The sequence below is a fragment of the Pinus tabuliformis genome, chromosome J, assembly GCF_031772625.1.
Source record: "Pinus tabuliformis cultivar Carrire ecotype Pingquan chromosome J, CPIR1, whole genome shotgun sequence".
Classification (NCBI taxonomy): Eukaryota; Viridiplantae; Streptophyta; class Pinopsida; order Pinales; family Pinaceae; genus Pinus; species Pinus tabuliformis.
Window position 1 is genome coordinate 115,360,252 of NC_142295.1, and position 72,089 is coordinate 115,432,340.

The 72,089-nt window shown below is 36.7% G+C and overlaps 1 protein-coding gene and 1 pseudogene across 3 annotated transcripts; one reads left to right on the top strand and one right to left on the bottom strand.

The window, feature by feature from the left end:
• Window positions 1–16,553: 16,553 nt before the first annotated feature.
• LOC149225811 (cold-responsive protein kinase 1-like) lies at window positions 16,554–59,619 on the bottom strand. 3 transcript variants are annotated; one of them, XM_089377317.1, is made up of 9 exons: window positions 59,210–59,619; window positions 51,799–51,938; window positions 51,459–51,574; window positions 46,551–46,761; window positions 46,086–46,323; window positions 45,559–45,709; window positions 17,843–18,160; window positions 16,930–16,983; window positions 16,554–16,723 (listed from the first exon to the last, which is right to left on the bottom strand). In XM_089377317.1, the coding sequence occupies exons 1-9, from the start codon at window positions 59,248–59,250 to the stop codon at window positions 16,631–16,633; spliced, it is 1,362 nt and encodes a 453-aa protein (XP_089233443.1). In that variant the 5' UTR covers window positions 59,251–59,619; the 3' UTR covers window positions 16,554–16,630. The 3 variants fall into 3 exon arrangements, with proteins under 3 accessions (XP_089233443.1, XP_089233445.1, XP_089233444.1); XM_089377319.1 differs by having other exon boundaries at window positions 16,557–16,723; window positions 51,799–51,941; window positions 59,181–59,618; XM_089377318.1 differs by having other exon boundaries at window positions 16,558–16,723; window positions 59,181–59,618.
• On the top strand, window positions 30,574–31,081 carry LOC149225812 (uncharacterized; annotated as a pseudogene).
• Window positions 59,620–72,089: the final 12,470 nt, after the last annotated feature.

Genomic DNA, 72,089 nt, shown 5'->3' on the forward strand with positions numbered 1-72,089 from the left:
TGGTTGCTCCAACTACCTTCACCTACCATATTTACCATTTGGAAGAGTTAGGGTATTTTTAAGATTGGCCCTTGTATACATGAGTGATTACCCTGTGGACTTTTTGTGCATAATGACTAGGTTTATCTCGGGTGGTTGGGAGGAATGATTGTTATCCTTCCCACCTAGGTTCGATTCTTGCAAGTGGCACGTTGAGCTTGCTCAGGGGTTTGATGGTGAAGTTCTTTCTTACATGTAATAAATAATAGAAACTTACGATATCTATTTTTTGTATCTTTTGACCACTTTCTTTCTGTTGTTTGCACTTAATTTAGTTGGTCGCTTAATCCTCCTCAAATCCGTCTTACAAGCATTTCCCATCTACAAAATCTTAGTTATGGCATCTCCAAAGGGAGTCCTCGATCCATGAATATCTACAAATATTTCTTATGGGGAGGGGCCACTAGAGAACAAAAATGGGCTCTAATTGCCTAGGATAAGGTATGTCTCCCTAAAAACAGAGGTGGCCTTGGACTTAGAGATCCTGAAACACTCAATAGCGTCATGGGTGTCAAACTATGGTGGCGTTGGATCTAAGAAGGCCAAGACCTATGGAAAATTATGTGGCACGAAAAATAAAATCCACACCAATCTCTAGACCAAAATATCAAGAAAGTGAATTATATATAGGGCTCAAACATTTGGAATCTAGTTGATGGCAACAAAATTCTCATCCAGAAGGGCAATTTTTGGGAAAGGAGAAGTGGGCGTTTCATTGATTTCTGAGAAAACGCTTGGCAAAAAATTCCAAAATTACGACAACAGTCGGACCTATGCGATCTGAACACTTTCCTAATTAATAATGGCTACACGTAGGTCAATTAATATTGGGGTCCTCAAACAACAAAATCACGATGACGACATTGGAAAACAATTGAAGATTGGCCCCTAGATCCCCCTGCCCAAGATTGGACAAAACTGTAACTTAAACTCCTACAAACTGTAACTTCAACTCCTGCAAAGGTTTATTTTTATTGTTGAAGGCAACGACAAACTACGATGGGGATTTCGATCAAATCATTGCTACAGATCTAAACCAAGTGCCCAAGGATCCAATCTGGTTCTACATTTGGAATTTTAAAACCTGGCCCAAGATTGAACTTTTTTGTGGTTCTTGGAAAGGAAAAGGGATTTAACATGGGCCAAAATCATGGAGAGATTATGAAGGCCCCTCCCTATGCTATCTCTACTAATCAGACCAAGAAACAATACAACATTTGCTTATCAACTGTGCCTTTGCTAAGCAAATTTGGAAAAATCTAGCCTCCACCTTCAAGCAATCTGATTACAAAAGCATCACACTCTTGAACATCATCTCATCTTGAAAACCCCACCCCTTTCATTGTGATATTCTCATTTGAGCATGGGCACTCTTTTTGGGATTCATTTTATGGGCCCTTTCGAAAGAGTGGAATAGCCACATTTTCAAACATACTTCTTTTGACCTTGAGTTTGTATGGACTTTAACTTTACAAGGAGTTTGAGAAACCACCATCCTCTCTCCCTGGTCTACCTCAGATTGGAAATCTTCTCCAGTCAAAGCTTCCATTCTTTCCTCCCTCTCCATAATTTGGCCATCCTCTTCCTCCTTTGCACCCTATTGTGTTTGCCACTCCCTCTCATATCCTTCCTCCAAGGTTCATCAAATACAACTTCAATGGAGCCTCAATGGGAAACCTAGGCTTTGTAAGTTATGGTGTCTTTTCTGAGATGATGAAGATAAGGTGCCTTGGGATGTTCTACAAACAATGTCACAAAGTCCTTCACATTGGAAACAAGCCTGCACATAGTCATACAACAAGGCTACACCAGGTTAATGGAGGAGGGGTAGGGGGGCAGGCGGATCTTGAATAGCCATTCATATTGTTAAGAAGCTCATGCACATATCTCTCATCACTAAACTTTCCAAAATATGGCGCCTGGAGCATTTCCTCCAAATAATATACTCCCTCATTTCATCCACCCTCACAATTCTCCCATTCCATATTCGATACACCAGAAACAAGCTCGCTAATAATCTAGCCAACCTAAGATGCTCACAACATATCCTTCTTCTCTCTGCCTCCTGGTCATCCTTTCCCCCCTCATTTCATCTTGTTCCACCCTCATCCTTCGGGATCATCCAGACTTTTTCCACTAGGAAATCCTCCCCGATGATTCCTTTTTCTTCTCGCAGTAACAGTCTACCCTATCTACAACACTCTCAAAGTTTGGCAGCAAGGCTACAATTTTGTAACATGTTATCTTCTATATTTACCACATGCTATGCATACATGGGTCATGAACTCAATTTTTATGTTATCCATGTATTACTTTGGACTAAAATCCTACTCTTCTGCCGCTGGTCTAATTTACCTAGTGGTTGCCCGTGGTAGGAAGAAGACCAATACGTGTTGATATACTCATTTTTTGTTGATCAATATAATTTCATTGCTTACAAAAAAAACAGATAAATTAAAATTATATCAACTTTAAAGAAATAAAGTAATTAAAAGTAAAAAAAAGCATGTTTATAGTTTCAATTTTGAATGTGAAGATGATATATAATTCTTGTACTTTTTAAAAATATTTTAATATAAAACTTAAATAAACTTTGAATATTTATATTAACAATTGTATTTCAATATCAACTTCATATATATGGATATATAGAGATAAAGTAATATATATATATATATATATATATATATATATATATATATAAGCGTAATCTCACTAATATCTGAAACAAGGTTTTTTCTAGATTTTTTTTAGGTCAATTTTAACCAAAATATGACATAGATTTTTAAAAACTTTCTAAGTTGTTTCCATAGTACTCAAATTATGCTTGACTTTGTGCTAATTTCCGACAATATCTTAGTTTTTTTGGTTAGATAGTCTGGTTTATTTATTGATATTACTCTGGAACTTTCTTATCCAGCACATTATTTGACTGGATGGATGAAGCTATGAACCACATATATGTACTGTTTTTATTTTATAATAGAAGCAACATTTTTTCTTATGAAAAAAAACTATTTATGCATTCAAAAACATATTTTAAACAATAAGAAATCACATTCTTGCTTAAAATTGTATCGAAATACAACGATACAATTTGTATTTCGGTTAAAAAAAACCATTTCCTCTGTTAGTTTTACCCCACTCCCCACATAAACACATATTTGTAGACCATGATAAAATATTTAATAAATGTTTTTGGAAAAACATTTAAAGTAGTCTCACTATTTTACATTTTGGCTATTTTCTAGGTATATGTCTGAGTAAAATTTGTGTGAAATCCAACAAAATAAATTGTTTTGTTTGAATTTCAAGTTTAAGTTGCAAAATTTACACAATCTAATTGTACAAAGATATTTTCAAGGCTTTGAATCTATTTATATATTTAAAAATGTAATTTAAATAATAAAAAATTGTATGTGGCATGTATGTATATCTATTTTAACCACGGATCAATCAAATACTTAAAAAATCAAATCTTTTAAAATGTAAACATTATTTTTTCAAATTTTATACTTTAAAAAAATTTATACCCCAATATATTTATTTTTTCTTAAAACTTACTAAATTTATGATTAAAATAAATCTATACTCATTCACATCTTTCTTTCTTTCTGAATGTATGTCAAATTCTTTCTAAAATTATTATCACAACATGTTTACCTTTTTCAAATCTTAAATTCTTATTCAATTGACTTTAAAATGTTAAGAAGAGAGCTTAAATTAATTCGAAACAATAACACATTATATGGAACTTTTCAATCATGATATTTTAAATAGAACAACGATTTTAAAAATTTATCAATATTTTTTTGGAAAATTTCAAGGTCCTTCATCACGTAGGTTTCTATATTATTCGTATTGCTTGTGTTATTTTTGGATATAAATTGTGTAGAGGTATGAAAACTCCGACATTTTGAGTGAGAACTCCATGCTTTGTCAATAACACGTTGAGAGATGGGTTTTAAATTGGAGTTTGAATTTAATGAAATTTTTAATTAAAAAAAAAAAAAAAACTTTAGAATTAGGAGGCATTTGAAAAATAATTGAAAATACAGAGGTAAAAAAAATATAAGATTTTATTGGTAGTAGGAAGTAAATTGAAATTAGAATTTCAAAGAGGTTTTTATAAAGTTTTAATTTAAAAATGATTTTAAAAATTAATAAAAATAATTTGGAAAATTGATAAAATAGTAATAATAATAAATATAATCAAAATGAGTAAAAACAATAATAAAAATATATAATAAAAGATGTTTTTTTAAGAATTAGGGGAAAGTTATAGAATAATTATAAAAGGAATGAGAATATAGTAAAAACGAAAAAATGAATATAAAGAATGATCAAGGATATAAAGAAGAATCGTGAGTCATCAATCGTTGCAAAGGAGAGAAAATATATATAATAATAAAAAAAAAAGAATAATTGAACATGGAGTAATTAAGAAAAGGGGGTTGTGTGGGTGGGGAGTGGGGCGGCGTGGTGTGGATCAGGTAATTAAGAGGAACAAAGAGAAGGAAATTGACGACAAATAAAATGATGAGACAACCTAGAGGAGAAACAACAATAAAAAATGGAGGACAATTATTGCCTAAGTCGATGGATAACAGGCTTCTAAGATTGGTCAAGTTTCTAGCCATCTTCTCGATTAAGATTATTAGGGATTTTTTCAATGTTGACTTCTTGATTGATATCACTTGAATAATAAGATTCAGAAACAAGAATTTTGGTTTGGTCAAAGTAGACAAGGTGTTTGGAGTTGTAAGAGTGTTCAATGATAGTAGATCTGGAGGTATGATTAGGGAAAGTGTTAGTTATATGTTCTTTGAGGTGAGCTTTGAAATCTTCAAGTTTTCTCAATGTAGGATTTGACACGAGCCTGGAATCTGGTATACACCAAGGCTGAGCATTGGGTTGAATTTGTCTTTAGCAGTTTTGGAAAGTTATTCAAGAGTTTTTGTGTTGTAAAAACGTGTTAATATTCTTTTGGCTAGAACCTTAGAGATCTGGTTAGTGGTTCCTTGAATGAAGGGAAGAGAGATGAGACTCAGGGGGAGGGACATGATGTGGGTGGATCAAAGGTAGAATTAGAGGAGTTAGAATTGCAACTAGATTGGAAAGCACTTTGGATTTAAGAGGAATAGTACCCATTTTACTTGAAGGCTTCTGATAGATAAGCTTTATCTTTTACAAAGAATTGAGGAGCAAAGATTCTAGAAGCATGAGTGACCAAGATGTTTAGAAATGCATACTTTTGGGAAGGATGATGGTGAGATTGGACATGAAGTTATCTGTTAGTGTGGACAATTTTTTGTGAATTTGAAAGATCTAAGTGTTGTTAGATTGACGTGATATAAGGACATCTAGAAAGGGAAGGAAATTATCTTTTTAGATTTCCATAGTAAATTAGGTGTGGGATGAAATACTGTTGAAATGGTCAATGAAAGAGGTAATGGCAAGATGTTCATGAGACCACATAACAAAGGTGTCATCTACAAAATGATACTAAAGTCTTGATTTTTGAGGAAAGATATTCAAGGTGGTGTCTTTGAAATGTTCCATGGAGATATTGGCAATCCCAAGGGATAAGGAGGATCCGACGGTCATGCCTTCAATCTGCTCATCACAAATCCCTTTAAAAGTGAAGAAGGTTGAAGTAAGAATATGGTAATAAGGTCAAGAGTTTCCTAGTCAACAATGTTAGAGATAATGATAAGGGCCTCAAGAACTAGAATTATGGTCAATAAGGAGACGACATCGAAATTGAACATGATGCAATCTTCATTGAGTTGAAGATGACGAGTCTTTCAAATGAAATCAGAGTAATCTTTGATAAAGGAGGGGGTTTTCGCAACAAAAGGCTGAAGTTTATTCACAAGGAAATGAGAAATGGTATAAGTGGGAACCCCTATGGCATTAACAATAGGCCTAAGAGACACATCTTTTTCTTGGATTTAGATTTCCCATAGATTCTTGGGGTTGTGGGGTTGTAGGGAATACGGAATTTTTGAATTTCAAGACCAAAGTTGGAAGATATGACATTGGTAATTAAGGAAATAATGAAATCGATAATGTTCTTAGGGAGAGGGTTGAAAGAAGGTCAAGCAATTTCGATTCATAGTCACGAGTGTTTATGATATGATAACTGTAACATTATCTTTATCATCTTTTAAAATAATAATATTAGGATTTTCATTGATGCAACAAATGGAATGAAATACATCTTTGGAAAGATTTGGTTTGGGGGATTTGTAATGACGAAGAATTTTCACACATTCTTGCCAAATTTCTTCAGTGTCATGTGTTGGGAGATGGTAAGTTATGGATTACATAAAACAAAAAATGTCTTCAATCAGAACGTGTTGGGGGTAGAGGGTGAGATTAAAGCCCTTCTCCAAGAGTTGAATATGGTAGGAGGGTTTAAATCGATGGACAATAAATTTATAACAATAGGAGGAATAAAATGAAACATGATTCTGAAGGGGGAATTAGAAAGGTTAGAGTTGGGATTGTCAACATATTAGTGCTTTGTTAATTAAAAGAGTTGTAATTTTATTATATTAATAGAGTTGTAAGCACCCACAAAATTATTAGAATTTGCTAAATTACTCATAATAGGTTTAAAGGAATCCATGATAAATATATTATTATAAGATATATCATTTTTTGAGTGAGAATGAAAAATCAAAGATGAATTAGGGTTAAAGATATGGTTTTTGAAATTAGAAATTGAATTAGGATAATCAGGAGAGAATTGGAATGTGAGTTTTTGAAGGATATTAAGTTTTTTTTTCCTTGGAAAAAATTCATAATTTTATTGCACAAGGAACGAAATTACATTTTGCAAATGCTTAAAGCATTCGAGAAATGCAAGACCATAGTCTTCTAAGAAAAATAAATTGTCTTTTGGCCCAAAAAATAAAATACAACTACTAACAAATTAAGTATTATAAAAATCACTCAACTTTTCATTCTTTCCTTTCTTTCTTTGCACTTTCTTCCAACCCCATGATGATGTATCTACAAGTATTACAACCAATTTTGTCACATTCACCACATGGGGTTGTTCTTTATCAGAATTAGAGCTTTCCAACACATTTGATATCTTTGTTCCCATTATCCCGTCATCTTTAAATGTCAGTGTATCAAGAGTTATCTCTGTATCTTGTGATTTATGCAGATGTTGTGATTTTGAATCTGTAGTTTAGGTGTTCATATCATCTTTAGAGTGGGAATCTTCCTTGATCTCCTCTTCCTCATTCTCCAGGAAAATGGGTTCATATGGTTGTCAATTATTGGATTTACGAACCTTCCCCTTCTTCCTTTTTGGAAGGCTTTTTGCTCATGGGCATGAATCTTGTAGAGGCCCTGCTTGAAAACATGAACAACATCTAAAGGTCATGTTTTGATAACCTAAAGTATGGATCCATCAGAAAGATCCATGATTCAACGAAATACGATTTGGTAGATTTTCACTCAAATCTATTTCCGCACATAGAAGAGCAAAGGTAAATGATCCTTATTGTAATCATTCACTATCCACCTTTATGAACTTTCCCAAAGAACTCCCAATGTCCTCAATGACCTTTCAATGCCAAAAACGAAGAGGGAGATGTGGAATTTTTGTTACAACCATGTTAGAGGGATACAATTCCAGAAACCATGGAGTGAGGAAGAGCCCTGCTCTACTCCAAAACCAGGGCCCATTTGCCATGCATTTGTCATAATCTTCCTAGGAACTAAAATGTACAAAAAAATCCTTTGGAACATAAAAAAAATATCACAATTTTTTGTTTAGGTTGTAAAGATCCACTTATGCAATGCTTTTGAATTTGGCTGGAATCCACTGAATGATCCGGATCTTGGGGGGAGGCCCCCAAGATCTAAAAGATTGAAATGGATTTTGGGGGAGAGGGCCCCAAGATCTGAAAAATTGAAATGCCAGAAGAAAAAGAGAAGAATGCCCAATAAACAAAACCACAAAGAATTTTTGTATTAAATGGAGAATAACTATAAAAGCTACATTGTGGCGGACAAACTGTCATTTTACAAAATGCGACTTGTTACTTATAGTCTTTTTCAGTTACAATACCACGGGTCAATTCCATGGGTGAATGAATACCATGGATGGATGTCACAATACCATGGGTCAATTCCATGGGTGAATGAATACCATGGGTGGATGTCACTTACAATACCATGGGTAAATTCAATGGGTGGATGAATCCCATGGGTTGATGCCATTTTCTATTCAGGTCATTCCTCCCTCTTTAAGAAGCAATGGTCCCCATTGCATGAAGTTCCCTCTTGCGAAGCCTTTATTGAATATGAAGAGCCACTGAAGAGAAGGGTTTTATGTGGTTAACTCATAACCATGATGAACAAAGATCTGAGGATAGAGATACCCTGTAATGCTTGTGACCAACTGTGATACTGACAGTGTGCGGCCTAGCGAATGGACTTAGATGAAGTGTGGGTTTGTGGATGACGCATAACCATGATGAACAAAGATCCGAGGATAGAGATACCCTGTAATGCTTGTTACCAACTGTGATACTGACAGTGTGCGACCTAGCAAATGGACTTCGATGAAGTGTGGGTTTGTGGATGACCCATAACCATGACAAACGAAGATCCGATGATAGAGATACCCTGTAATTCTTGTGATCAACTATGATGCTAACAATGTGCGGCCCAGCAAATGGACTTTGATGACAAGGCTTTTGTGCGGTTGACCCATAACTGTGATGTTGGTTGTTGATGAAGTAGCAGGTGCCTACATAGCATGGGGTGGGAAGGCACGTCTCGAAAGAACCCAATCCGAATGCAGATATGATGAAACTGATGAATGTGAAGCAGGTGCCTACTAAAGCAGGGTGGGAGAGCACGTCTCCAAAGGGAACCCACTCCGAATGTTGCTCCAGAATTAAAATGGACATAACTCGGTCAATATAACTCAGAATATTTATTATAACCTGTTTTTGGAAACAAAAGGACCATTTTTCATCTTCCCATGTGTTGGAAATCCTTATCTGGACACTCTAGAATCTCATATTCATGCTGCAACTTTTCCGTCGTCACAAAAGTTCTGAAAATTATTTGATTTTAAATCAGCAATATCTCCCACATCCGAACTCTGATTCCACCCCTTTTTTTTTTTAATGAGAAATTTTTCGAGGAGCTCAGATCTACAATCACTTTTCTGAAATTCTGCACCAAAATTGCAAAAAAAAGATAGGAGAGCTATCATCCACGAATTGCTGTCAGAAACATTTCTACAACATAGCTGATTTTAAATCAGCAATATCTCCCTCATCTGGACTCTGATTCGGCCGTTTTTTTTTTTTTTTTTTGTGGGTATTTTTTCGCAAGGAATCCAGATATGTTATTTGTTTTTGTAAATTTTGCACCAAAAATTTCAGATCTGATCTGCAAACTCGCCGCCCAAAAACATTCCTGCACAAAAAAAAAAAAAAAATCTTTCCGCTTGGCCCAAGAAAATGTTCTATGGAGGACGTAGCACATGCCTGAAGTTTGTTGAATATTACTACAAAAATTGAAACTGAAATATGCATCAAACTCTCATTCCCATGGAATCATAACCTGCTCTGATACCACTGATCCGGACCTTGGGGGGAGGGCCTCAAGATCTGAAAAATTGAAATGCCAGAAGAAAAATAGAAGAATGCCCAATAAACAAAACCACAAAGAATTTTTTTATTAAAATGAAGTATAACTATAAAAGCTACATTGTGGCGGACAAATTGTCCTTTTACAAAATGCGACTTGTTACTTATAGTCTTGTTTCAGTTACAATACCACGGGTCAATTCCATGGGTAAATGAATACCATGGGTGGATGTCACAATACCATGGGTGAATGAATACCATGGGTGGATGTCACTTACAATACCATGGGTGAATGAATACCATGGGTTGATGCCATTTTCTATTAGGATCACTGAATTTGCAGATGAAAACCCTAGCTTGTAGGAATGTGAAAAGATGCTTTACCTCTGCATTATTTATTTCCAACACAGAAATTTCCTCCATCTTCTCTATAATGTATGGTCCTAGAAGAGCTTGAGGTTGGACTGTTGAGATGGGCTCTTTAGCACACCGAACATCCTTGTATGAGGCTAAAGTAGATGGACCTCTACAGCCCATTGGCCCCCCCACAATCTCGAGACTAAAAACATAAATGAATTCCTAAAGATATTGTATGCACTCAACTGGCAAGAGACCAACATATTTGTTTTAAATCCTTCGCCTTGCCATATGCATGAACCTAGATCAGTTTATATTTTCCACTAAGGGTTTTAACAAAAAAATGAAACCCTTACATGGATTTTGAGATTTCTGCATTGTCCATCACCCCCATGGAGGGGGGATCTAGAGGAATCTTTTGCAGATCTTCTTCTTTCTGAGTGGATTTGGCCATTGGATGTGACACTATGTAATCAATGGCAAGACTGCATGAGTCAATTTTATCGGCTTCCTTATTTGGAATATCCATTGCAAACTCCTCCAGAGTCGTCTCTATCTCAACGATGTCAAAGTTGTCCAACCTTAAATCCTTCATGATGAGCCATCCCATGTTGAAAACCTTCTGACCATGGACAAGCCCCTCGGTTTCATCTTGGAAATGATCCTAATAGTGTACTCTCCCAAATGCTTGGCGACCTCAAGCACAAGAGGAATGGGATTGCCAAGAACCTCCAACGTTGTGAGGATCAACGATAACCTCGTCGAAAAGCGGACATCAGTGACGACAACGATGACCTCCAAGACATGGTCGATGGCTCTAGCGCCGATGAACTCATCAATCACCTTCCCAGACAACCCAGTGCATTTTGGTCCACCAACGAAAGCTAGAGGCTATGTAGGGGGGACCGCCTTGACATCTGTCGCGCAATCGACAAAACGGTTCAATACAAAAGGGCAGGCTAAGGTGATCATTTTCAAGTGCCCGCTACTCAACACACCACCAGAGAACAACCCAAAGGCTATAGGGGTTGATTTGAGGGCAACCTTGCATTAGAGAAATTTTGAGGTAAAAAATAGCCCTCAAAACAAAAATGTACAAAAATATCAACCTTATAAAAACTAATAGGATTCAATATGATGATGTCATCCATGGGGATGATTCACAATTTTTGAAAAAAAAAAAAACTATTTTTCCAATTCGTATTTTCAACTTATCTTCCTGCAATTTTACTCAAATTTCAAGTGGGACCACTCGTTGGATACAAAATTTAATTTTGCATCCAAAGAGTAATTGTGTTACATACTTTCGATGGACCCTACTACAAGAAAAATGTGTAATACATGAAAAAACGTGATTGCAATAATGTTTTAAGTATGCAACACAAGCACTCCCTGGATGCAAAATTAAATTATGCATTCAACAAGTCCTCCCACTCAAAATTTGAGTAAAAATCGTAGGGAGATAAGTTGAAAATACAAGTTGGAGAAGTAGTTTTTTCTTTTTTTCCCTCCAAAACTCGATGAGGTAATCTAATCTTATTTTATTATTTCCACTATTCTCTTTTATAATATTCTTTAGGAGGCCCATTTTACGCCTCAAAATTTCACTAATGTGAATGTCAATGCGTAACAAGGATGCTACAATTTTTCTAAGAGCCATCATGCCTCTCAAAAAATATTAACTTTATTATAGTTAAGAATAAAGAATAATAAAACAATTAAAAGAATTAATAATAGGCGAAAAAATAATTTCCCAAGAACTAAAAAAAATAAATTAATGATAATTGCAAAAAAATCTAATTTATTTATTTTCCTTCCAATTTAATTATTAATTTTTCTTTCATCGACAATTTATTAAAAATCTCTGCTTTCTAATTTATTTAATTTCCTTCATCAATAATTTATTAAAAATCTCTTTAAATTTAAACCCAAAATCTTCACTAGCTCTTTCTCTACAACCTTTACTTGTGAGGAAATGCCCACCAAAAACGTTAATGTTTCACATTCTCATTCACAATTTACAAATATGTTTCACATTCTCATTCCCAGTTTATTGACAAAATAACACTGATGTGATTAATCAATAATTTATTAAAATCCTCTTTAAATTAAACCCAACATCTTCACTCACTCTTTCTCTACAACCTTTACTTGTGAAGAAATGCCCACCAAAAACATCAATGTTTCACTTTCTCATTCCCAATTTATTGACCAAATAACACTAATGTGATTAATCCAAAAGACATATTTACTAAACTTTTCTTTCATCAATAATTTATTAAAAATCTCTTTAAATTTAAACCCAACATCTTTACTATCTTTCTACAACCTTTACTTTGAAGAAATGCCCACTAGAAACGTGAATGTTTCACATTCTCCTTCACAGTTTATTTCTAGGAATAGTACACGCAATTTGAAAGTAAATTATGCAAGGTCCTATTTTATAAATTTATAGAATCCAAAGTTTTTAAAAATCATATATTTATCTTGAAATAATTTATAAATATGAAAGATAAAAAATGATTAAAAATCATAAATTTATTTTTAAATAATTCACAAATATGAAATAAGTTAAAAAGTTAAAAACGATAATGGTTTGTTTATATATATATATTCCTTATTTTTACCCTATTTCATAATAGGGTTTTAATATATTATTATTTTTTAATTATAAATTAATTTGAATTATTAATTTTGAAATTTATTAAATATTTTAACTAAAAAAATAATTTTATTATTTGAGATTTTTAATAATTTATTATTATTGTTATTTTTATTTTTATTTTTATTTTAATTGATATAATATTAATATTTACGTATTAAAAAAATAAATTAAGAATAGAAATCTTAAAAATTTATACATAAAAAACATATATATTAATTTCAAAAAACTGAGATTTACATTAAAGAGTACAAAAAATAGGGAGATCAGACCAGTATCAAAAAATAGACTCGCCTTATAAAGGAGAGTGATAACTAAGGACTAAAAGACAACGATAACCAAACTGTAACTACCATACTGACCAAAAATGGTCAGGCACAAACTGAAAAATGACAACAAAAACCATGATCAAAACATTGTCAAGCTGATGGAATAGGGTTTGATCCTGCCACTGGAATGAGTGCATTTGGATCCTCTGGTGCATCGCCTATCACTGGGGAATGCTAAGATGCTTCTCAATCCTCTCATCTAGGTCATGCAGGTGCTTGTGCAGGTGTTTGAGGGAGTGAAAAATGTCCATGCATGACTCATGCTTATCTAGAATACTCTGCCCCAACATAAACTTCATCTGCCAGTATAAATCCACTATCTGAAGATATTGGTTAAACATGCCCCTCGTATGCCCAAGGTTTGGATTTCAGTCCACCGACTCAATCAAAACCTCAGTATTGGAGAGGTGATTCCTGTGGGAAGAGGCTTCCCCCTCTGCTTGAGAAATATCTTCCTGAATGTGGCCAGGTGTGAGCTCTCAACAACAAGAAGCAAAATCCTTTATTCAATGGTGCATGCAAGTGTGCCCCCATTGGGCCCATTCTTGATAATAAGCAACACCCCTCCTCGCTCGAGCCCGTCGGTGTAGCATGATTAACCCAATCACTGAATATCCAAGTCAAAAACTTGGCCCAGTCTGAGTGATAAAGGGACTGCAAACACAAGGCTACGATAAGCTATTGGATATCGACGCCCCTGATTGACTAACATGGATACCAGCCAATAAGAGGATCAAGACAACCAAGCACCAAGACAGGGGGGACTCAGGTCCACCCAGCGGTTAACCACTTTTCCTCCACCAACCTACAACCTTACAATCAACCCATTCAACACTCCAAGTTGTCAATAACAAAAAACCAAAACAAAGACCAAGAAACATAACAACATAAAGGTAGAGAGATACATTACCTAAGACAAAGTTGAATTTCCTTTGCTTCTGAATTACAATTCACCTCCATATCTCAACGTGTTGAACCCACTCTCGGCCAAATAGCATGGGTATTAAACCATGATACTGAAGATAAGACAAACCCAATGTCAACCACTATGTAGAGAAGACACACAAGTAACCAAAGCCAAGCACCCTCTACACCTAGTGCCACACCCTCCACCATACAATAGGAAGACTATAAACTTGTCTTAGACACCAAACCAATTCAATATCACATCCAGGAAAACTTAAAAGTACTCAAATCTGCATGCTAGTAATAACAAAAACCACCAAAGGCAAGTAGCAGGGCCCAAGACTGGAACCAAAAGCCACCAAACCAAGTGTAGGAATAATTCTTACAAAAAAAACTGAGACCTAATGGAAACAACATCAAACACCAATCCTTCCCAATTCCCCATCCGTGTCACCACCATTGACTAAAACTAAGGCCCAAAACTTAAACCACGAGCCACTAGACAAAGAATAGGGGTAATCCAGATGAGAGAACTAGAGACAAAATGGAAAAAGCACTGCAATTCAATCCTGTTTAAATTTCTCGCCGATGCCACTATAATATAACCAAAATCTCTGAAAAATGCCAAAACCGGAGCTACATACAAGATTACCTTTTCCCAAAGGAGACCATGCAAACCAAAGACTCTAATTAGCAACATGACAACATGTGATTCACTGAAATTGGACACCGTTGTGTCGCCCAAACAGTGCTGATTGCTCCCAACCTTCAAACATTCCTTCCCTGGTTTCGCTACCCCATCCCACTTCATTGTCAAGGTTTGGTTGCCCTCACCTGTGTCCACCACCTCTGCAAATGGCCATCAGAGTGCCTACATGAACTTATTTATATTCCTCTCGCACTCCACACATTTCAAACCAACTTGATTTCCCTTTCCTCGTTGTTGCCTCTTCTTCAAATCAGGTAATTGAAGCATTCAAATTACACATGTTTGCATTAAACTCCTTGAGGGCGTGTGGCCACATCCCTCGGCGCATTAGCCAGGTAGGGCGATAGCAACCCGACCCCCTCCTCACTCTTGAAAGTCATCCCATTTTGGGATAATAATATTTATCGCTTAAAATTAAAAATAAATAAATAAATAAATTATTTTAACGTCCATGAGGCTAAAGATAGCCTATGGGACAGATTACTTCTTCATATGCTTGATGTATTCGACCATTTTTGTTAAGCCTCACAATAAATGCTTCCAACTTCTCGACAAACCCCTCGGTAAATAAATTATCCCAAGAGCTAGTTGTCAACGTATCTACATAACTTTCCATGTTGCCTTTGAAGGCCTCGCATTCTAAAATGAAATGATTTTCTGTTTCCACTTTTCCGGAAGAACAAAAAATGCACTCTTTAAAAGATTTAAAAAATCAATTATAATTATCTCATTATATTCTTAATCAATTTTGTAATACTAAAACTTTTAGAATGTTGACAATCACCATTTCATAATACTATATACCAATCTAGATTCATTTTAAACCGATATTTATCAAACATGGGGATAAAAAAATTCAAAGCCTACTTTAATATGAAACAATTAACACATGACATGGACACTCCAACTATGGTAATATCCACTCCATGGGTGAAATTTCTCACTGCGTAAATTTAATATAAAGGAATTAATGCATGACATGGATGTTCCACTTGTGTGGCAGTGTTCACTCCATGGTTGGAGTGTGCACTCCAAATGTGGAATGCTTATGTCATGCATTAATTTCTCTATAATAAATGATTAGAAAAATTGCAATTTGATCCCTATGGGTTTTTGATAAATTAGGTTGAAATAGATTTAAACTAATTTAACAAGTTTAGATATTGTCAAATAGATATGTCATTTAGTTTATTTTATTTCCATTAATTATTTATCAAATGATCTTGTCTGGATTAGGGTCTTGACTCGTTTTTATAATTTTTGACTACCCTGCTTTAAAGTTTGACTTTGATTTTTTTTTAATAAATTAATTTAAATATTATTTCTCAAAAACTAGTTGTTTAACAGCGGTTATTTATTAATATTTGTTTTTAATAAAGTAATAAACTAATATCACAATTTAAATATTATTTTTCAAAAACTAGCGATTTAATATAGTTGTTACTGAATAATATTTGTTTTTAATATATTAATAAATTAATATCATAATTTAAATATTATTGTTCAAATATAATCGTTACTTGAAATTATGTCTCTACATTGCTGTCTATTTAAGCCTTTGCCATGGTTTGCCTCTTTATCTGGTCTTGATCATAAACCACACTTGTTGGTTCATTGGCCAAAAATTTCTCTTATGTGATTTCTATCGAAAAACTTTAAGTGATTTCTTTTATATGATTTCTACTAAAAAAAACTTTACTTAATTCATTATAAATAATGAGAAACTTGAATACAAAAAATTATTATTTCCATTATACTTTATTTTATTTTTTAATTTAATATAATGTTACGTTTTGTATTATGACAACATTTCCTTCCATAGATTTCCTCACTAATGCAATTAAAACATTTCCCATGATTATCATTGCCTATATTTTTCAAATTAAAGAAACTGCATTCCAAGGAACTTCCTTGGACTCAAATCAATATATGGCCGTGTTGACATTAGCGTATTACCCTCACATCTTCTGCCACTTGACCATGACCTAGCTTTTAATACTCAAATCATTACTGGTAGAACTTCGTGCACATGTGTAGCCATGTTAGTCCATAAAGTAATCATTTTAACATCCAACTCTCCGCACCAGGATTCCTGTAATCGGTGCGGAATATTATCTTTAGAATCTTGACATGGTGAAACTTGTAAATGGTGAAGTTATATTATTACAAGAAGTTCAAGTGGAAACGGTGAATACTTCAATTCAAATACAGTAAACATCAAGCACTCTAGAATGTACACTGAAGTTCTAAACCAAATAAAACTGAAATCAGGTAAAATATTGTTGAGAATTTACTTACTTTGTGTATGTCAATAGACCATAACTTCTGTAATGTTCCCAATAGGTGTATCGCCTGCAAGAGATATGTTCTAAGAACAGGCACTTCTACAATTACTGGTATATGCAGTTTAGATGGTCTGCATTTCAGCAGGAAAATAAATATTTGAAGGCCCTAATTCAAACAATCAAAACAATCAATTGTTGTCACAAAAGTTGCAAGCCAATTCAAGTTTCTAGTTTCTGATGTGTTGCATTATTAGATACGAATATTTATAGACAACCAATATTTATGTTCTAATTCTTCTCCCTCGAATCAACCATTGTCAAGATTGTGATTAATATGCATGGTTATCACGCAAGCTTCTTCCAAGTTAAACTCGTGGAACTTGACCTCCAGGTCCTTACGGGTATCGACTTCAGATCAACTATTAAATAAGTTTACAGCATAGTTAAACCACAGGACAAAAACATTCCATTACTCTTCGTTATTTTGCTGAGGAATATTACAAAGTTCCCTGTCAAATCCAGATGGAACGAATGACATCATTCCAAAAAAAAAAAAAAAATTAGTAATACAATGCCCTTGCTGAGAGGGGTTAACTGTGATACACTCAATTAGCTGATGTGGCAACAAAAACGTCCTAATACAATATTTGTGTGTACCTAGGAAGCAAGATCCAATGGCTTACTACCATCAGGAAATGGAACCAGCATATTTTTGAGGAATGCATCCTACGTGCCACCTAAGAACACTCAACTGAGATTGACACTAGGATGGGCCATTTGGAAAGTGATGTGCATGTTTTAATTCAAGTCTCACTGGCTCAAAATCAACCGTCTTTACAACCTCTGTAACTCATAACATACATACGACATCTCGGTTGCATCTAAGTTACACGTGAGCTACTGAACATGGTGGTGGAAGTGGTTACCGTGGGGGCCGACGAAGATGAGCCTTCATGCTGCAATGTGGTAAATGAGGGCTTTGGGGTTCTGTGAGGACCTCCACGTATTTTCAATTCTGCTAGATCTGAAATGAATCCAGGTCGTGAAAGTTCCTTTAAATCAAAGCTTCTCTCCCCTGACAGCATCGCCACAACTTGTGTCATGGTAGGTCTGCAGTGGGCTGCAGCTTGGGTGCAGAAAAGTGCAACATTGATGAACCTCAATACTTCTTCCTCCGAATAGTCGCCCCGTAACCTTGGATCTACTATCTCCAACAGCCTGTTCTCCTCGTGTAGTTGCCAAGTCTGTAAAACAAATGTGCCCGAAGGATCATACATTCTGATATTCTAGATTCTTATCGCAAGAGAAATTAACTTGTTCTTTGAAGTGAATGTAACACCTACTATGAACTTGTTCTTGAAGTGATTGTAAGAACTACTATTTGTTGTTCATGAATTTTGGCAAACACAAATAAAAAATAACCATGGCTCCAATTATAAGGGCTTTAATTCTTGGCATGGCATTCAGCTTCTGTAGATTCTGAACTCAGTTGGGAGTCCACCGTTTCAACAAATGCAATGCATGCGCCGAAGAGAGAGTTAAAATGCCTTAATTGTTAATCTGCATTTGTTAGAAAATACAGAGCATAACTTCAAGCAAAAGATGGCTTATTGTTCTGTTCAGCTGTACTTATGGCTAGTATTAAGAAACTTTAAGTTGACACTCTTCCAATAAACTGAAAAAATTAGCTATATTTTGTCTTACCATGAAATCCACAGAAATCCACCAGGCACTTTTCTTCATTGCAAGGATGGTACTCAGGGTAAACCAACTGGTTGCAGTTTTGGAAATCTAACCTAATGGGGAATTTTGGCAATCTAACCTAATGGGAACATCAAATGAAGCCCATAATATCCACAGGGGCAGCCAGTCTGGGGACTTGTCCCCCTGACTTTCTACTTGTAATTCACAACACTCAACCACTCAAGTTAACCCATTGGCCTTGAAATGTAGCAATATTACAAAGGAAAGTAGAGATAATTCTCTGTTAATGATGAAATTGAAATACAAATGAAAATAATGGATGGTGATGCCTTTGTTTCTTCCTATGAAAGGCTCTCCCATTACTCTTACAATCTGAAAAATGGGTAAAATAAAAGCCTAGAAGCACATTTGTCATTAAATTGCTCACCAATATCTGCTTTTTTTTCCAGGTAACATATCCCAGGGAAAACCCTAGGTGCTTCCCATCATTTCGAGGATAACCATAGATTCTCTAGGGCACAAGGCCAAATCAACAACAGGGCTCAATGCTGTTACAACAATACACTCATTATGAGTTCAACATGTCACTTACAGGAATAGAAATTGGGTGGGGAAGATAACACTGTATTGCACAACCACTCTGGCTAGATCCAATAAACAAATAGCTTACCAATATCTGTTACCATTGGTGTTTACATTTTTTTCATGTTGAAAAGCCAACGTCAGTACTTGTTGAATCACTCTTTAAGCTGCAGAAGGAATAAGATTTCATCCTTGCCTTGTCACTAGAAGATTTTGAATGCTCTTAGTCAATTGTGTTTTAGAAGTTAGCGTTATTGGACTGACTCTGAAGAAATTATTGAGCTAAATGTATCTTTCTTTACTGAACTGCATGAATAGTCAACTGGGTAGTTTAGGAGTTCTGAAGCAATGGCAAGAAAAACAAGTGATGTTGAGAGTGAACAAGAGGATTTTTTAGCATTTTACTTAGAATAGCATCTTCAGGGTCAAAAAGAAATTGCGTAAAGTCAGGGTGAGTAGGGTTAAATTCCTTCCTTCAAAAAGGAAACTTAGTATTGGTCCCATGACAATGACATATGGCAACCATTTCCAGAAATGATTTAAAATGAAATGATATGATTAATAAAGGTTAGAAGGTCAGGCAATTTAGAAAAATGTCCCTTACCTTGGAAGCCTTTATGGAGCAACTGATGATAAATGTCCCACAAGATAGTGGTATTTCCTATTGCGTAATCATTTACACATAGAAATCCTCTTAGATAGTGGCACTGTTTTCTATAATAATGTATAATGGTTTGCATGGAAAAATAGTGCAAGAAGATGAAACTTTGGATGAAGAAACACAATTCCACATTTTAGCACTGGTAGCTTAATGTCAAAGGAGTGGGGAACAAAAGCAAGAAGCAACAAATGCATCAGCATTGATGAAGAACAAAGCTAGGGAACAAAAGCAAGAAGCAACAAATGCATGAGCATTGATGAAGAACAAAGCTAACGAAGTAATGTCATGTGTATGCATAAAAGGCCTATAAAAATGAGGTTCTATGAGCACTCCTAGTGTTCTCCTATCAGCAATCATCCAAGCTACTGTAATACAATTTGAAGGAATTTGCTTTGGCAATGGTGGTCTTAACTTTTAACACTTACATTATTTGATATCTTGGAGCGCATACATAAGAAGATTAGAATAGATAATAGCTCTCATGCCTCGATTCTGTTTGTGAGTGTTGTGGCACAACGGGAAATAATCCAAGTTCAAAAGAACCCAAAATGACTTCTCCCAAGTGAGAAAATATGACATGCTTCCTTGATGATCTAGCCTTTTCCTAAGGTTGGATGACGTATATGATATATTAGTCCATTGATGGTGAATGTGCTCCAGGTTCAAGCCTAGGTGGAGCTTTGATTTTGTTTTTATCATGGTAGGGTTTTGCTAGATGTATAACTCTTATTTTAAGTTGCGCGGGGATCTGCCTCCCTAAAATGAACCCTGTACCAGTCATCTCAGCATTTTGGGGACTTGGGGAACCATGGGAAACATTCCCAAAAAGCTGGGGACTTCATTGGGCACTTGGGGACTTGTTGGCCATCCCGCAGACATTTAGAGCAGATTCAAGGGATGTTCCAAACAGATTATGGGGATATTTTGGGCAGATTCCAGAGATGTTATGGGAAGATTTCAGAGATATTCTGAGCATGTCTCTTCAATTTTGAAAATGGCCACTGATAATTGGACAATATGATCATTTTTCTCATCCTTATTTTTATTGTATTACACTGCATCTAAAGATTAAATCTAATGTATAAGTTGCAGCTGAAAACATGGGTTTTGTATGATGGGTTTCAATTTGAGTTTTTGGTGATTTAACAATTGTCTTCTCAACAACACTATCATAGCAAGCAAAGCCTACATGTCAAAAAAACAGGAAATGCCACATTTCAAAGGGCTAATCCTTGTGGTTTTTGTTCATGTTCTTCTCATTTTTGGGGTTATCTTAGTGCTTACATATTGTATATGGGTTTCAAGTCATTCAAGTCTAGTTCTTCCACAATCCCAACCTCAAGCATTGTGGAAATAATCAAATAGCAGTAACTTGGATTGGGTATTAAATGTTTGAATAAATTCTTATTTGACCACCTTCTTAATTTGCAATATGAATCTAATCTCTTGGTTGAAGTCCTAGATAATGTTGCAGGTAACGAAGCCTACTCTTTCACAGACAGATTCTCTGGTTACCACCAAGTCCGTATCGCAGAGAAGGATAAGAAGAAAACCACATTCACGACCAAATGGGGGTCCTACGCCTACCATGTCATGCCCTTTGGACTGAAGAACACGCCGGCAGTGTTTTCCAGGATCGTAATCGCCACATTTCAGGACTATATTCACAGATTCCTGGAGGTCTACATGGATGATTGGACAGTCTACAATTTGTTAAAAAGACACTCCATCTTGCTCCGAGTGATGTTCGACCGCTGTAGGAAGCTACAAATCTCCTTGAACTTGAAGAAGTGCATTTTTGTTGTCCCCTTTGGAACACTTCTGGGGCATATAGCTTGCAAGGATGGGGTGTGTCGATCCTACCAAGGTCGCTATAATCTTGAATATGCCTCCACCGACAAGTGTTAAGCAGTTGAGATCAACCCTCGGCTACACAGGATATTACCGCAGGTTCATCCACAACTATGCCTCGATCACTGTGCCACTGGAGAAGTTGCTGAAGAAATCTGAAAGGTTTTCCTGGTCTGATGAATGTGACACTGCCTTCAATGTGCTAAAAGAAAAGCTGGCAAGCGCGCCAATCCTAATTTATTCTGATTGGAGCAAGCAATTTCATGTCCATATCGATGCATCGGAAATCGCTTTGGGAGTTGTTCTAGCTCAACCCGGAGACAGTAGCCTTGATCACCCGATCTACTTTTTCAGCAAAAAACTTTCCATGGCGGAAAATAACTATACCACAATTGAATGCGAAGCTCTCGCAATGGTGTACTCAATACAGAAGTTCCCGCACTATCCTCTGGGGGGGGGCGTTCAAGTTCTTTACTGATCATTCTGCCCTGAAGTACATAGTGAACAAGCCTATGCTCAAAGGAAGGATTTGTAGATGGCTTCTACTGTTCTAGGAGTTCACATTCGAAGTAATCGTCAAGCCAGGAAGGTTGAATGTGGGTCTTGATCATCTTTCTCGGCTAGAATCGAGTGAAGCTGGGGGGTCAATAGATGATCAATTGTCAGATGCTGGCATGTTTCGGGTTGAGGCCATACCAAACTACTTAGAGGACATTGCATTGTTCCTAACCACCGGCAAATGTCCGGAGGGGTACACGGCAACATAGAAGAAAGCATATGGTAGATTGAGCTGCAGATTACCAATTGATCGTAGGACAGTTACACAAGATGGGCCTTAACCAGATATTGTGACGACGTGTCCTCGATCATGAGAAACAGGATGTGCTATGGGAATGCTATTTGGGAGTTGTGGGTGGAAATATGGGCAGGAAAACCACCGCGAAAAAGGTGTTGCAAGCAGGACTCTGGTGGCCCACACTTTTTCGAGATGCAAAGGAATAAACCAAGAAATGTGATGTTTGCCGACACATGGGAAGGTCATCACACCAGGATGAACTCCTTTCACAGCCAGTACGTGCACTCCAGGCCTTTGAGAAATGGGCAATAAACTTTAGGGTGCCCATTAACCCATCGGCACGTCACTCCCATGCCAGATACATTATCACCGCCACAGATTACCTTACCAGATGGGTTGAAGCTGCTCCAGTCAAGGATTGCATTGTAGACATTGTCGTCAAGTTCATCTTTGAGAATATTATCACTCGGTTTGGGTGACCCTGAAGCCTCACAAGTGAACAGGGGACCCACTTCATTAATGAGACAGTCGCCTCATTACTACAAAACTTTATGATCCGACACCATAAGAGTAACCCATACCACCCCCAAGCAAATGGCATTGCAGAAGCTTTTAACAAAAAGCTAGAGAGAGGCCTCACCAAGATATGATATGCCAACCAAGATGACTAGGACGAGCGGGTGTTGGCCACGTTATGGGCCTACCGTACAACCGTCAAGCAACTGCACAAGTATGCACTGTTCTAGCTTGTCTATGGGTGAGAAGTCATAGTACCCGCTGAGTTCATCATTCCCAACCTTTTCATTGCGCAGGCCACTCACATGTCAGAGGATGAATCAATTACAAAGCGGTTGGATGAGCTTTGGGAGTTGGACAAGGCCCGATTTCTAGCAAATTTTCACCACGCTATCGAGAAAGAGAGGCAAAAAGCATGGCAAGGCCAACACATAAAATGGAAGTCCTTTGCAGTTGGGATCAAGTTCTCTTATATGACAGTAAGTTTCTAAAGCATCCTAGAAAGTTGAGAATGCATTGATTAGGACCATTCATTGTTACGAAAGTGAAAGAATCAGGAGCTGTCAAACTCACACAATTGGATGCAGTCCTATTGCCTGGCTAGGTGAATGGCGCACACTTGAAGCCCTTCCATGGCACAACCAGTTCTTCATAAAATTGATTCATTCTCCAAAAGGGGATCGTAGTTAGGTTTAGGTATAGTCAGTCAGTTATATTAGTTGCATTAGTCACTTAGGTTGCGTCAATTAATTTAGTTCCGTCAGTTATTTTAGTCGTGTTCGATGCAAATAAAGTTGCGTCAGTTATCTTAGTTGCGTTAGTCGAGTGCCTCTCTCCGCAATTGATTGTGGTCAGGGAGTCGCACATGGCAGTCTTCTTATCCATAATAATTAGTAATAATTCCCTGTGTCATTTCAAATTTGGGCTAAATCTCTCCTGTAATATCCCTGACACGATATGGTTATCACCTTTTTGGAACCTACCATCATCCCATCATAATTAACCATCATGACCACCCTCCTTTTCAGTTTTCGCATCATCCTGGCCAGGTCTAGATCACATTCACCAATAATGCAACAATTTAAATCGAGTGTTGAAAGTTATCATATTAATTAGTTAAACAGTCTAATAAAAAACCCTGTGTCGGGTCTTTCTATTTAGTCTGCATGGCAATGATAACTTCATTATCAAAGCATAAGTGGTCGAATTGCTCAGTTTGGCTTTTGTGACAAATTCACCTGATCCTTAGCCCAAATTCAAACCCCATGTGTCTATTGTGTATAGTCGCCGAATTGCAATCATGACTAAGGTCTCCAAAATCTATGTTCCCACACCTGTATCTGGCTCTAGAGTCACTGAAATTGAGAATCCCTACGACATATATGAGAAAGCCATGCTTGTGGATAATGACCTATCAGATTCTTTCCATTTCCCGCACTCAAGCACGAAGTTTTTACAGAGGTTGTAACCAAAACATATGGAAGCCAGTCATCCAGAATCAAAGAGGATTTCAGTGGCATACAGAGATTCATGTTGCTAAACTTGCGAAGTCTACCAGTGTTCGACACTTCAAGAGCAACAATGCAGTGTATTAAATTCATCATTAGCCAAATGCATTGGGGTTCCCTCTATCTTGACAAGGAATATCCCATACATGCCAGCAACATTCAGCAATTGACAGGACTATCTGCTGCACGAGAAACTCTCATCTGCGTTCCAGACTACTTCCAAGTGGGGAAAGAAGACAAGTGACAACAATTACTACAAGTATAATACTCAACACGCTGGTAAGGGAGCCCTTATTGAGCCAATTAACAATCCCACCATCAAATTCGCCTGCTATATAAATGTTGGGAAAATAAGCGCCATTACTCAAAGGGCAAGTGCACCTTGGACACCATTTCAGTGGCAGAAGCTTGTGAGAAAGGCGCATAGTTAAATTGGTAGTTATCTATTGAATGAGCTCTTTGAAGCCTGTGAAGATGTGTACAAAAGGGAAACATATTTTATATATGGATATCTTGTCGTTTCCTTAGCTATGATGAAGTGGTGCCCACCAGAAGGCAGAGAGCTAGCACCTGTTGCCGAGGATCAGCTCCTGGCGCTCATATACTTACCATGGCAGATTTCAGGGTATCCCAATAGCAAGGAAATCAATGAGGCTTCTTTCGTAGGGTGGTATGAAAATATGCTAGCTATCACCGTAGCCAACCCCAAAATCCCACCGTTGCTTCTAGATTAATACTTGCATGAAATATGGTTTGGCATTCGCCATGGCAGCACTTGGATTCGCCCTAAATGTGTCAATTCGAACACATTCCAGATGCGCACTCAACACTACATTCTCTCAGAAGAGGCATTCCATACTGCGGTCATGTAGTAACCTAGAGTTGTTGGAGAAATTCGGGACGACAAGACGACATGTTCATTCGAAGGGATGTTTCCTAAGCCACTTCCTAGGGAAACCCCCTATGCCTCTCGGAAGCGAATGGCAAAGGAGACATTCAATCCAGTCTTGAAGAAGCTCGAGACAACAATGAAGTCAGTTTGCAATACTCCAGAGGGTCTCGAGTTGTCAGTAAGTCCCTTCCCCTCATTTTCTGAATTTCTTAATGTTAGTCCAATTGCTACTTTGCCCTCATACTGAACCCATCATCCAGAATTCTCGGTCGATTACTACCCGATCATCATCAATTCCCAAGAAACCGATCAAAGTTACCTCTACCCAGGTTGTCGATCTCACAGACGAGGAACCACAGTCCCATACCAACACACCAATCCTTGAGGAAAACATGTCATCCATCTCCATTGTATCCCCGACGTCGTGCAATCCATCACCCTAAACAACCTCCCTCTCTGCCACTATCTCAGACATCCCTCTATCCAACAATCCTCTTGGTGCCGAAACTGAAATGGAAATAGATTCCGTAATCCAGTACATTACAGACACTACCAAAGAGGCACTCGTTGTCCCCCCTACAAACACAAAGTTCGTGAATACGTCTCTGTTATCTTTGCTACTAGCACCAAGCCTGCAAATGACAACCGACCAAACTATTAGCTCTGACCCAAGGCCCAGAAACCAGACACACCTCACCTCTAACATCCAACCCCACCCCCTTTTCACTGCTGCATTCTAGTCCAGACCATATCAGTGCCCACACCACCAAGACCGTGCAGCGGGGGACCTCACCCCAAGGGCAATTTGAGAAATCAGTTGCCAACGACCAACCACTGCAAAGTCGATATCCTCCACCCGCTACTATGACACTTGATGCCTCCAGAGTTGGTTGTCTTCTCAATTATTTACTTTTATTCAACTGGCTACACACGAAGTAGAGGCGTTGCACAACAATTTGACAATCCAGCACAAGCAGCAACAACAACACCTTCTTTCCATTGTAGATGAAAGAGATCAACTTCTCCAGCAGAAGCAAGAGCTACAACAACAGATCAATGAAATCAGTGCCAAGTTCCAGGATCTTTGGCCTACAGTTTGCCGAAATAATACCAAATGCACCAAAAGACTTTTCAGTGTACTCTTTCGGATTACTGCGATCATATCAAAACTACATGCACCAACCTCTTCTCAAAAAACCAAGAGCTTCAAAGAACTATTGCCGCCACCCAAAGGGCTCTCTCAGATCCAAGAACCCAGTATGCTAGCAAAATCAAGCAAAAAATAACTGAAGCGGCTTGTCTAAAAGCCTCCATTATAAAGGCTACGGGAGAAGCTAAAGAACTCTTCACTCAAGTTCGTCACTGGTCAGGCTTCCTTGCAAAGAAAAATCAGTCGATCTACTCTCTGCGCCAACAAGCTAATCAACTCTTTAATGAAGCCTTCACCACCCCAAACCTCAATCAGCAAAAGGAGCTTCTTGAACAGACAAACATCCTCGAAAAACAGATCCAACAAATTGTGGACGAATCGCACTCCACAAAAAAAATTCTACGCAACCTTAAGCCACCTACACAATTCCACTTCCTAAAACTCCAGCAAATAAACATAAAAACATAAACCCAATGGAACCTCTTAACAACAAAACCTCCTCAACCAACGACTGAACTCACTGCACACTTCATCGAACAAGCTAGCACTCTCACAGGTTCATGGCAGTCAACTCTTGTCAAATACACACAATTTAAAATCGTCGCCATTCAATCCGTTCCAGAGTTAGGTCCTTCGTTTGAAGGAGCAGGCCAAGAAGGCGTAGCACTAGTAGGAGCAACCAAACAATAAACACCAGCAGTGCCAACAAATGATTGACCCGGGGACAAGTCAATTGATTGTGGTCAAGACCTGTTGGGTCCTTCATTCTGAGGACAAAGTTTTGACATGTTTTGACCAAATCTTACCAATGGAGAGTCGCGGAGAAAGCAGTTGAGGAAGGAGAAGGAATCTGCTAAGGTTTGGCAATTGCGGAGGGTTGGCCAGGGAAATAGGGGCACATGCAGCACAACTGAGTCGAAACAGTCGTCAACAACAGAGGAAGCAATCGCAACTAAGCAACAGAAGCAATCGAGAAGGAAAGGGTGGGGCATTCGAGGAAGGAACCAGTAGTTTAGGCAAGCGGAGTGCATAAAAGCTGAAGGGAAAGCCAAAACAAAGGAGAGAGAGAAAGTGTGTGTATTGAAATGTTGTCGCGAATCCTATCAAGCTTCGCATGATTCTGTGATCACCTGGTCACGTATTAGTTTATGTTCCTAGTTCTTGTTTTGTTGGGAAGGCATTAGAGCCTGAATGTAGCGATGTACTGATGGTACAAACTGATGAAAGGAAATTGCGGGGATGGTTGTGGATTCATCTTAGTTTTATGTGACCCTTTAAATTTTTTTATTATGAATGCAAGTGCAGACTTTATGCTCCTTTGAATGCTCTAGTTGTTGTCTTTTGCAATGGTTATATGTCTGATGCAATGTTTTTGAGTTAAATATAATTGTTAGCTTTTGTGTGATTCCTTTCGATTCCTGGTTCCACCCCCAGTGCCTGAACCCGGGGTGTCTACTCGTCCATCAATTTTTGCCAACAATTACCCTAGAATTTATCCTATGGAAGAGTAAAATACACTTTTCCAACTAGCTAATCAAAAATACGTTAAATAATGAAGTGGTCAAGCCATATGTACAATGATCAAGTGACATAAACCCCTAAAGAATGAGATGTATCCTTAAGAGAAGGTATACATGGTCTTCAAGGTGCACCATCCAGCCTCCAAGGGCTTCCTACAAGGTGAGTCCTCCATAGATCATGTGTGAAGGCAACATTTTTCTCCAAATCTATCGTGTAGGTTTCTTAAATCCCCTCCAAGTAGACATTGCGGTCTCCACTGTCAAAATGATTCCCCAAATTATGGACCAAAACCCTCCAAAAGGGGCAGCCTCTCCTAGTTTACCTTAGTAATCAATATATGCAATCGTCCATGTCATATTCTTCAAGGAATGCAAGTTAACCCTCCTAGGATTCCCTTAATGTGGGCACATATCCTTCCAAGGCGAAAAAGTTCCACAATCAACAAATGTAACCCCCTCCAAAGAGTGGACGACTTATCAAGTATCGTGATTGAATGTGCCAAATTTATTCCAAATAGGTTGGAAGAACAATCCCTAAAACTAGGGAATCTCACACATAAATTTCCAGCTTGATCCATATGCCCAATATTCTTCAAACAAGGCCTCCAATGTGGTGCACTCTAGAGGAATGTGCAACAAGTGGAACCACCCTATTTAGCATGCAACAAAACCCCTCCATAGGCCATCGTTTGACCATGTCTTCCATAACAAAGGATGGATGTCGAAGGTCTTATGAATAGACAAATCCTGAAACTATGCCTCATGTTCTTATGATTGTTGATTTTATTGTAGCTTCAGTCAATATTCAAGTCGTCCCAAAAGAAGGTAAATTAAATTTGAATTTAAAATTTCTAAAGTTGGCTCCAAAATAAGGTCGTGTCTCTTCAAGAAGTTATGTTGGTCCCATTATAGGCCTCCTCAAGTCAACTATAAATACACCTCGACATCCCTCATTTGATGAACAATTTGGATCATATCTAGCTCTATTCACACATGCGAAGGAGGAGGATTTATGGGCTTATTTGCACATGCGAAGAAGGGGGGTCATCATCTACAAATATCTTTGTTCATGCGAAAAGGAAGTCTACTGAGCTTAGTTGGAGAAGGTAAAGATTCCTTTGTCTACACATTCTTGTATCTGTGGAGGGCCAAAGCCCTATAGGAGGCCAAGAGCCTCAGTTTCTTGAGCAGAAGGGACCTAGGTAGGCCACAACCTGTTCTGAGACTAGCCCTCAAGTCTAGAGAGGGTCGAGTAGCTTCAGACATTGACAAAAGGAGACCGAGTTGCCTTAGGCCTATGGATAGGCCAACAAATTAGAAAAGGGACTTCAAGAAGATGATTTAAGAAGTTCGTTCATGGGAGAAGGGTTTATAAAACTCAGATTGTACTTTTGTAGAATTGATCAATTTCTCCTAAGAAAAGATTGTTGGGTTTTTCCCAAGGTCAAATTTTGTGTCTCTCATGTTTGGTTGTCTCTTTGTGATTCTATTACCATTATTGCATTTCTGTTGAGATTTTTTGTGTATAATTGCTTAATGATGAATGTGATACAAAAAGAATTGATTAATAAGTCATTGGAAGTAGTTATCAGTCTAGAAGATCATGGAAATTCAACATGGTATCAAAGCGTAGGTTGAAGAGAAGCCCTAGTTTGGATTGTAGACCCTGTGATGACCTTCTATTGGAAATCAATTCACTTCCTATAATCAATAATTTCGCTCTCTTCGAAGACCAGAGCAGAACGTCATATCAAGAGGAGACCGAACTTGTTCAAGGGCTATCCTAGGCTTAACTATTTTTCTTTTTTGGTTGATGGTTTTCTTGTTGAAATAGGGTTCAGTCTCTGAAGCAAATGTTCAAACTCTGAGGCAGTCTAAGGCCTTTCTCTGTGACATGTTTCTTGGCCCTCCAAGAAATTTTTTTTGAGGTTATCTCTATGTTGTTTTAGGCCCCTATAAGACTAAACTGAGACTTATTTCAAAGCTCTCTAAGGTCTAATCAGAGAGGTTGCTTAAAGGGCACATTTAAAGATCTGAGTTACCTGAGGCATAATTTCATAATGATTAGCACTAACTCTGAAGTGGTTTCAAGGCCTATCTCCATCCCTCTGAGTTCTTGTATATCTCTAGTAAGCTTGTATGATGAATCTATTATGAAGGATATTAGCAAAGACCTGTATTGCTTTCTCATTGGTGGGGTAAAATAATAGTTACTTTAAAGTTATGTCTTGCACTCGAATTGCACTTACTTTGTATATGGAAGCAAGAGGTTGTTTCCTTACAATACCCAACATTGCTTTAGCAGTAGCACTGATTCTATGAATGTTGATACAAGGGGCCCTTGTCTAAGAAAAGGAAAGAGGAGAAGCACCCACATAACCAGATGCTCATCCTCAGAGACATCCAAGGCAAATCATGACGATTTCAATGGATTAGTTAAACTGCCACCTTTTAAATCTACCATTGTTGATCTTTGAATGATGATGCACACCCTTCTACAGATAGACCTTAGGTTTAGGGTGATTTACACAGATAATTTATCTAGGATTGTTGAAGTGGGTTGTGAAGCACGAGAGGCTCCTTCTGATTTACAAAGGGTAAGAAAGATTTTGTGTGGTGAAATTTGGGTAAGGACTAAGCCTTATCTGGTGACCCAAGTCCAGTAGTTGGAGAATCGACCCTCTAGGAAGATGATTTGGGGAAGCTTGTGAATGAGGCCGAAACATATATGATGTGATTCACATATCAAATTGATTGAATGGGAAGCTTGAGAAAATTCCCTAGAAGATCTTAGGAAAGGTATGTTTCCCACTCATCTTTCTCATGGGAAGCACCTTCAAAGGGGCACCAACAGAGCAACAAGCATTCTTGGAACTGAAGGACAATGTGCCCCAACTAAAGAGGGAGAAGGGAACCCTCAGGAACACTCTCGATTATTTGAAAAATGTAGCTGCAGTAAAAAATTTCCTTCCATCTTCGGATTGATAATCTAATGCCAATAGAATTTGTTAGCATGAAGACGTCTTAAAGCTCGAAGATGATGAAACCCTAGGTCATATAATTCATGCAAGGAAGGAAAGATTAATAGCTGATGATGAGGACGAGGATTATGAGTTTGCAGATGGATTTCAATGATTACTGCAAGAAGGCAAGGATCAAGAATAAGTTGTCAAATCCCTCCAATCCTTGGAACAAAAAATAAGTACTCTATATCTCCCTCTCGGTTATTATTGCTTAACCACTTGTCTTTGTTTCTTTTGCTAGGTTATAATAATTTCTTCCATAACCTCCTCATGAGGGTTGCAAGTACATCATAAAGGTGTTAATTTTAGGTAACAATGGTATGTTCTATGCTTAAGAGCAATTTACTTCAATTTCTTTATTATCCCAATATCAATATTCAGTTTAGCAATCACATCAGCATGAGAGTAAAATGCAGATAGAACATAAACATAAACAGTAGAAGACATGCCAAGACAAGAGGACACAATATGTGGCACCAGCGAGGGACAAACCCAAATGTGGGGAAACCCTTGATCAATTCTTCTTATATTCTTCAATAGTTCAGAAGAGAGAGATAGTACAAATCAAAAATCTGTAATTTATGACAGCAGCAAGAAGCCCTAACCAAAAAAGTCAATGTTGGCCAAACAAGGCAGAATTCTTCCTCTAAATAGCTTGGTCAAACCCAGTGAACTTCGGCGTCCAACAGGAGCCCAATCAATGAAAAATAGTTCAAAAATGTCTAGTCAAAACTAGTCAACAAAAGTCAAACTGCGGCCAACCCTAGGGCAGTCAACACTGGTCAAATGAGAGATTAGATGGCCTCAATTTCAGTGCCCAAATCTACGGCCTGTTAAGGAGAAGATACCTCACCCAATCCGCAGTCAAAATAGGTCAACACTAGAGATCAACGCAGTCAAACAACAGTCCTGCAGTTTGGTCAACGCTGGTCAACACAGTCAAACAGTGAAACAAAAAATCATCCTCCTTCCTTCGCATGTGTGAGAGACAGCTACCCAGATTTGCATACCCAATCAAGTGAGGAGAGAGAGATGTGTGAAGGTGAGATAATGGTAAAATGACTTGAGGTCTCCTTTTATATGCAACATTGAGGATGAGCTGGGGATTTGAATCCCTGTTTTGCTTGCTGGCCGACCTTGACAATTTGTCCATAATATAATTAAATTCATATCTCCAATTATACATGTCAGAATCTGATGATCTTTAGATCAATTCTACACCTTTCGGAGAAAGGAATCCAAGAAAAATACCAGCTGTCATAAATAAGACGACCCACGTGGAGTTTGGCCCTAGTTGCGAATTTAACAAAAGGTTGCCAAGGCTCTGGTAGCAAATGAAAGCATTAGGAAGAACTAAGAAAAGCTTGTGACAATAGGACTCTCCCATAGTGATTTGTGTTCAAGAGGGAGGAATTGTACTGACATCTAGAACCGTGCCTAATAACTGGAAGAGCTCTTAGTTAAGAGGGAGCATGCAGGATGTCACGATGGAGGAAATTGAGCTAAAAAGAAGTCAGTAGTCAGTTCCAAGTGGATCAAGCATGCAATAGACAACAACATAGAGAAGTATAAAGCAAGATTCGTGCAGATTCTCCCAGAAAGAGGGAGAGGACTATGAGGAGACATTTTCTCCAATTGTCAAGTACACTTCTATTAGAAATATTATTTTTATTGCTTCTATTATGGGTTGGAAATTACATTAGGTGAATGTGGAGATTGTTTTCGTCAATGGAGTAATTGAGGAAGGAGAAGTGTACATAGAACTACCTAAGGGCTTTTGAGGAACATGAGAGGAAATCTCATGTTTGTAGAGTAAAGAAGGCTTTGTACAGACCTCGAGCATGATATTCTTGAATTGATGGTTATCTGATGAGTCTTGGTGGATCTTGTTATTATATGATTTATTTCTGATGAAAGCAGGACTCACATGACAGAGGGAGCAACAATGGCAAAAGAATTTGCTTTCGTGATAAAGGGAGCTATCAAGCCCTGCTTCAATGTTAGAAGGAGTTGACCTCTAACTTCGAGATGAAGGATCTTGGTTGGATATGTTGACCACACTTTGTCAACAATTCAAGGAAGTAGAATGCAAAAACATGAAGAAATTTTTTCAAAATTCAAAGTCATCAACCAACACTATTGTATCATTGTAAACCCAATTTCCACAAATTGTATTGTAAATAATCAGGGAAAATTTTAAGAACCCCCCCTAAATTTATAAATATAATAAATGGGCGAATCTCCATGGTATATAGGAAAAATGGAAGGCGATTTTATCAATAATATAATATGTATATATAATTTTTTGGCGAATCTCTCACCAGGCATGGCGAATATTTTACTCAATTATAAAATCTTGTAAGATCTTGGCAAGTCTTTCACTAAATAATAAAACTTTGTATGGATCTAAGACGATAGAATTTCCCCTTTAAATAGTCTATGCTCACATGAATACCATGGTATTACCATGGGTCAATACCATAGGTTATCATAAACCTGGAGCTTAAAAATTACTATTAGTAATTTATAAAAATTAATAAAATTAATAGTTGATTTTTATTTTATTTTTTATTTTAACCAAGCTAAAATGTTTAACCTACATTAAATTACAACATCCATTTTTACTCTACATCCATTTTTACTCTTGACCAAGCCCCAAGAGGATCAAATATTTTTTCACTCTATGCTAGTTTGCATATCACAATATTTGATACCTCTCGGGGGTTAGTAGATCCAGAGATGGATCTATGCTGGTTTAATTAATTCCCCCATTTAAATAGGCTACATTCCAGGTGAATACCATGGGTCAATACCATGTGCCATTTTTATTTTTATTAATTCTAATATTAGGGTTAATAATGGTTTTTTGCATGGTATTAAAAACAATCTAGTCCATGGTATTTGTCCCATAGTATTTTGCCCATAGGTTTCACCTAAATATAACCCATTTTTTGAGTGTTCGTAAATATAAGGTGACTTATGGAATAAATATAAAAAAATGTTTTATTTGTTTACCATACCTCTTGTTTATTTATATTTTTATTAATTTACCATACCTCTGTTACAAATATGGTATTTGGCCCATAGGATTCACATAAATAAAACCTCTTTCTTGAGCCTTCACAAATAGAACGAGGGTTATGGACTAAATATAAAAAGAGGTTTTATTTATTTACCATACGTCTAGTTTATTTATATTTTTATTTATTTACCATATCTTTTGAGTAAGTATAAAAAGACATTTTATTTATTTACCATACCTCCACTTTACTTATATTTTTATTTGTTTACACCAAGTGACTTATGGAGTAAATATAAAAAATGTTTTATTTATTTACCATACCTCTTATTTATTTATATTTTTATTAATTTACCATACCTCTTTTATAAATATGGTATTTTGCCCATAGGATTCACTTAAATAAAACCTATTCTTGAAAATGGGCGAATGGATTCACTTAAATAAAACATATTCTTGAAAATGGGCGAATGGAAGGTTGTAACTCCTAATTTCAAGGGCTAAATTTACCTTTTTTACCCTCTCCCTTAAAATAAGGTGGGCTATTTGAGGTGATTTGTAAAAATGTACTATGATACAAAATATTCGCCCACTAAAAATTTAAAACCCCTTAATTTCGCCAAAGGGCGAACATTCGCCCCTAAAATTATCCTTGTAAATAATGCTAGTATGATCGTTTAATTATGTAACAACACCTAGGTAAGCCTCTGAATTTGGCAAAGGATTTCATCCTAGGAAGTTTTTTAACCTCACCAAATTATGTGTGTTTCTAAACACAGATAATCAACAAAGTTTTTTTTCCAACCTAAACCTCAAAGCTAGGGTGGAATTCATTAGCAAGGTTTTAGGTGAGCTCTAGTGTTATATCAAGTCTTTTGTAAAAGTATGTTTGGGAATAATTTTAGCACATTTGACTAAATTATTTTATTACAAGCACACTTGGTCTATACTAAATCATATTGTGTCGCGAAATTGAGTAAATTATTGAGGGTCCGAGTCTAAATGTGTTTTCCCCCTTCAAGGGTTGATATTGTAATAATTTGATGTAAAAAATATTTTAGTACATGATCCCTCATATTTAGACACCATGGCTAAAATATTTTAGGGTGGAAAAAATTATTAATCCCCTCTAGTCACAATTAAATTAATTTTTCTGACAATAAATTAAAATCCTAAGCCAGAAAATTAATTAATTTTGAGTCAAAAATAATTATAGAGAAATTAATTTCTCTCCAAGCGGAAAATAATAAAAAAATTCGTTCCCGGATGCGGGTGTTAATGGAGTTAATGACGCGTGTTAATGGAGTTAAGAGGCATGTGGCTCGTCACATGGGCAGCTGTCAGCCCGGACGAGCCACGCCACTCCAGGACGCAGGCCCCTTAAATTCGCCGGAGGGTGAAGCATTGGGCTCGAATGATAAGGTATTCGCGGAGGGGAATGTCGCTGGAATGTTCAGTCGACTGCAGGCGCCATTCAATGCGCTGCAGCATCCGAGGAATATGGAGGCTATTAAGGTTGAAACCCAAACCACTCTGCCGCAATCCTTCAAGCCATTTGAGTGGGTGTTAGCCTGGTGTAAGGTTTCTCAGGGGAATTCTGGTGTGGGAAGCAATCGTCAGATGTCCAGGGAAAGGCTCAGGATGAGCAGTCGCAAAGGAGGGTCACAGGGTCGTTCTGCCTCTCAGAGGCCTGAGATTTCACCCTCCTCTTCAGTAGAGATCACCTCTGAGCAAAACAGGCCTCCGGGCAGCAATGTAAGAGGCAGCTGGGGCATTCCGGAGTGTGGTCACACGGAACACCCGGCCATTCGTTACAGAATCCCCTGCGCATTTGCAAACAATACTCTCATAGTTTCGGTCACCGTGGAGCATTGCAGCAATATTCGGGGACGTTTGGAAACTGTGAATGTACCGAGGGTTGATATGGAGACTCCCACTGTCGATTTCAGGCGTCCAATTCAGAAGGATGAGGCCGGCCCTAGTGAACCTGTTCAGAGGAGCTCGCGCCAGGAAGAGGAAGACTCGAAAAAGCTCAAGGGTCCTGCAAAGGACGAGCCTCATACCACGGATGAAGATTAACTTTGAAGACGCCATGTCATCACGGCAAGGAATGAATCTCTCTGACCATTTCATTTTGCTCACTTTGTATGTTTGTCATGGGGTTTATGTTCACAGCGTCGGTCAAAATCACCACAGTGTTAGTCCACGTGTTAGTCTATATGTTCACCGTGTCGAATTATGTATCCACCGTGTCGATTTCTGTATTCACCGTGTCGAATTATGTATCCACCGTGTTGCATCATGTATCCACCGTGTCGGACATGTCAGAAGGAAGGTAAACTGGTTTCTATGCAAGTTCTGCTATGACGGTTAATTCATGGAAAATCTCTCTGAAGAAACAGGGCCTCGGCCCAGATGTAATTTTTGCTGTAATTTTGGCATTTTTGTAATATAATTAGCTCAGTTTTAACGAGAAAAAAAAAAAAAAAAAAAATTCGTGAGTCAAAAAGAAGTCAATTTTTGGAAATCCCCCACAAGGGAAAAATGGATATTTTAAGAAAATTGAACCCTTGGACCTTGGTGGTTAAGTCAAAGTCAAATTTTTGAGGAAATTAATCCAAAATATTAATTTTTGGATTAATAAAAAGTGGGTTCTCAGAGAAATTCGAATTTTCCTCAAAATTAAAAATTCGACGGTGGAGATTAAAAGATGATCAAGTTATTTTCGACGGTCGACATTAATTTGATGAGGATCAAGCCAACTAGCCGTTATTTTCCACTTGGATGGGTTTCTCTATATAAAGAAGCCATTTAACTTCTATTTTGCCATCTCTGGATGATGTAATTCTTGAACGTTGGTATTGAGTTGTTGCTCTATTGGAAACATTTTGTATCATAATAGAAAGACTTTGGGGTTCAGTTCATGGTGTTTTTCTTCCGCTGATTTGTGGTATGTGTTAGCTATGTGTGATCCTATTTTGAGTTGAATGTTGATTAATAATTGTTATTTCATTTGTCAGTGATAAGAACGCTATTGATATATTCTATCTTAGGTGATCTGATTCACTATATGATCTAACAATTTTCTTGAGAATATTATAGAGATTTATTGGTATGCTAGCCCTTGGGCTCCAAGTTCACAGATTGTGGGGAAGAGCTAACTATGTTTGGGCTCTGAGATTTCTCTATGGTATTTAATTTTGTAGGAGGGTTTGGCCAATATCTATTTTTCAAAAATATACTCATCCATTGTTATTTATCCAAAATTATTTTCTCCAAAAAAGTTAAATTTTGTAAATATTGTATATTTGTAAATTATTTCTAACCCATTTTTTTGCAGCACTTGGGGTTTTATATGTTGTATATATATTTGGGGTTTTGGCATTCTTTGATTCATTTGTGTAGGTGAATTTCAAGTGATCAAGAGAATTTTTGTTGGGGTTTTGAGGCAGATCTAGGCCTAAGAAAACAAGATCTAGTCTCCAAGCTCAATGTCCAACCTGAAGAAGTCGTCCAACATTGTTTGCAATGATTTGGGGCAATTTTTGGCATTTGCAGGGTTTGGAATTTTTTTTCAAGGCCTAGGGCCTCACTATCCTCCATTTTCATCCTAGCCATAGGGCCTAGGAGCCTCCTAGGGCCCTTGACCCTCCTCTTTCCCCTAGGCCGCAACCCTTTTGGGCTAGTCGTGGGCCTAAAAAGGCCTCGGCCCCCTTTTAGAGGAGTCGTCCAGCCATCAAGTGGCCTCGACCCTCCTCCTTGACCCCTATTGTGGCCTCTAGGAGGCCCTCTTCCCTCTCGACCTTCCTTTTTCACCTAGCCGCGGCCCGCAACCCTTTAAGGGCTTTTTCCTTTGCTGCTAGCCCTTCTATGATTTTTTCTGCCCCAACATCAACCTTTCTAGGCTTGGAGTTAGCCCTTGTGGGCTTATCTCCCCTAGTTGTGACCTTTTCCGAGCCTTTTGGGCCTTCCTTGCCTTTGTTTGGCCCTTCTAGCCCCTCATTTGTCATTTCTAGCCCTAGTCTTGGGGTTTTCTAGCCTTATAACCCTTGCCCTAGCCTTGTATTCAGTCATCTCTGATTTTGATATTATTTGAGTGGGCTAACATTGTGGTTTTGCAGCAATATTAGAGCTAATTTGGTGGTTGCAAGTACCCAAGCTCATTGGAGGTCAAACTAGCCCTCAACTAGGCCTCTAGGCCTCTTGGTTTGCCTCTTTCCCCTCCTCATTTTCTCTGTTTTGTTACAGCCATTTATGCAGTCATATAAATTAAATAAAAATCATTAAAATTGATTAAAGATCATCTACTAATCACTCAACTTGATTAGCTAATCATTGGAGCCTCTTGGGCATTGATAATTTGGCACCTTGTTGGACTGAATCACTAATTTTCTGAATTGTTTCAAGTCTGATATATGTTTTTCTGAGGTCTGATTTGAACATTAAAAATCTGATCTATAGTGTCTAAGCAGTCTTATAATCAAGTGAATATCATTGGAAGTTGAATGCATTGATTTTCTAGCTTATCTTTGGCATCTTGCATCATTTCTTGACTGTTGATATAAAATAGCAAACCTCTGAAAACAAGGTTGCAGCAGTGATAAATTATATACAAGTCTCTAAAATTGGTCAAGGAATTTTTACAATTCATAATCATTTATAGTTGAAGTGACTTAGGCTTAATTTCAATGATTGGCATGTAGTTGCACTCTTGCATTCATAGACATAAATGCTCTAACTGGATTGGTAATTGTTGATGAGATTCGCTCTAAATGACATTGTGGATTAATGATCTTTCTCATTGCCATTACTGTCATTGGATATGTGGATTCATTACTCATTGTTAAATTGGATATCTCTTGTGGATTTCATACTCAAGTTAAATTCTAATTGCAATAAGAGGTCTAATTGTGTATCTAATTGGCATATTGATAAGTTCATTGTTGCAATTTCTAATTGTATCAAGTAGCATTGATCTTGTCCTTTGAGAAATTCTCTATTGGTATTACGGGCCACATTTTCTAGCACCATTAAGTTTAAGCACTTTTCTCTTGTGCTTGAGATTGTAATCCATCCATTGTTTAAGTACTTCATTGTTGGTAATTGAAGATCATTGTAATTGAATACTTAAGTAATTAAATAATCTCACCTTAAGAGCACTCAGACATTGCATTTGCATTGTAGGATTAACCTCTTGCATTAATTAATTAACTTCCAAGCATAAGCTTGGTCAACAGAAAGATAGGCCCACCTTTCTCATCTAGCTTGAGGAGTCTAACACATCTTTAGTAGTTCACACGGTGACCTTACAGTCGTCAGTGCCACATTCTTTGTCAGGTCGGAGGCATTGGGTGGTTAAAACCCCAGGGGAGATATCGTTAACCAAGCTTCATCTTGCTTCCCCCCGGTTTCCCTCTCACAACTTACCCTAGAGACTAGCTTCAAAACAATTAAGAGGAAGGACACTTAGAATAGGCATCTAACTAAAATAAACCAAGATTTTGCATCTCACCTAGATTGTCGGAATTGCATTTCATATAGGATAGTGAAGCATCCTCAAGCAACAATTGTTCATCCGATGACTTGGTAAATAATCTATCTTAAGCAAGTAATTGACTCCATTTAAGGCATTGATCTCCCACGACAATCTAATCAAATCATTTAACTTACTAATTCAACCAACTTGCTAGGCCATTCAGTGGCGTCTCCCAAACTTGTTGGTTCCCAACAAGCCTCCCATCTTCACATTTCATAAGGACTACCCCCCATAGCTTGTTGTAGGGAGACAGCTGGAACGGAGAGGGAAGGGATCAAAGTGACAACCCTTGCCCTGAGCGTTCTTGCATCTTGCCTATACAGTTTGGGCGACAACAAGATACATTACTTCTTGGGCCTAGAAGTGTGGCAGACGTTGGGTAAGATCTTCCTTGGTTAAAGGAAGCATATTATTACGATCCTTCAGAGATCTAGGATGATGGACAACTAATCCATGGCCATTCCCATGGTTACCAATCTAAAGAAGCTAAGGGGCAGAGGCAATAGCCAGGATTGCCACAACATGATCTGTTTCAGTGTCAAGAGGGAGCACCTAGTCAGGGTGACCGAAAAGCAGCTGTGGTACAACATGTGTTGAGGTATCGGCATGGTATAATTGGATATGATTGACATATGTCTCAAATGATGAAGAATAACTGCAGGGTTTCACAAATTCCAATTGGATAGGAAGTACTAAAGACAGGAAGAGCACATCGGGATGTGGTTTTCAATTCTGCTATGATATCTTGGATAGAAAGGAAACCGACATTTGTATTTTACAGCATGTTTGGTGAGTTGTGAAGCAATGTGGCTTTCGGAAGCTACTCGCAAGATTGTTTGATCAAATGTCGGAGATAACCATGTTGACAGGTTGAAGCACATTGCGATCAAGTACAAGGACATGGTACAGACAAGAGCAGTGAGGATTCAATACATTTCTACAAATGAACAAGTTGCTGACATTCTCAAAAAGTCTTTGTCCCAAGATGAAGTTTGTATACTTCAGGGGCAAGCTTGGAGTGGTTGAGAATGCTTCCCTTGGTTAAAGGGAGTGTTGATGTTGTAGCATCAAGGGGAAAAGATTCTCCTAGGGTAAAGGGTAATGACTAGGAGCCATGTAATGTGGCTAGGGAGATTGGCACAGTGAGCATCAAGGCTCAGAGTGTTCCCCTGGTTAGGGGTTACCTAACCATACTACCAAGGGTCACTTGGCTAGTGGGTTGAGTGAGTGCCTCATAGCATCGGGCAAGTATTCTTACCATTCAATAGCATGTGACGACATGTGGTTATGGCCAGTGTTGTTGGGGAGCGCCCCCCCCCCCCCCCGCTCTGGCTCCCGAAGCACACTCCAGACGGAAGCGCTCAAGGAGTGACCCCGGGAACGCACTCCTTAATCACTCTCCTTTGGGAGAAATATTCAGGAGCATGCTTCGCAAAAAAAATCGCTCCCTAGCTTTTTTTTGCAAATACATTCCAAACGCATTTTTTTCAAAGAAACAAGAATTTATGAGTGGAGCAGCCTAATATTTAAGCCTATGACCCTAGTATTGATATGCAATTCATTGTAATGTTTAAGTAAAAGTGATATTCTCCTTTATCTTTCATTTTCATCCTTTTACTTAAACTTTTAACATTACCATGAAATGACTCAGGATGTTTGAGAGTGGTTCTGACCTCATTAGATTTCATATGGAGAAAGTAGAATTTTATATCTCATTCAAAAGCCAGCAGACTTATCAGTTTTTTAGGGTTTATTGGGGGGATTACAATGTTTCCATTGAATTTTGTCATGTACTGGGGTATGGAACTCTTATTTAATTAAGAGCACCAAGCCCTCTATGCACCTTGATGTTAGTGACATTGGTTGTCGAAATTCTCTATCATGACCCTAATAAAAATGTACCCATCACTCAAACAAAATCTTGACTTGACATGCTACGTCTTTTCTATATTCTGTTAATGCTTGCAGGGTGATATTAATGACAAAGATCCCAAGATAGGTAATGATTTTGATGATATGTGTGTATTTGTTGTAGCATGATTTTTTTGGATGTTAGAAGTCATATAGAGCCTGTTTGTTGATGTATTTTCAATTAAGAGATGGATTGCACTCAATGCTATTTTGGTTATGTGCATCCTTACATGCTATATAAATGAGAACTTATAATTTGTGGACTTGTGGTTTATAAAGATTATAACTACTAGATGATTGATGTTATATGGTTTAATCCATATTTTAATGTTTTTTTATAACTAATTCACCATTCTACATGCTTTTTGTTGACATATATGCATCAAAATATATAAAAATATATTATATAAAATTCGCTCCCGACCTAGAAGCTTCTGAAAGTTGTCGCTCCCCGTTTCTGCTCCTGCTTCCAAGCAACCTTGAGCCAACTAGTATTTAAACTTGGGTCATTTTGATAGCAACCACTCCAAGTTGCCATTAGGCTACAACCTAATAAATGAAAAATTTTGGGCTATTGCCTAGAAACAAGGTCATGCTTGGTTAGTGATATAGGGACATCATCCAAGTCAAGCTTGGATTACATGATTGTAAATTGATTATTTGCACAATGAGATTTGATATCAAATAGGTGGGAGAAAAACTCCTTCCACTCTCCCATTGAACCAAATGCTCATGCACATCTCTCTCTCTCTCTCTCTCTATATATATATATATGGTGTTGACTAGATCTCGACTTTTAGAAAAATTCGATGGATTCATTCAGATTTTTTTCTGTGCAACTTAACCTTTAGTCTCTTCATTAATCCCATTGACTTTCACTTCTCACTTTTTGTGTTTAAGAGTAAAGTCTCACTTTTACATAAATTGGGTCTAGGTATTAACAATAGTAACTCCAAGGGTTTTTTTTTATTTTTCAAAGAAAACTTTGCAGGGAAACCCAAGGGTTGCTTCTCCATATTTCTATATGGCATCCCTAATAAAGCCATTGACATAGACTAGGTAACTAACCTAGGGGGATCTAAATTGGAAACCTCTTGGCACAAAACTAACTAGATTCCCAACAATACTAGTGACATCCAATTGTGCTAACCTCTTCAGAGTAAATGCTCACATTTTCCAAAATTTTCCTCTCAATGAATAGCTACTCTTAATACTTATATGGTTTGCTTGGCCTAGAACATTATGACAAGTTTCCATATACGCTTTGGATTTCTTAGAATATTTTGTGATCAATAATAAATGGTAAAAGAAAACACTTCCCTTATTTGGGATAGGAATATTATACCTGTGTTAGAAGGGTTTATTGGCAGTTTTTCAAACTAATATTCATCGAAGCTCATTCAGCAGTTTCAGATTGAAGTTGACAAAAGTTATTGGTACAAATGTTGTGCAATTATTCAGAGTTGTGATTGAGGGGGGGAATGTTAGACCATGGGTCCCTAGACAATCACAAAGTCCAAAACCACATTGTCATGAGTTGTAATTCTTATCTTGATGAGGTGTTGTCATGATCCACTAATGAGTTGTCAGTGAGATATAGATCTAGAAGGTCAAATTAATGTATTATGAATTCATATCATGGGATCAATAAATGAGCAACAGAATGGCTTGAGACCTTTTCCGCCATTTTGCTTGTCTTGTCTCGCTCTTGCCAATTCTTAACTCGATATCAGAACAATCGTCAGTGAAGTTATGAGAGCTTGATGTTATCAGGGTGACGGTTAAGAGAAGAGTAGTCTAACGAGGCAACAATTTTTCCCGGAAAATAGTGAAAATTTTGGCATGATTTTGGTAAAAATCTGGCAGAAAATTTGGGAAATCTGTGTTACAGTTGTCAAGCTTCAGGATTTTGGGTGCTCTAGGGATTTTTGATGGTGCTGAATCCATTTCCACCATCAAAAAAACGATTCAAACACTACTACTGTCAGGTTTTTTGAAAAAGAAAATGGCTGGACTCTGGAGAAAAATAACTTTCCAAGCGAAATTGTGGATTCGGTAGACAACACCGTTAAGAAATGCTGATAAGAGAATCAGGGTCATGAGAAGGCCATGACAGATGAATGAGGAAGGAAGGCCCCAGGGCCCACACAAAGAAACGAGGCTGCAAACAAGATATGGTACTTTGTCAACAAATCAGTGTTTGATTCAGGGCATCAGGGTTAGATTGTGGTTTTATATTATTGCGTAGTCACAACTGGGTTTCAATTCATTTCCTTGTGGATCGGTGGTGGTAATCCTATCAGACATCTTCTATAGTTTTAATTTGCTGAAACAATTTGATCATGGATTCAACCTCTTGTGCTCCACAAGCTGCTGCCTCAACAGCCTCCTCTTCTTACAGACCTGGTGCTCTTACTGTTGTGCTACAATCAGGAAGTGATCTCATGTGTTTTATGTTAAATCATGGCTCATTTATCAGCTATTCTTGTAGATCTGTGCGATTAGGTGTTTGTTGCACAGAATGTCTAGGAACCGCGACAACGGCTCAGATCGGGGGTTGTCACATTGATCCCCAATCTCGCTGTTTAAGTTGTCTCCCTACAGCAGGCTAAGGGGGTAGACGCTCAGAGTAAGGGCTGCAACTTTAATCCTTACTCACTCCGTTTAGACTCTCTCCTAGACAAGTCAAGGGGGGTAGTCCTAAGGTGAATGAATGAGGGTAGAAGTGACAGCCCTTACTCTGTGCGTTATCCTGGTGCCTAGACACTTTGTGCGACAACAAGGTGCATCACTTTTTGGCCCTATTGCATCTAACATTAGATCTGCGTATTTTGTTGTGTCTAGCTTTTGCTCAAATCTTAACATGGTATCAGCAGCAATATCTTTCCAGCATGATCCAAGGCTCAAGCATTTGCACCTTTCCTCTCATAGAGAAGCCTGTGAGGCCCATCATCCATGGATTGTAGATATGCATCCACAATTCAACAAAGAAGTCCTGTTTGGCACAGTGAGTCACTCTGTTGGGGAAGTAAAGATCTTTGAGAAGCATGCTAGTTATCTTAGTGGAGGTCTCATATTTCAACAATTGGTCGTGTGGTCGGTACTCTAATATATCTAATACATGGTCATGGGAGCCATATTTATATGAGGCATCCATATTTATTCTTACTAATGCTTAACGGAGTTGGGCATAAACTATGTTTTCCAGCATGCATGTGCCCTTTACTCAATTTCATTTGTGTATATTTCAGCTGCTTGAGGTCTGCTGGTGCATTCCATCTGCCATAAATGGTTTCTGCAAAGGTCTATCAACTATAGAAAGGGGTAGGGGAACTCACTGTTGAAAACACAATCACCCTCAAAGAATAACCAGCTTTTCCAATCCCAAGTCAGCCTTTAACCTTTCCAAGGCATTATTTGAATGGAGTCCGAGTATTGAAACTTCTATGGTCTCCATGTCATTGTTGACTGTCTTTATGTTCAATATCACGAGTTCAATTTGGGCTGATGGATTTCATGAAGATATATCTCAGTGAACCTATCCTTAATATATTTGTAATCAAGTGAAATATTAGCAAAGTTATATGGAAGCCTTGCGTCCATAGATGACTGTATTTTCTGAAACATGCTTCTAGTCAAAGAACATGCATCATAAGGGTGGGAGTGTTCAGTGTTAAACGAACCAAGTCTTGTTATCCAGTCATAGAATATTCAAATGTCTAAGCCAAGTATCTCTTGTTTGTTGCACATGTACTCCCAATGGACTAAAAAAGGGCACATAAGTTCTTCTTTTGTAATAGAAAGTTGTGTAAAATATCTCGTAAGAAATTCTCCAGGTATAAGCAATAATATTCCATGTATTAACTAATGCCCACATCAAAATGGATAAATGACCAAAATGTTGGGATTCTTATTACAATGTAGCAACAATAAGCAGGAAGGAACGAGATTTTGGAATAGCCCTTTTTCTTACCGTTTCCAAAAGAAATTGCTGTTCTCCTGGCAAGCTTGAGTCTTTGTTGCTTCTGCCACTGACGATTTCAAGCATAAATACCCCAAAACTATAGACATCTGCTTTCTTTGTCAACTGGCCGCGCATGGCATATTCTGGAGCCAAATAACCACTTCGAAATTGACAAGCACAAAAATGAAATTAGCTGATATTATGTATAGTGTATACTCATTGTATGAACTTGACTGAAATTCTTTTTATTTATAGATTTTGCAAAAGGAGAAATACAGATTGATCTTAAGTTTGCCTCTATAGTGTATTCTCTTCTATAATCTCTATCTGCATCTGACCTTTATGCTCAAATAAAAGGACAATTCAAACAATTAGAGTTTTTAGCATTATTGTTGTTTTCTATAACATAAATGGTTGAGTTTCTAACATCTTTACAGCAATCACAAACGAAGAAAGGTACTCTATCAATTTAATGGAGACTTTATCTTTAGGTCCGTAGTATGTCTGTCACCTGCCAAGTTCTAACCATGACTTACATTGTTCCAGCAACACGTGTACTGATATGAGTAGCATTATCTGGGAAAAGTTTAGCTAGACCAAAATCTGCAATCTTAGGATTGAAATGTTCGTCAAGGAGTATATTGCTAGCTTTAATATCCCGGTGCACAATGGGTGGCTTAACTTCCTCATGAAGGTATGCAAGACCACGAGCAGTTCCAATACAAATTTTGGTCCTTGTTGGCCAGCCCAGATTTATTGCAGTTTTATCTGAACCTGTCATGTTGTAATTAAAGTCATTTTCCATCAAAAGTTTCCTAGCATTGACAAAAAGATATTGATTTTTTTCATTTTTTCCTTCAAATTTGCATGCTCATTCTTAGAATAGGACCCTGTTTTCTCTATTTTACAGCCAATTATTTCTCTAATACTCGTACTTTGGTATCATCTACCCAAAATAATGATAATAATGTAAAGATATTCCTACAAGAGCATAGATATACCAAGTAAGGCTTGGGAAATGCTATTGTTTTCCAGGTACGCATAGACCAAAATTCGTTGATTTTCTTCTACACAACACCCATATAGCTTAACAAGATTTTCATATTCGATATCAGAGATAACAGCTATCTCAGTTAAAAACTCACGAACACCTTGACTTGATTCAGCAGAAAGCTTCTTTACTGCCACCAGTGTGCCATCCTTCAAAATTCCCTGCCAATGCAATGAAAATATCAAAAAGAAAAAATAAGTCATTATAGCAAAATTCTCATTCTAGTAAGAATACAATGTCACTACAATCTGGATTGAGTGTCAGAAAGCATAACTATCCATAATACATGTACGTAAGAAATTTATGATTCATTAACAGCACTATGAAAAATGCTAGACATGTCATGCTACCTTCACACTGCAGCTGCATTTCTTTAATCAGTGATCACATAAAGCTTTTGGTCCAGTAGAAAGTACAAAAGTAAAGACAGCTAATTTGGAAAAGCAGAATTGGTCTTTTCATGTAAATCCTGGCAGTCCACAATTTCATATCTTAGTTCTTTATTCACTATTGCATTATTTTTTGACATGCTTGCAAATTCCTCCCTTGCACCATCAAGGGCTTTCTGAGGGTGATGCCTTTAAGAACAAGAACAGATGTGTTACTCAACTGCATGGTAACATTTTCTTGATCATGGAAGTTGCTTTATTTTGCAATAAATGTTCATTCTCTAACAGAGCACATCCTACTCTTGCAACCACTCTTTAACAAGCATCTTTTAGATTATTCAAGGTTGATGTATACTAAACTAATGGGCTATAGCCTATGACATAGTTGGATGTTCACCACACTGGGCTCATACATGCTTAGCAATCACACTACTACGTATTTTGACTGGTTGCATGTAGCCCTTTACATAAGCTAGACTCCTCCCCTCCCAAGCGTCATAGATTTTTGGTAGCATACCAACAAGAATAGGTATATAAGAGTATGTGGGAATTATCAACAGTATCCCTGACTCTCTGACACTGGATTTGTCTCAGGAGGCTCAGGAATCCATTGTATCCCAAATCAGATACAGATTCAACCCTGATTTGGCTCAGATTTGGGGAGGATATGTATCCACATCCTAGTATGGCATATCCTGATCTGGATGTAGCTTGGATCCAATCATGACATGTACTGGACTATTCTCGTAAATATCATAACCTGAATAAAAAAAACAGAAAAAAATGCCACAAAAACACATAATCCCCCAAAAAATCATCTTATCTATAAATAACTGTGTTGGGGCTCCCTTTAGCAAACCTGTCATCACCTTTATACTTTGAGCAATTTTGATGGTGATTTCTGTTGCAATATGAAATTGGGCATTTTTCTGAGGGTTTGAGCATTTAAGGTACTTATTCTTGGTGTGCATGCTGCAACGAAGTGGCCTACCAATTTATGAAACGTGAAGCCAGAGATAGTTGACTTGAAGATGTCCTTGAATGCCATGTCTCATTTGAATTATATAGGTACCATGTCAACAATAGCCTCATCAAGTAGAGTTGAGGTCTCTAAATCTCCGTGTGTCTAATATTGCTAGTCTGCCAAAAGATATTAATGATGAACAACTTGAGTGCTATGGTGATGGCATTTTTAATAACAAGTAATTTGTAATCTTTGAGTCTTTTGACACTTAAGTAATCGAATTATGATTTATAACTGATAATATGTAGACTCTAGATAGTAGAGTGATGGACACTCATTTTGCATATAATGTTTACATATCATGTCCTAATATTAATAAGAACCCTCTCTTTCTGGTTATATTTCCAAATATATGAATGGTATTTTGGAAGTTTTATGCCTCAGTTCTTTTTAATGATATACATACATGTGTGTGTAGTCATATTGTATCCAAGATTTCTAAAAAATTGTCATACCCATATATTGGATGCTGTACCCAAATCTGTCTGTGAAACTTAGGCTTGACCATAGCAGTGATACTTGGCTCATTTAACAACTCAGCAAGGTCCTAGAGTCAACATATGTCTCAAACTCGATATAGAAACAAAAACTTGGCAGAAAGTATGTTAATTTGAATGACCTTTATTCTTTATTTTCTCTTTTTATAATGTCACCAAAGAGGTTTTGGCTAAGGTTTGACATATGAATACTAGGCAGAAAGTATGTTAATTTGAATGACCTTTATTCTTTATTTTGTACCTTAATTCTTTATTTTCTCTTTTTATATGTCACCAAAGAGGTTTTGGCTAAGGTTTGCTGAGTCAAACCTATTGAACATCCAAAAGTTGTGAGTTACTCACAACTTACAAGTCAGAGTTTAGCTTGCAAGTCAAACTCATTGCAGTTGAGTTTGACTCGCTGACAATAAGTTTTCAGCCATCCCATCTGGGCTCAATGTAGGCACTGAGTTGAATGTGACTCGTTCAAAACCTAATACTATGCCCTTGCTAGAGGAATTGAGCATATTTTTCAATTGGAGGCAAGGTCAACACCAATAATAATAACAACATTGTCACCTGAAATGCTTGAGGTGATATTGCGATCATCTCCCACATCACCAACATCAAGAATCGTATAAGTTTCAGAAACTTAGATTCTCTTTCCAAAACAAAACCCCACCCCAATAATTCCCCATGCGATAGTAGTCACTTGAACTGACATAAGAAAGTTCTAAAAAAATGTAAAGAACCACTATATATTGAATCTTTGTTTGAAGATTTTTTTTTTTGTATTGCCTTTTTCTGTGGAAGATCATGGAAATAAAACCAAATGATTTTACACATTTAGGTTGAGTGGTGGAGTCTAGCACTGATTCTTTCAATGAGAAATAGATTTAGATGATAGACTAAGTTACACCAGAGGTTTCTATTCTCATTAAACATGTTGAATTGTGGAGTCCTTAAGCCAATGATGAACATTGTCCGCTCATAGAATTTGTGCTGGTAATGATTATTTACTTACTTTTGCCCACTAATTTTTATGTACACAACTGCACTATATCATCAGTGCCAAGATGCATAGTTATAGCCTTTGACAATCACCTATAGCTCTTTTGTGTTCACCCATTTCATTATCACCCATGTCAACTGAAAATCATCTTCTTCTCCTCAAAGATGGTGCCAATTCTTCAGTCATGTTGTGTTCACAACTTAGCAGTCACACAACTCCATATATAATACCTTCCTATCTTGCTTTGTGGTAAAAAATAAGAATATATTTCCCTCAATCTTTTTCAGCTTGAGCTTGTTGCAACAATGGCCATACAAGAAATGCAGCATAAGCTTGAGGCCAAGAAATGTAGGAATAATAACAGGATGCACCAAAAATTTCCAGGCTAGAATGCAATTTAGAAAAATCATTGTACCTAATATTATATCCCATACAAATTATGCTTATGGAAGAATCGCGGAGAAAAGAAAATTCTAAATAAACAAGAAAATAGTGCTAGACTATTTTGCACTATGTTTCAGGAATAGGAAAATGCTGGGACAAGTTTTCTGCACCAAGGGGGAGAAGGGACCGAAGCATAGGGAACAGCACAAGGGTTGTAACAATAAAATAATAAAAGTTCTTGAGGATGTAAAAAATTAAATAATTAATAGCATAAAACAATGAGATTTCTTAATACACAATGTAATAAATATCATTATATGCAAAATTTAAACAATTACAGATACCAAAACAAATGAATTGATTTTATAATTTGAAAATGAAAATATAATAATGCACCAAAGTAATGACCAGTCTTAAGTTTTAACCTCAAAGTTCATATCATATGAAAAATTGAATTACATGGTAAGCACATAGAGCCAAATGGTAAAATGACAAAATTCTTTGTTGATAGCCTAAATGCTGGTGTGAGTGTTATTTTATATATGTATGACAACCTCCTGCTTTGAGGCTATTTAAATAAGCCTGAGCCTTACTAGACACAAATGCAGTATCATCGTCACTAGCATTCTCTAATCCTATGCCATCTAAGTACAATACTTGCCAGTTCCCAACCATGCATTTTATAATATCTATTTTCACATCAAGTGATGGGATTTATCATTTAACATATTCCTACTTACAACAAGTTGGACATGGTGCTCAACATGACACATGCAAATGGTGCTCAAATTGCTGAGCTCAGGCAAGAAATCAATAGGCTTGAATCCCAATTTTCTGCTTTTCTGAATGTACATCAAGATCAAAGTAAATCAATTCACATATCTTCAACAAACTTGATCTCCCAACCATCCCAGATTTGAATCAGGCGACAGATGACCCAGAGATAATTGTTAGTGATGATTAATCTCAGCAGAAGGAATGCAGGTTAAGACAAAAATTTTGGATGGCTACTTAATCAGAATTTACACAAGCAAATTTAGTTGCAAGGAGAATCAAAAGGCTGCAAATAAGACTGTTAAGGTGTGACAGTTCCTCTAAGACCTTGAAAATGTAACCTTTTTGTACTTGGACTGTGCACTTTTTTTACTTAATATAATAAAACATATTCCTATTTATGTTTTACAAGTCTTCCTTTGACGTACTAGGAACATACATTCATGTCTCTACTGGAAAGGGATGACCAACAAACATATAGTACTGCACTGCTACTACATATAGCTAAGAGTGAAAATGTGCAAAGAAACATCCTTAGAAAAAATTGATGTCTGTAAATAGCAGAATTGACCACAGTAAAACACATTCATACGTCAAAATCTCTTCAACATTATTGTATTTGGCAAGCCCTAGCTCCTTATTCACAGATATTTTTCAGTTCTCAGAAATCTTCTACCAAAATACTGATTTATAATATATCTTTGACCAGTCACAAAGCAAAGAGCCATTTCAAAATCATTAGGTCATACACTCTCAGAACTATACATGTTCCCAAATAGCCTTGTGGGTTTAAATATACCTTGTACACAGAGCCAAATCCCCCTGCCCCAATCTTGTTGTCTGGATGAAAATCCCTTGTTGCCAGTTTCAGCTCCTTATAGGAGAAACGTTTAACACCTTGAATGATTGAGAAATCTTCTCCCAAAAAGAACGATAAAAGGCACAACATTATCAGTACATACTTGGATGCATGGGTTTAGTAACAGAAGAAAATGGGTGCTAAAAATGTCCGCATTACAGAAATAACAGTCTAGATAAATACTGGAATAGAACGCATTAATATGTAGCTACATTCAGTGGCAATAGAAAGTGAAACACTATGCCCTTAATCATGAATGCAAATGCAACAAAACATGTACCTTCTCCAGATTTTTCAGCTGTTTGTGCTGATTGTTTGGTCCTGGATATTCTACCAAAGCAATTCAAAGATTCAGATATATTTCTGCCGATATGCTTAGTAAATGATAAAGGACGCCGTAGTAAATCCATATATTCAAACCTGCTAGACAATAAAAGAGTTTCTCATCAGACTTTAAGAATAGATGATGTTATACTTTTCCCAATTGCTGTAAACTAACAAAGAAAAGGAAACTTCAAGTTGTAACAACAAGATATAGGAATGTAAGCATAGAAAAATTATAGGTGCATTATAACTTCCATAAACAAAATATGGTCTTTGATAGCCAAGTAACTCATGAAGCTGAATTCCTCTTCTTCCTCCAAAGTCCAAACCATATGGAAATAACCCTCAAGTTTGGGTAGTGGGTGCAAATTTTCTCTAGTCCAAGACTGAAAAATAATACCCAAACAATTTTCAATGCCAGAATGTCAAAATCATGGGAAACAGCCTAGTATGACTCAAATTGTCTCAATTTTTTCCTTCAAAGAGAAATATTGAGATATTGCATTCTTTATCCGCTTTTCGTTTCTAGATTATCTGAATTAACTATCTATCTGTGCATTATTCATACAGGCCCATAAACTCTAAGCTGAATAAACAATAAACCTTGTCAGAATGACGTAGGCAGAACCCATATACTCTCTAATCCATGATATATTCAAAACTTCAAACTTCTTTGTATCACATTACTGAATATATAGCTGGAATATATTCTCTGATTTTATGAACCCTTATAACTTGATCTTATGTAGCATGTCTAATGTACTATATATATGTATCTATCAACTAAATATGGTAACAATAATCAATAACTCTTCCTTAACAGGCACATCTCTTCTTAGTATATGAGATCCAATCCCTGTTACTTATAGCAGCACAGAGGCTGCAATTAGACATCATGTTCCTTGTATGAAATGGAAATTTTCTACTTTTTCTTCTACAGTATCTTACTCCCAATACCAAGAAGTATCATAGCTAAGATTCCAATGCCTGCAAAATCTGCTGCCTTTTGTCTCATTCACATTCATATGGTGTCCCACTGCATCTTCTTTATCCTGTGGTGACCCTTAGGGAAAAATTACCCCTAGGGTTGAAAAGAGCACATGATAAAATTGTATTCTAAACTAGTATCGCAGTAATTTTTCAATTTTGCAAACAGAGATAATATTGAATGCTCAGACAGAATAAACTAGTTGTTGTTTTCACCAACAACTCATACACATGAAGTCAATCCAACAGTACATAATGGGTTATAAACCCACAGTCCTTCCAATATCACACTAACATTTAGATTCACAACAATTGCTATGGCATCAGCAAACCCTACTGTCCTAATACTATTGGTCTGATCTTACAACTGGCTTCAGTAATCAGCCAGACTTTGCTGCCTCTCTGCTGTCACAATCAAATCCACCAGGCTTCGTTTGCCACAGATCCTACCACAGATGTTTCGATGCCGCAAACAAACCTCAGGGATGTCCCACTGCCACAAACCCGCTTTAGGAATGATCCCACTATTACAGAGATAATCAGCTGCCAAAGAATTGCTCATGTAGGGTCCACGGTAATCAACAGGGCCTCGGGGGTATTTCACTGCCCAAGCAGTGCCTCAGAACTAATGCACAGCCACAAGGAAACACATCCAAGATGGGCCACTGCCTCGGGTAGGGTTTCAGGGATATTTTGTTGCCAAGTTAGTGTGTCAGAGTTAATGTGTTGCCACAGATGGCCTTAGTTAATGTCCCAGGGCTGATCCGCTGCCCAGATAATGCCCTAGACTTAATGTGCTGCCATGGATTGCCTTAGAGAAAGTCACAGGGGTGAGCCACTGCCCAGATCATGCTCTATAATTGATGTGCTGCCACAGATCGCCTTAGATAATGGCACAAGGATGATTTGCTTCCCAGAAATGCCTTAGAACCTAAGTCATTGGACACGTCCCTCCCCCACCATGTGTCGCAAATCTTGCATGTCCGAAATGGTTCAAGCCCAACATGTGTCCGACACGAGTTTGACTCATGTCCTATTCGTAGGACACGAGTTTGACTCACGTCCTATTCGTAGGACATGAGCCCTACTGGTGTCCCGAAATTTGGACATGTGTCATGTGAAAAAAACATCCTGAAATTGATTTATTGCCTCATTCTCCTGCAATTTAGTCACAATTTTGGACCCCTTGAAGGTTTTGAAGTGCATCTAAGGGAAATATGCAATGTTAGAAGGGATTCCAAGTGTTGGGAAGTGGATTTTGTCCAAGCCCTACTAATGCCATTAATGGTAATGTTAAATTCTTAATTGCCTCATTCTTCTGCAATTCAGTAACAATTTTGGAGCTCTTGAAGTTTTTGAGCAGATTTGGGGGAGGGTGGGGGCGGGGGAGGGGTTGGAGCGCTCCCCCGCAACCATTGAAAGAAGAAGACAAGGAGGATTTAGTTGTTGTGATTTCTAGTTACAAGGGCAAGTTGCAACACTTTTCTCTCTTTGGCATGTTTGTTAACCAATGTCAATAGGGAGGCATGGTTGATTAATTCAGGAGCTTCCCTCCATTTAACTCCTCACCAGGGGTGGTTCATGGATTATGTAGAATCACATGGATGCAAAATCTTTGTGTAGATAATTTTAGTCACAAAATTGTGCAAAATGGCATTATAAAATTCCAATACAAAGATGAATCCATGAAGTGGATATCCAATGCTTTACTAATGCTAACGTTGGAATGAAACTTACTTTCAATAAGCCAATTGGCTGATGTAGGTGTTGATACAATCTTCTCTAAAGAGGGTTGTCAATTTGTTTGAGGGGCTATGGTTTTGGCCAAGGGAGTTCGGTTTGGAACTTTGTACAAGTTGGATGTGATTACTCAAGTCAAGTTGGTAGTGGTACTATGGTGCCAATGGGAAAGACCAAATCAGTGATAGCATTGAAGACATCAAGCATGATCTTGTGGCATTGCCAAATGGGACATCTTGGTGAAAATAACCTAAGATAGTTGGGCACTAAGAAAATTGATTGTGGAAGAGGGTTCAACTTTCCTTGACTAAAACCTAAGCTCAAGAGGTGTTTGAGTTGGTGTATTCTGATATTTGTGGGCCTATGGATGTGGTGTCCACTGGAGGATCTCACTATTTTATCACTTTCAATGATAACTTCTCATGGAAGTCATGGGTGTACCACATGAGGAAGAAACAAGATGCAATAGAAGCTTTTAAGATCTTTGTTGCCTTGGTTGAAAGGAAAAGTGGGAAGAAGTTGAAGGCTTTGAGATGTGACAATGGTGGTGAGCATTACTCCAAGGAGTTTGAGTGGTTTTGTGAATTTCAAGATATTGCAAAGTAGAAGACTATTCCACACACTCTTGAACAAAATGGTGTTGTTAAGAGGTTGAATTGAACCTTGATGGAGAAAGCACAGGTCTTCAAAGGGGATCTTAGTTTAAGCAAAAGCTTTTGGGTTGAGGTAGTTGCTACAACAAACTATTCACCTAGCTTAGTTTTGGGTGATAAGACACCTAAAGAGGCTCAGAGTGGAGAGAAGTCCTTTGTTTCACATCTAAGGATTTTTGGGCATGAGGCTTAGATGCATGTACCTAAGGTGAACAGAAGAAAACTTAACAACAGATTAGTCAAGTGCTTCTTTATTGGATATACAAGTCAAGGGCTAGAAGTTGTGAACTCTATCTAAGCATTGACATACCCACAGTTGGAATATCATCTTCAAAGTGGAGAAATCTTGTGAAGATTAGCATGGAAAATTTTTACAAGTAGAAAAAGGTATTATGTATGGCAATTCCAGATTTTCAATTTGGGGTTGAAGATAAGTTGAACAATTGTTAGAGGGCAGTGAAAATCGGCTTGAAGATACTCTTCCATTAGGAGTCAAGACTGAATGAAAATGTGCATCCCAAACATGATCAACTTGAGCAAAGGAAAAATTTGAGGAGGCGCCTTCGCAAGCTAAAAAGGCTTGACATATATGGCTATGAGCAAATTGATTTTAGTTATTTTGCTTCGTCTTCCATTGGTGATGAGATAAGAAATGTTAGAAAGTCTCCTAATGGTGACGAGACCCCTCACTAGCATGGAGGAAGAAATGAAGACCCTGAAATAGAATCAAACTTGGCATTTGCAGGTGTTCCTTGAAGGAAACAAGATGTTTGGATGCAAATGGGTGTTCAAGAAGTATAACATAGATGATTTTGTACAGTGATAAAAGTCTCATTTGGTGGCGAAGGGATACTCTGAAGTAGAAAGAGTGGACTATGAGGAGACCTCTCAAATGGCAATGATGGCCTCTATGGTTGTTGTTGGCATTAATGGCTGCTTATGATTTGGAAGTGGAGAAAATGGACATGAATACATCATTTCTTCTAGTGAGATTAAAAAACAAATCCTGATGAAGCAACTAGAAGGATTTGAGGTAGAATGGAGAGAAGGCATGGTATGCCTATTGAAGATATTATTATATTTTTCTCGTAGCAGTGCCCAAGACAATGGTTACCAATGATTTGACAAATATGTTATTGGACAAGGGTTTATGAGAAGTAAAGCAGACTATTGTGTTTGCTTCAAGCAAGAAGGCAGTAACTTCATTATTTGGTTTTATATGTTGATGATATTATTGGATTAGCGATTGTAAGTAGCTAGGCAAGCATATTAAATACCAATAGTCATGTGAGCTTGACATGAAGGACTTCAGGTGAGTTGCACCATTGTTTTGGCATTGAGGTGAAGAATGATGGCCAAATCTAGGAGTTGTATACGAACCAAAGAAAGTACCTGAAAAACATACTTGAGCTCTTAAAGATAGATAAATGTAAACCAACTTGCACTCCATCTAAAGTTGGAGTGTGTTTGTCAATTAACATGAGTCCTACAAGCAAACCCATGGAAGATATGGCAAATGTGCCATATGCTAGTGTGGTTGGTAGTCTTATGTATGTGATGATGTGCAGAAGACCATATATTACACATGTGGTGGAAGTTTTAAGAAGGCAAATTGCAAATCCACAGAGAGATCATTGGACAATTATTGAGTGGATATGTAAGTACCTGCAAGGCACCAGGTGACTATGCTATTTACTATTAGGAAGATGGAAGCAAGAATATTCAAATACATGGATTTATTGATATTGACTGGGAAGGCGATGTGGACAATGCAAAGTCCACTAGTGTGATATATTTACACTGCTTGAATGGCCTATGAGTTGGAGGAGTACGAGGCAACAACTAGTTGCCTGTCCAGCTCTAAAGCAGACTGCAGTGCAGCTTTGAAGGTTTCCAAGGAAGCTGTTTTGTTGTAGTGCTTAGGCGGAGATATTAGACTTGAATATGGGTCCATACCTATTTGTTGTGACAGAGTGTAATTGCTTTGGCAAAGAATCCCAAGTTTCATCCATAAGTAGCATATCAGGGTGAAATTTCACTACATCAAAGAGGCACAAGAAGCTAGTGGAGTAACCATACTCAAGGTTAAGACTGAGGATAATGCAGCAGATTCTTCAACCAATGCAGTGGATGCAAGGAAATTTGATTGGTGTAGGGGTACAGTGGTGATTAAATGTTGGTCAATGTAACTAACAAGAGGGAAATTGTTAGGATAAGGCTAGTTACATCACCTATGTAACCAGTGGTTTCCATCTGTATTTGGAATGTGTACCCAAAAATTCTTCTGTTTTAGAAGTAGAGCTGTTTCCAAATTGTATTCCTGATTTTAGGAGCAGCAGTGTTTCTATTTTTGTACCTTCTTTGTAAAAGAAAAGAAAAAAACACAGCAGAAAATGATTTGTTCCCAAAGAAGAAAACTTCTTTGCTGCCATGTGTGCTTCTTTGCTATGGCTGCTCTTCTACTTCGAATCACATTTTTATGCTGAATATCTTTGTGCAGTAAATTCTATTCCATTTGCTGCAAGTTCCTCTGAAGGTTTAACGATATTTGTGCTCAGTACCAAAAGCAACGATAGATGCATAATTGTTGATGGTGGTGGGATATTATATGAGGCGTTTCATATACACACGGATGGTTGCACTTACAATAACTTTTCCTGTAGAAGAAACAAGAATGAACTTGTCCTTAGAAAACATGGCCATCTTTTTTCCTTTTTCATGAAAAAAGGTTGGATATATCACATTTCAATACTAAACAAGATATAAGTACATCGCGAATGAGACATCATGGAGCCAAAGAGTGGGCCCTAGGTATCCCTTCCCTACATAAAGCATGTAAGACATGCATGAAAACTGAGAAAAAATGCATTCACCAGAATATCTGATTTTGATTTTGAAATGGTGAGACTTGGGGCTCTAATCCAACTGTGCACTTATTTGTTACCCATGTTCATTTTATGGCTCGGGAAGGCTGTATTGGCTGTGTTTACAACAATGTACGGTGCAAGTAACCCAGGGACCACAGTCGTTTGAATTTCAGATATACAGTCGACTTGTGCATCATAAGATTATGATTGATGATAAGAAAACCCAAATATTTATAATTGCTCCTTATTTATTGCAGGTATGTATAACCTGAAAATCAGCCATACCACATCTCATTGGAATAGGTTGGACATGACAAAAGCAAGAGATCGAAAGGCAGTGAATGCTGTCTTCACCTAAAGAGCCACAAGGGCAGGGCAATTTTTCAGTTTCAGGATAATGTCGTAATATTGACATAATCTAAAGATTAAGGTCCAGGAATGTGTCATCGTGTTTAGGGATGAGCATGTCTACACAAATCCTGCAAGTTAAGATCGGCCTGAACATTCTTACTGGAAAACCGAGTAAACCCATGAAGCTAATTATGAAATTATCGATACCAAATTGGGGCATTTCACAAGAGTTGCAAGTTTAAATTTTGTTCAACATTCTGACTAGAAAATTGAGGAATGATCATGAAGCTAATTATGAAATTATGATGCCCAATGGGACGTTTCACAGTAGCTGCGAGTTCAAATCCGCCAGAAAATTCTTACTAGAAAATTTGAGCAAATCCCGTGAAGCCAATTATGAAATTAAGATACCCAATTGGGACGTTTCACAAGAGCAGCAAGTTCCAATCTGCCAAAACATTCATACTAAAAATTGGGCAAAACCCATGAAGCTAATTATGATATGATAGATACTCAATTACGGCATTTCACACGATATATTTTTCACATCCAACTTCAGTTGATGTAATGATGGAAATACAGAACCCTCAATACGGGGCTTGTCGAACTCATAATTAAAAATGATCAAAAAATTCAGACATGAAAGAAAATGCATCTTAAATTTGCAAAAACAGGAAGCCATATCATTGTCGTAAATAGTTTGAATAAAACTATATGGAAATCTACAAATTTGTGCATACTTGCAGTCCAGAATTAGCTAACAACTGGCCTGGGAAGTCGGATCCTGAACGCATTCTCCAAGCAGCTCATAAGAATTCTTCACCTTTGATTAGCAATTAATAATTTCGAAATTGTGAAGAGAAGAAAAATAACCGGTCCATACAACACAGTCAACAGAGTCTGGCGACTACTATGACCAAGAATAAGTCAAAAATCGTGCGTTTGCCATTATTTGTTCACATGTATTGGGAATCGGGATTGTTATGGGCAAGTAGGATTTATCGCTCTGATCAGATGCTTCCTTCGAAGTTCCAACTTCGTAAAACTAAATTGATGAAAGTTGGGGCCTTCGGCACCTCTGATTTATTAGGTCTTTGGAGATGGGGAGAACACAGGATTCGGCCCTTTGTATCATTCATTGCGTACGGATAGCCATTGTCTCTATTCACCTAATCAAAGTTAATATTTTCTAAAATCATTTGATAAACAAAATATAAATTGTCATTGACTTTACAAATATGACGTCAGCTTTGCAATTATGTACTGCCAGAATGGCAACGGGCTGATTTCGGCCATCTGGGCGGCTTGGCTGGTGGAAATCTTTGTAATCATGCTGAGCAATTTTACAGAGATCCCAAAACCTATGGCTCCTGATTTATTTGCCTCAATGTTTTTTTCCCTGGACGAAGGATGTGTGTAATAAGGGAACCGAGTTTTTAATTAGAATTTGGTAAATAATTTTTTTTGGGTTCAATTCTTGATAGTTTTTTTTAAAGTGTTTTTTAATTATGTATTTGGATGTAGTATTTTGAAAAATATTTGGGATATTTTGATGTTGCAGTGCATAATTCAAATTTATGATTTCAACAAATTTTTATATTTTTTAAGCAAATTTTAGTGATAAATATGTCAAAAAAGACTCCAAAACTTATAACAAATAAACTATAATATAATTGAATATTTTATTGAATTTAGTGAATAATTGGCTACACAATATTAAATGCTCCACATATTAAGTTGTGTATTATTGAATCAAATTTCAAAATAACTTTGAATTTAACAACATACATCATTATTTTACATCTAATTATTCATACCTTGGTATACATAGCATTTAATGCTATGTAATTTGGTGTTGAGCACTTGCCATTAACTTGGCCCTCAAGTTTATTAGACGTCTTGAGGTCTCTTATGAACCATACCACTTATTCAATATTGTGTCTTTGAATGCCTCAAATGAATATTCCTTTAGACTCCATAGTTCCATTCCTTTTAGGATGTCTCATAACAAGGAATTCACAATTAGTTTTTTTTTACTAAATTATTTTGAAATGTGAATAGATACATTGCTATCATGTGGGATGGGGATTTCGTGTTCGATTTTGATTTTTGAGGGTAATGTCGATGCATAAATACCATATGGATGGGTAAAATTGGTTTTGTGGATGGATTTATTTTCATCATTCTCGATTCCAAAGATGTCATTTGGCAATATATTAATCTTGTTAGAACTTCAATCATGCCACAAATTTTTCACCATTGCATATAACAAGTGTTCCTAAAATTACAAAGACAAGGAATACGTAGTAATTGTGGATGTCAAGTTTGATGTGTTTAATATGCCTTGTGTCCTATGGCTTAACATCAAGCACATCAATGGAAAGAGATACTTTACATGGGACAACTTGCTCTTTTTGTGTCATGGGTCAACATGTGGTGACTATTCTTGGTCCTCATATGGTTTTTCATTGTACAAGGGAGTGATTAAAAAAGGATATTATATTAAGGACACCCATGGTAAGGTTTATGACCCCTACAATCTCTAACATTGGCTAAGGCATTTTCTTATTTGAATATGTTGAATCCATAAATCAGATCATGATGTACCAATAAGTTTTCTCTAATTAGTAGTTATAAGGGTTTAATTCCATCATTGTACATATGGAATGATTTGAATAAACCTTTTGTGTTCAAAAGTCCATGGTTTAGAGGTAAACTATTGTTCTCATAGGCCAATACCTTACAAAAATTTATTTAAGATATATACTATGAGCTTTGAAATTCATAAATGAAATGATAGAAAGGCCCTCATTTGGAGTTTTGTTTTTATTTTGGGGTGATGATTTTTTATGGTGGAAGCAATGGTGTCCAAATATGTTCCTCACTTTGGAGATGTTGAGCATTATGGCATTCATAATACTTATGCGTATCTCATTCATATGGGTTTTGTTGATAATTTCTTGAACCCAGTAGGTGGGAATGACATGCAATTTGCTTTATTACAAGCATTTTTCTTTGGAAGCTAGAGAGCGGGTCTAGTTTGGATGGTGGATAATATAGTGGATTGAGACCATCTAAGAGTTTCTATTCCAATGTGGTTAATCCATGTTCTCATTGGAGGGACATTTTCTAGTATATAAGTGTTTTCATATATTGCAGTAATCATTCCTACAATGTTTTGTAAAAGGAACTTGATATTGGTTGCAATTTTCTTACAAGTGTTGATGTTGACAATCTCTTTAGAAATATTGAGCCTAAACTACTAATTCATGCATGTCATGAAACCAAGAGGAAAGGACCTTGGCCATTTGGGTAAAATATACCTAGCCTACTCAATTTTATTGTCATTCTCATTACATGTTACACACCATATTAAGTTCTCTGGTTTGAGAATTGTCTTTTGTGGCACAAAATGTCTTTAATAAGTTCTTTAATGGGTCTTTCTTTCAATTTCATCATGTTATATTTTAATTTGTTGTGCAAAATTTGTCACAAAATAATTTGTATTTAATAATACTTGTCTAATTTCGATCATTTTTTTTTCTTTTGTACAAAACTCCTAACAATTTGTTATTCACTTGCAATCTCTTACAAGTGAATGAACCCGATACTACATCCCCCATTATTCTAGCTAGTTTTCTGACCAATATGGAATTATTTTGGTTCTCTTTATGTATTTGAAGTCATTGAGTGAAAAGAGTTCTATCCTCATCGAAATAGATATAAATAACAACCATAGAAACAATAACTAGCATTACTTCTTGTGGTTGTAAGGAAGATAACCATTTATTGTAGGATATATGAGATTGAAGATGGGAACTCTTATTATCATATCATTTATTTCATAAACACATCACTTCCAAATGTATCTTAGTTGGTTAGAAATGAATACAAGGAAAAACTTTGCAATTCATATTTTTCATAGGTAGAAGTTGCAATATAATTGGACAACAAATGTCCCACCTTTGTGATGAAAATGAAAAATCCCACTTTGTCCCTTCCCTTGGAAGGGCATGGATAAGCTAGTAATGTATCCTAGTAATACATCAGTAATATATTGCAATCTACTAAGTAACTTTTGCAATCTACATTTGCACATTCATGTCTATGTTAAGAAATAGTATTTTGTAGACCTATTTGTCTTATCTAAACTTCTTATCTATCCAACTGTGGAATTGAATGTAACAAAATGGAATTTTGGATGACATCTATCTATCTTGCAACAAATATTATACCTTTTTAGATAACCCTTGAAAATAGAACTCATTGCTAATCTGATATTGCATTCATGTATAAACAATATTGAGAGTGATATACTTAAGACCCTTCATAAATAATAATTATTTCTTAATTCTCATGATAGTCTTACATGTTGTATGGTTTATACAACTTCCATTGGATCTTTTGAAATTAGGATTGATTGACCTACATTGCATCTTCTTTGAGCTATTAACATATGGACTACTTGAGCCTATTTGCAAGGTAGATGATAAGTGTTCAATATACCAGGTTTATGCATAGTATTTAATCTCTATTTGGTGGGAATTTTGAAATTCATTGCCATTGCTAAAAGAAATGTAGGAGACACGAAGTGGGGAGTTGTAGAAGAAATCAAGAGTTTGCAAATTTCTCATTCCTTAGGAGTAGGCCTTCCCATATATGGCTTGGCTTGGGCACCGTTTCACTCTAAACCAATGGTGCCTTGTGTTGATCCTTGATGGAAAAATGAGGAACACTTTGAAATTCATTACCACTATTAAAGGAAATGTAGGAGACATGGAGTGGGGAGTTGTATAAGGAATTGCAAGTTTGCAAATTTCTTTCCTTAGGAGTAGGCCTTCCCATAAATGGCTTCGCTTGGGCACTGTTTTACTCTAAACCAATGGTGCCTTATGTTGATCTATGATGGGAAAATGAGGAACATGTGATGAAACCAATGCCAACAATTGCATTTGCTCAGTAACCATCAAATACAATAAGCCTAGAGGATTAGCTCATCCAGTTGAGTCCCCATCGTTAAAGCGCCTCGCTATTGAGAGGTCATGGGTTCAATTCTCATCGATGTTCTCAGGGTTAGGCTTCATGGTTAAGTTGACGAGAAGTGATCCCTTTCAGGTGATCTGCATAGAATACTATTTTGGTGGACGTAGCGGTCACCGATCTCCAGAGTCCGTGAACCACACTTATTAAAAAAATAATCAAATACAATATTCCTATAAACCCTAATGTGGCATTACCTAATACAAGGCTTCTTTTTTGAATATTCCTCAATGGTTCTTCTTGTCCAACATTAGAAGTTTATTGATGCATTGGGTATGTGAATCAACATGTATTGAACCCTTAATATCTATATTTTGTTTCACACTCTATGTTCTCCCACGGATTTCAACTCTATGCTTAGTCACTCTTTACCTTATGGTCATTAGGGCTTCATCACCACAACATACACACTCTACACAAACTCTTAATTGTCTTGGATATCTTCCAACACTTTTAATTATGCGTGGATGCAAATAATGCTTATCAAAGGTAGCACATAAAACTCCATAATGTTGAGGATTTCTTGTTACCATGAGGACATTTACTAGTAGTTATAAATGCACTACTTGGAAAAATTCAAGCATCACTTACCAAAGGTTTTGTTCTCAACTCCATTAAACATGTAAATCTATTGATCTTCATTCTCTCAGCGGTAGGAGATTAGAGTATCCAATGGTAGGAGGTTAGTTGAATGTATTTTTTCTTAGCTTAGCTCAATGGATATGCACTATAGGTGTTGTTGTTTATCTATTCGAACATAAACTATTTGTGCCTACACATGTAGATAAAAAAAAAAAAAAAAGAAGGTTGAGCCAACATATGGATGATATGCTTAATATTCTTGATGTAAACAATTTTTTGAGAAAAATCATCTCATAATTGAAGAAGCACTACATGCCAATATAGATAGCCCTCTATGGCTTACTTCACTCCTATGCCCAAATCCCATGTGCATTAAGCCTTAATCACATGATGAATGATCAATTGGCAAAAGCAAAAAAACTCCCTTAGTAGTTGCATGGATACATTAAGGAAGAATAAGGGCATGGTTTTGCATGAGTGGGACATGGCATATATTGCACTCAGAAACCTCAAGGATCTACTAGAAAAATACCTAATGAATAAGATGTCCAAGTGGTCCTCCAAGTTGTAACATGAATTCAATGTTTCCAACCATGCTATCAACATGTCCACCACAAAGTCGGAATGTGCTCTCATACACGTCAACCACAAAATTCTAGCATAGTTGCACTTTGAATAGTCTCGTTCACCTCTCTTCATGATTAGATTGATGCATGGCATTGCATGTGTAAAGCAAAAGATGAAACATTATTTCACCCATGCTACAATTACCTCTACCTCTAGTATTCATGCTTAATTCATCATGTCTACATGCTACCAACGATAAGTGCTTCACCAATTTCCTTAATAAATTGGCCTTTTTAACATTTTGGAAAATGACTACATTCCTCACATTTCCCCTCACAACTTACTCATTCTCATTTTGTCCTTTTCCTAATGAGATACATAGTTGTAACATATACATGCATGCTTAGAGATCGAATCAAAATCAATTTATTTCTTTTTATTGGATATATGCAATATATTCTTATGATTTAAATTTTCATTTGTTGAGTGTCTATAGATACATAGTATGGTTTTCATTATTAATGAGACCTTTTTAGTGTCATTCATACTCAACACAAATGTCCATAAAATTACTCAAAGGTCCCTTTTCTCCTCATTAACTTGTCTAGGCAACTAGTTCACCACCATGTTTGCCATTCTTCTAGTGTCTAAGAAGATTACATTCATTCTCTTTGATGCCTATAATTTTTGTTGTTTTCTTTCTTTGATAAGCCAACACTGGTTATTAGCGTTTTTGTTTAAGGTATGGATAATTGAGTTTGCTTCTACTTCTCTTCCTTAAAAGTCCTAAAATCTGCATTGGACTAGTCTTTTCTATTGTATTTGAGCCACAATGTTCCCTTTTTGTTGTAGGCCACGGAAATAACGGGTATAAGAAATAGGTTCTTGGATGTCTTAATACACCCTAACAACATGATTGATATATATTATTATTTTCCATCAAACACTTTATCACAAGTTTGATTTTAAATATTTTACAAAAACTACTATCAAATGTTATAAAATACTATTTTTTGTTCTTATTGTTATTTATTTATTTAAGCAAAAATATTGCAAAGACTATATTGTTACACAATTCTTGTTAAATATAAGAATGATAGAAATTAGTAAATTAATTTTTGTTAAATATATTTGAAAAAAACCAAAAAATCTCCTACACAAATTTTGTTTTTTTAATAAATTCAAATTAAAATGCATATAAATTCATTTATTTTATTATTGTAATATTTTTTCTTATTATTTTATAAGAAAAAAAATATTTTTCAAATTTCAATTTCCAATTTTCTTTAATAAAAATTTAACAACCAAACTTGTATAACTCAATGTCAAAAAATATTAATGGTTTTATATACAATAAGAAAAGAACAACTCCTTGATATATAAAAAAGACACGCTTCTACGCTTTGACGCTTCCTTAGGTGCCAGGAACAAGGAGTGCATAGAAAGATGACAACCGACTCGAGACAGAAGTAGACCATCTTGTCGAGTACGATACCCCGACGGAGTTCATTGGGGTGATTCTATGTGTGCAACTAATGCTGGCTGGTGGGTGTTTGCAGCACACATCAAGCTCTTTTTACCTAGTCCGTCATGGATCACCTCCTCGCGCTTTCCGGAATGGAGATCTTTCGCTCCAAGGAAGTAAGTTTCCCCACTTTTATACTTTGAAAGGGCCAACTACCAATGCATTCTCACAACTCCGTTAGTTGTAGAGGAATGGATTACAATACATATCTAGAGCTTAGCCTCACTGGCGCTCATAAATGGCGACATCACAGGATTCCAGAACACGTGAATGAAGTTATCTAGGCACTGAGAAGGGGGTATCCAGGGCTTGTGGATCACCACAACAACGGAATCAGGGTATTAAAACCCCCTAACAAAATTCAGTCGGCACAACTATCAGTGTTAACAACAACACATAATCACGGAGCTAGAGCCAGATCCAAATAGGCGCAACTGTCAACAACCACATATAATCAAAAAGCCAAAACCAAGTGTGCCAACAACCACTTACACAATCAAAATATATAATTTTAACTAAATAATGCTAGTAACATTACTCAATTCTATCTAAAATTCTCAATAATATACATTTTAACCATAAAAATTTAGATTACTCTCTATCTCGAAAAGAAGCCAAATAAAAACTACAATTTGTACTCTATCTTGAAAAGAGGCCAAATAAAAACTTCAATTTGTAATTGGTTAACCGAAAACCTTTTCAATGTTCCATAGGCTAAAAAATGAAATAAATCATATACGACAAAACTTTGGATTGAGTGTTTGGTTTTTTATATGGGCTCCTATTCGAATGCATAACGATTACAATAGTCCCCGGCGTAATAAGATTCATGTACAATATCTAACTACCTAAAATGATAACTAATTTTTCTTTTAAATAAAGCTTAAATAAATATTAAAAGGTCATCATTCTTGGTTATTTATTTCCAATCTTTGGGAAGTATAAAAATAAAACTTTCATAAATATTAAAAAAATCATCGTAGAGTTGTCACTTTTTTTTATTTATTCCCCATCTTTCAAGAAGAATATGCACACTTTAAACATTATATCGACTTTGCCTCGTATGAAACTAATGATTAACCGTCAACTATAGAATGGTCAATGGACTCGTTAGATACTTATTTTTGTTCACACATGCTTTTAGGGATTTGTCCCCTTACCTGAATTTGTATTAATTGTACGATGAGATGATTGTTCATCACCTTCTTTCTCCACTTAACACGTGGAAAAAGCGTTTTTTTGTTTATTATTTGAAGATGGATTCTTCTAGTTCCTACTATGTTTTTGTAGGTTGTTTGACATCAACATCTGCCCCACCGTGTGCATGAGGCATTTCCCATTGACACTCATACAACACCTAACATACTTTTAAATAGTAGATTTATTCAAATTACATTCCTTTAAAATATTTTATATATATATATTATGAAATGGGTAAGGGTAATTATATTAATAAAAGATTTGAGTTAGGGTCACTATTTTTACATTTTGAGTCATATATGAAAGGTAGGTTTTCATAAATAAATATTTCGAGACATAAGAGATGTTTACTATAAATTTTATATATGAATCGAATAAAAGACAAATTTTGCAGGTCGATATCACAAAACCATATGAAGGAAGAACATGCTACAAACCAAAAATTGTCTCTTCAGAGGAGATGAGAATTAACCACGGACCACGACTATTGTCCTCTAGATCTCTGACATAGAGATATCTCCTTCGATTAGCACAAACATCAAAGGCATTTCCCTCCTTTGTAGCTCTTCCCACTTGGACAGTCGAAATCTCCAGAACCACCACCCGCGTACTAAGTTGTCGGACTTCCTCATTGAGCCTATCCAGTGAATCCTCTATGTCTATGTGATGCACCAATAGCTTGGCTTCAACAAATAATTAAAATGAACTCCGTTGACGCTCGATCATGTCTTCCAAATAGTTAATTGAGACAATCAACGCCTGCGTGGAATCCAAGAGCTTATCAATTAGCTTCGATGCATTGATAGCACCTTGAAGGTTAGAGTTGTTGGCCATACCATCCATGGAACTTGGAGCACAAAAAAGAGCAAGGAAATTCCAACCTAATTGAGGTGGAGGTTGGAGAAAATAATGAACCAGAGTGCCACAACCAACGAAGATGGAATTCTAGCCATTGACAACATGAACCTGAGAGGTCAGGTGATGGAGTAAACTATCTCTAGAAAACGATAAATAATTGAACCTCAAGCCAAACATGAGCCGATCTTAATCCATCGAGACCACATCACTACGAAAATCTCACAAGGACAGAAGAGAAATGACTTAAATCCCACACAAGATAGGGGAATTAAATTCATCATCAAACATTCCAAGGGAGACGTCGCAACCAAGAAAAATGCCATAACTCGAAACCATTGTGAATTAAATAGACAAGACAACAATGGATGAATGGGGCCAAAGAAGGATGCTACTTGTTCGCTGGAATGAGCCACAGGTGAAGATCCATGCGAGAAGGAAACTAGGAAAAGGATGAGTTTGGCCAAAGTTGGGCCCGACATTCCAATAAGATATGAAGGCGAGAGCCTCTAGGGATTCCAATACATGTCTTAGCTTAGGGATTGGAGATATTGGATCTCTCCCTGAAGATCCATAAGCCAAAAAAAATTAAGGGACTGGAGAGAGACTTAATCTTGCTTAATTTCTATTTTTCCTTGGCTCATGTTGGCCCCTTTTTTTGCTAGCTCATCTGCATTCTAATTTAAATGTCTGTAGATATGAAAAAAAATTCACCTGCTCAAATTTTGAAATTGAGGCCTGGATACTTTGTATCAAGGAGGGAAGAGAGAAAGAATAGTCTTCTTCGCCTTGGTGAATTGATAAATGGCTAGTAAGAAGTCATCAAACACAATAAGATACTTAATTCCTCGTTCAAAAGCAAGCTCCAAACCTTTCCATACGGAAAGGTACTCTGCATGGTTATTTTTAACTCTTCCAAGACCCCATGCATATTGCAAAACTATTTTTTCCTTAAGGCCAAAGATGACCCCTCGCCCTTCTTCCTCCACCGGATTTCCTCTAGAAGCTCCGTCAAAGAACAAATGGAAAGTGGGGTTTCCCTGTCTCCATATCCTGAAGTCCTAATGGTTCAATTTGATGCAAGAAGCCTATAGAGGTGAGGATGAAATTGTCGCTTGATGGGAGGTCAATATACAAGACCATCTTTCATCCATTCTTGTTCCTTCAGATTTAGATTATTTACCTCATTGGGATTGAATTCACGTGCAGAGACAACCTCAAAAAGCATTACCTTGACTTTAATTATTACTTGCAGTAGAGGATTATTTGTTGAAAATAATTTTATTTAGAGCTATCCAAATAGGCCAACAAAGGAAATTTGGTAAGTTCTCCCAACATCTAATTGGCACTAAGGAAGTTTTCCTGAACCAAGGATAATTCACCCTCCAATTTACTAGCATTTCCTCCCAAGAATATGGAACAGATAGAATATTAATGATGGGACTAACAGTGATTTGCTAGGTCTCCATTGCAAAGGGGAAAAACAAAAAAGGGTGAGGTATATATTCTTCATCATTGCAACATAAAACACATCTTGATGGCCCTGCAATATTGTTCATCTTCTTAAGGTTCTCAACAGTAAGGATATTCCTGTGGACTAAATACCAACATAAAGTATTGACCTTAGGAATATCGTCGTTGCTCCATAATTTATTAGGAGGGGAATGTGGAAGACTCTTTGCAAGGAGGGAGTAACCCAATTTTATTGTATAGTACTTCTACAAGCTAACAATCCAAATGCGACGATCTGTTAGGTCGATTGAGATAGGGGCCATTCCTTTGAAAGAATGTATTATAATTTGTCATTGATTTTCTAAAGGAAGTTGCAAGTCAGGTTCGAGCCAATATTTTCAATGACTTTGATTATCCCATTTCAAGATATTGTTCAACTTTCGAAAACCGTTGACCTACATCCAATGAGGTAGCTCACTAAGTTCTTCTAGTTCTCCAAGAGGACTTTTAAATATTTTGATCTTTCAAAATATCTTACATATACTTATCTAATAAATGGGTTAGCTCACTAAGTTCTTCCAGTTCTCCAAGAGGACTTTTAAATATTTTGATCTTTCAAAATATCTTACATATATTTATCTAATAAATGGGTTATATCAAATAATTATTTTTTTATATTTTTATTTTGAATTATAAATATTAAAGAGTAACTATATATTTTTTTAACTATTAAGTCCACTCAAACTATCTTCATTTGAAATGATTTGAAGGATTCTATTAATTGTTGTCATTTTCACAATGCCATTTTCAAACAATTTGATGGGTCATGTTTTGAAAATTTTTAAACATTTTTGTCTATCATTGAATAGGTCATCGTGAAGCATTTTGTGGAAAAATGGACTTTCTTTATCCTTTTAATTTAAATTTGTAATTATTAAAGAGGAAACACATATTCTTACTCTTAAGTCCATTCAAACTATATTTATTTGAAATGGTATAGAAGAATCTTTTAATTGTTGTTATTTTTAGAGAACTTGATTGGTTGCATCTATAAAAATCTTAGACATGTTTGCCCATCTTTGAATAGATCGTCGCTTTGAAATGGTAAAAAAATCTCTCAATTGTTGTCATTTTCAAAGAATTTGATTGGTCACATCTCATAAAATCTTAAACATATCTCCCATCATTAAATAAGTCATCACTATGTATTTATTTGCAGGATTATATATATTAAAGAGTAAATATACATTTTTTTTGGCTATTAGGTCCACTCAAACTATCTTCATTTGAAATGATTTGAAAGATTCTCTTAATTGTTGTCATTTTCAAACAATTTGATGAGTCGTGTTTTGAAAATTTTTAAACATGTTTGTCTATCATTGAATAGGTTATTTAAAGCATTTTGTGGAAAAAAGACATTATTCATCCTTTGAATTTAAATTTGTAGCTATTAAAGAGGAAACACATATTCTTACTATTAAGTCCATTCAAACTATACTTATTTGAAATGGTATAGAAGAATTTCTTAATTGTTGTTATTTTCAGAGAATTTGATTGGTTTGTATCTTAAAAAACCTAGACATGTTTCTCCATCATTGAATAGAATGTCACTTTAAAATGATTTAAAAAAAATTCACTCAATTGTTGTCATTTTCCAAGAATTTGATTGGTCACATCTCAGAAAATCTTAGACATGTTTTCCCATCACTATGTATCTATTCATAGGATGAGATATTGTATTTATCTTTCTATTTCAATTATGTAAACGTTAAAGATGAAACACAAATTATTAATTATTATTTTTTCTATATTTTGTTTTTAAAGATGAAACACACAACCTTAATTATTAAATTTTCTATATTTTGTTTTTAACTATTGAATTCACATTGTTATCATTAAAGACAAAACAAATTTTTTATTTTCTTTCTTCTTCTTCTTCTTCTTTCTTTTTCCTGAGGAAATATTCAGGCAAATCTACCCAAATGGATCACATCTTGCCGACTTTTATGCATCGGAGCCTAACCTCGAGGGCATTAAGGAGAATTAATTTTGTGACCTCCCATTGATGAGGTGCTTTAGCAACATGAACTCGACCAATTAAGCTAACCCTCAGGGCTAACCTTTTTTAACTATTAAGCCCACTTTTGAATCATTTAGAGAAATCAATCTCTTTAGTGTTGTCAAACTTGTTCACTTTGTAATTATTAAAGACAAAACACACATTCTCAACTACTAAATCCACTTTGAAATCTATTTCCTAACTATTAACTCCACTTTGAAGCACACCCTCTTTACCTTGAAATGTGTTTCTTAACTATTACATCCACTCCGAAATGATTTAGAGGAATTCCTTCATTGTTGTCATTTTCAAACAATTTGATCAAGCTTCAATAGTTTTTTTTGTAGAAAAACAAACAATATTCAGTTT

What these genes read in the sequence shown, in the direction of transcription:
- LOC149225811 (XM_089377317.1), bottom strand. Translation starts at nt 59,250, where the DNA reads ATGAGCTGCTTGGAGAATGCGTTCAGGATCCGACTTCCCAG. An exon ending in TTCAGGATCCGACTTCCCAG is followed by an intron (nt 51,939 to 59,209) that starts GCCAGTTGTTAG and finishes ATTGTCTAGCAG; the next exon opens with GTTTGAATATATGGATTTAC. An exon ending in GATTTGGCTCTGTGTACAAG is followed by an intron (nt 46,762 to 51,458) that starts GTATATTTAAAC and finishes TTGCATTGGCAG; the next exon opens with GGAATTTTGAAGGATGGCAC.